We start from the raw sequence: 71,900 nt of genomic DNA on the forward strand, positions 1-71,900 counted from the left end.
TTTTTCAATTTCCTGTTTCAAATAAGCGGATCATCATATTTCACAAGCTCCATTGATCGAAAAAAAATTAACAATTGAATATTCTCAATTTTTACACCTTTTGAAAGTGTGTTTGTAGGTTTTGAAAGATTTATTGAAGTTAATTTTTTTCCTACATTTTTCTTTCTCTTTTGCGGTAATCTTGAAACAAAGATTCTTCATTTTCATATCCTGGAAAAACGAGGTTGATCAAAAAAGAAATTTACGTGAAAAATTCCCTGCCATTTTTTGTCATTACTTGTAACAGATCTTAAACACGAACATTCTCCATTTGTACTTCGTTTAATAGTAATTAGAGGGCTGTATCTACTTCAAAAGAATTCCCTATCTTTCTATTCAGCTGTAACCGAAGATTCTTCATTTTTAGGTAGCTATGAAGGGATTCATCTTTTACAAGTTGTATTGTTCGAAAAATTAATTTTACTAAGAAATTCTTTACCATTTTTTTTTCTTAGTATTGCCGACAGATTAACTCAGATACAAACATTCTTCATTTTCAGATCGTTTAAAAATGTTTAGAAAGTTTTATTGAAAGCTGTTCACAAAGTATATTTTATCCTAAAAGGTTTCCCTACCTCTTTTTTTCTTACAAGCTCCATTGATCGAAAAAAGTGTAACTGAAGAAAAAGGCTCAATCTTTTGAAAGTGTGTTTGTAGTTTTTGAAAGATTTATTGAACAAAATGTATTTTTTCCACAAGAAATACTCTATATTTTTCTTTCTCTTTTGCGGTAGTTAATAATTTGAAAAACAAAGATCCCTCATTTCTATATCCTAGATAAACGATTCCTCATTTTATGAGAGTAGTGTTGATCAAAAAAGTAATTCTGAAAAATTCCATGATATTTTTTGTCATTACTTGTAAAAGATCTTAAAAACGAATATTCTCCATTTGTACATTGTTTAATAGTGTTTAGAAGGATGTATTGAAATCTATTTAGAAAGTATATTTTATCCCTATAAAATTCTTTACCTATTTTTCTCTCTTTAGTAGTTATAGATAATCTTAAAAACGAGATTTCTTCATTTTATGAGAGTAGTGTTGATCAAAAAAGTAATTCTGAAAAATTCCATGATATTTTTTGTCATTACTTGTAAAAGATCTTAAAAACGAATATTCTCCATTTGTACATTGTTTAATAGTGTTTAGAAGGATGTATTGAAATCTATTTAGAAAGTATATTTTATCCCTATAAAATTCTTTACCTATTTTTCTCTCTTTAGTAGTTATAGATAATCTTAAAAACGAGATTTCTTCATTTTTGTGTCTCAAAAAAGCGCTTCATCATATTTTACAAGCTCCATTGATCGTAAAAAGAATATGAAAATTGTCAATTTTTAATCTTTGAAAGTGTGTTTTTAGGGTTGGAAGATTTATTGAAAAAAGTATATTTTTTCCCTAAAAAATTCCCATTATCTCTTTAGTGGTAATAGATAATCTTAAAAACAAAGATTCTTCACTTTCGTATCCTAGAAAAACAATTCCTGATGTTTTAAGAGCTATATTGATCGAATATATAATTTTCCTGAAAAGTTCCCCGCCATTTCTTGTTTTTACTCGTAACAGATCTTAAAAACGAACATTCGTTTAATAGTGTTTAGAAAGCTGTATTGAAATCTATCTATGAAGTATATTTTACCTCTAAGGAATTCCCTACCCATTTTCTTTCTCTTTAGCTGTAATATATAATCTTATAACTGAAGATTCTTCATTTCATTTAACTATTGAGCGATTCATCTCTTACAAGTTGTTTTGTTCGAAAAAAAATTTCACTAAAAAATTCTCTACCATTTTTTTTCTTTAAAAGTGTTTATAAAGTAATATTGAAAGCTGTTTTCAAAGATTAATTGAATAAAGCGTTCCCTACCTTTCTTTCTTTCTCTTTAGTGTAATAGATCATCTTAAAAACAAAAATTGTTCATTTTCATGTCTCAAATAAGCGATTCATCATATTTTACAAGCTCCATTGATCGAAAAAAGAATAACAACCAAACAGTCTCAATTTTTACATCCTTTGAAAGTGTGCCTGTAGGTTTTGAAAGATTTATTGAACAAAGTATATTTTATCCCAAAAGAGTTCCTACCTTTTTTTCTCTTAGTGGTAATAGATAATTTGAAATACAAAAATTCTTCATTTTCATTGACCGAAATCACTGAAGAAAAGGCTCTTTTGAAAGTGTGTTTGTAGGTTTTGAGATTTATTGAACAAAATGTATTTTTTCCATAAGAAATTCTTTATATTTTTCTTTCTCTTTTGTTGTTGTAGATAATCTGACAAACAAAGATTCTTCATTTCCATGTCCTAGATAAACGATTCCTAATTTTATGAGAGCAGTGTTGATCAAAAAAGAAATTTTCCTGAAAAATTCACTGCCATTCTCCATTTGTACATCGTTTAGTAGTCTTTAGAAGGATGTATTGAAATCTATTTAGAAAGTACATTTTATCCCTAAAGAATTCCTTACCTATTTTTCTCTTTTTAGTAGCAATAGATGATCTTAAAAACGAAATTTCTTCATTTTTGTGTCTCAAAAAATTGATTCATCATATTTTACAAGCTCCATTGATCGAAAAAAGAATATGAACATTCTCGATTTTTAATCCTTTGAGTGTTTTTAGGGTTGAAAAATTTATTGAACAAAGTATATTTTTTCCCTAAAAAATTCCCTTTATCTCTTAGAGGTAATAGATAATCTTAAAAACAAAGATTCATCATTTTCGTATCCTAGAAAAACGATTCCTGATGTTTTAAGAGCTATATTGATCAAATATGTAATTTTCCTGAAAAGTTCCCCACCATTTCTTGTTTTTACTTGTAACAGATCTTAAAAACGAAGATTCTCCATTTCTACGTCGTTTAATAGTGTATTGAAATCTATTTATAAAGTATATTTTCCCCCTAAGGAATTATATATTACAACTAAAGAGAAAGAAAAGGGTATTTTCTTTCTCTTTAGCTGCAATATATAATCTTTATAACTATTGAGCGATTCATCTCTTACAAGTTTTGTTCGAAAAAAAATTTCACTTAGTAGATACAGACATTCTCCATTTCCACATCCTTTAAAAGTGTTTATAAAGTTCTATTAAAAGCTGTTTTCAAAGATTTATTGAACAAAGTATATTTTATTTCTTTCTCGTTAGTGGTAAGAGATAATCTTAAAAACAAAAATTCTTCATTTTCATGTCAAAAATAAGCGATTCATCATATTTTACAAGCTGCATTGATCGAAAAAAGAATAACAAAACCTGTCTGAATTTCTACATCCTTTGAAAGTGTGCCTATAGGTTTTGAAAGATTTATTAAAGTAAATTTTTTCCCTAAGATACTTTCTACATTTTTCTTTCTCTTTAGTGGTGATAGATAATCTTCAAAACAAAGATTCTTCATTTTCATATCCTAAAAAAACGATTCCTCATGTTTTACGAGCATTATTGATCGAAAAAGAAATTTCCCTGAAAAACCCCGTGCCATTTTTTGTTATTACTCGTAACAGTTCTTAAAAACGAACATTCTTCATTTCTACATCATTAAATAGTGTTTAGAAAGCTCTATTGAAACCTATTTAGATTCCTGGAAAAACGATTCATTTGTTTCAAGAGCTGTATTGATCGAAAAAGAAATTTCCGTGAAAAATTTCCTGCCATTTTTTGTTATTACTTGTAACAGATCCTAAAAACGAACATTCTCCATTTTCACATCATTAAATAGTTTTTAGAAAGCTGTATTAAAATCTATTTAGAAAGTATATTTTATCCCTACAAATTTTTCTTTCTCTTTAGCTGTAATAGATAATCTTATAACCAAAGATTCTTCATTTTTAGGTTACTATTAAGCAATTTATCATCTCTTACATTGTTCGAAAAAAATTTCCCTGAAAAATTATTTACCATTTTTTTTTTTTTGTCTTAGTAGTGCTGTCAATTTAGATACAAACATTCTCCATTTTTGGAAACGAAAAGTGTTAAGAAAGTTCTATTGAAAGATGTTTTCAAAGATTTATTAAACAAAGTTTCCCACCTATTTTTCTTTCTCTTTAGTGGTAATAGATAATCTTAAGAACGAAAATTTTTCAATTTCTTGTCTCAAATAAGCGATTCATCATATTTCATAAGCTCCATTGATCGAAAAAAGATTGACAATTGAACATTCTGTTTTTACATCCTTTGAAAGTGTGTTTGTAGGATTTGAAAGATATTTTTGAAAGTATATTTTTTCCCTAAAAAATTACTAGTGGTAATAGATAATGTTAAAAATAAAGATTACTTTTATATCCTAGAAAAATGATTTCTGTATTGATCGAAAAAGAAATTTCCCTGAAAAATTCACTGCCATTTTTTGTCATTACTTGTAACAGATCTTAAAAACGAATATTCTCCATTTGTACATCGTTTAGTAGTCTTTAGAAGGATGTATTGAAATCTATTTAGAAAGTATATTTTATCCCTAAAGAATTCCTTACCTATTTTTCTCTTTTTAGTAGCAATAGATGATCTTAAAAACGAAATTTCTTCATTTTTGTGTCTCAAAAAATTGATTCATCATATTTTACAAGCTCCATTGATCGAAAAAAGAATATGAACATTCTCGATTTTTAATCCTTTGAGTGTTTTTAGGGTTGAAAAATTTATTGAACAAAGTACATTTTTCCCTAAAAAAATTCCCTTTATCTCTTAGAGGTAATAGATAATCTTAAAAACAAAGATTCATATTTTCGTATCCTAGAAAAACGATTCCTGATGTTTTAAGAGCTATATTGATTAAATATGTAATTTTCCTGAAAAGTTCCCCTCCATTTCTTGTTTTTACTCGTAACAGATCTTAAAAACGAAGATTCTCCATTTCTACGTCGTTTAATAGTGTTTAGAAAGCTGTATTGAAATCTATTTATAAAGTATATTTTCCCCCTAAAGAGAAAGGAAAGGGTATTTTCTTTCTCTTTAGCTGCAATATATAATCTTTATAACTATTGAGCGATTCATCTCTTACAAGTTTTGTTCGAAAAAAAATTTCACTTAAAAATTCTCTACCATTTTTTTTTCTTAGTAGATACAAACATTCTCCATTTCCACATCCTTTAAAAGTGTTTATAAAGTTCTATTGAAAGCTGTTTTCAAAGATTTATTTAACAAAGTATATTTTATCCCTAAAGCGTTCCCTACTTTTATTTCTTTCTCGTTAGTGGTAAGAGATAATCTTAAAAACAAAAATTCTTCATTTTCATGTCTCAAATAAGCGATTCATCATATTTTACAAGCTGCATTGATCGAAAAAAGAATAACAAAACATAACAGTCTCAATTTCTACATCCTTTGAAAGTGAGCCTGTAGGTTTTGAAAGATTTATTAAAGTAAATTTTTTCCCTAAGATACTTTCTACATTTTTCTTTCTCTTTAGTAGTAATAGATAATCTTCAAAACAAAGATTCTTCATTTTCATATCCTAGAAAAACGATTCCTCATGTTTTACGAGCATTATTGATCGAAAAAGAAATTTCCCCGAAAAACATCGTGCCATTTTTTGTTATTACTCGTAACAGTTCTTAAAAACGAACATTCTTCATTTCTACATCATTAAAATTCCCTAGCAATATTTTTTCTTAGTAGTGTTGACAGATTGACAGATATAAATAATCTACATTTCCACTTCCTTTAAGTGTTTAGAGAGCTGTTTTCAAAGATTTATTGAACAGTATATTTTATCCCTAAAGGGTTCCTTAATTTTTTCTCTTTCTCTTTAGTGGTGATAGATAATCTTAAAAGCAAAAACTGTTTCATGTTTCAAATAAACGATTCATCGTATTTCACAAACTCCATTGATCGAAAAAAGAATAACAGTAAGGAGCATTCTCAATATTTCAAAATTTCAAAACACATTTTCAAAGGATGTAAAAATTGAATGTTCGTTTCTGTTATTCTTTTTTTTGATCAATAGAGCTTGTAAAATATGAGGAATTTGAGACAAAAATGAATAATTCTCTAAAAAGAAAAAAAAGTATGGAACCCTATACTTTGTTCAAAAAATGTTTGAAAACAGCTTTCGATACAACATTCTAAACACTTTTAAAGGATATGAAAATGAAAAATGTTTGCATCTAAGTTCGTCTTCTACGAAGACAAAAAAATTGTAGGGAATTTTTTACGGAATTTTTTTTTCAATCATTACAACTTGTAAAATTGATGAATCGATCAATAGTTACCTTAAAATGAAGAATCTTCGGTTATAAGATTTCTAATACCACGAAAGAGAAAGAAAAGAAGATAGGGAATTCTTTAGGGATAAAATATACTTTGTTCAATAAATCTATTTGATTTCAGTATAGCTTTCTAAAACGATGTTAAGATAGAGAATGTTCACTTTCAAGATCTTTTGTCACTAGTACTCAGACAAAAAAATCATAGGGAAGTTTTTAGGGAGATACTTATTTCTATAAATTGATATTGTAAAATATGATGAATCGCTTATCTAAGATATGAAAAGAAGGATTTTCGTTTATCAGATTACATATTACCGTAAAGAGAGAAAAAAAAGGGAGAAAACCTTTAAAGGGTAGAATATACTTTGTTCAATAAATCTTTGAAAACAGCGTTCAATACAACTTTCTAAACATTTGTAAACGATGTGAAAACGGAGAAGGTTTGTATCTAAGTTTATTTGTAAACACTATTAAGACAAAAAATAATGGTAGGGAATTTTGTAGTGAAATTTTTTTTTCGAACAATGCATTTTGTAAAAGACATTTTGTAAAAGACAAAAAATAATGGCAGGGAATTTTGTAGTGAAATTTTTTTTCGAACAATGCATTTTGTAAAAGATTATCTATTACAGCTAAAGAGAAAGAGTAGTGTAATCTATTACACTACAGCTTTCTAAACACTATTAAACGATGTAAAAATGGAAAATGTTTGTTTTTAAAATATGTTACGAGTAATAACAAAAAAATGGCAGGGAATTTTTCAGGATAATTTCTTTTTCGATCAATACAGCTCTTAAAACATGAGGAATCGTTTTTCTAGGATATAGAAATAGTCTTTATTTTTAAGATTTTCAATTACCACTAATAGAGAAAGGAAAAGGGAATTTTTTTAGGGAAAAAATATACTTTCAAAAATATCTTTCAAATCCTACAAACACACTTTCAAAGGATGTAAAAACTGAGAAAGTTCATTTGTCAATCTTTTTTCGATCAATGGAGCTTGTGAAATATGATGAATCGCTTATTTGAGACGACAAATTGAAAAATTTTCGTTTTTAAGATTATCTACTACCACTATAAATAGGTAGGAAAATAAATCTTTGAAAACAGCTTTCAATAGGACTTTCTTAACACTTTTCAAGTTTCCAAAATGGAGAATGTTTGTAGCTAAATTAACAGCGCTACTAAGACAAAAAAAATGGTAAAGAACTTTTCAGGGAAATTTTTTCGAACAGTATAACTTATGAATTCCTTAATAGTAACCTAAAAATGAAGAATCTTTGGTTATAAGATTATCTATTATAGCTAAAAAGAAAGAAAAATATGTAGGGATAAAATATACTTTCTGAATAAATTTCAATACAGCTTTCTAAAAACTATTTAATGAAGTGAAAATGGAGAATGTTCGTTTTTAGGATCTGTTACAAGTAATAACAAAAAATGGCAGGGGATTTTTCAGGAAATTTCTTTTTCGATCAATAAAGCTCGTAAAACATGAGGAATCGTTTCTCTAGGATATGAAAATGAAGAATCTTTGTTTTGAAGATTATTTATTACCAGTAAAGAGAAAGAAAAATGTAGAAAGTATCTTAGGGAAAAAATATACTTTGTTCAATAAATCTTTCAAAACCTACAGGCACACTTTCAAAGGATGTAAAAATTGAGACTGTTAGGTTTTATTCTTTTTTCGATGAATGGAGCTTGTAAAATATGATGAATCGCTTATTTGAGACATGAAAATGAAGAATTTTTGTTTTTAAGATTATCTATTACCACTAAAGATAAAGAAATAAAAGTAGGGAACGCTTTAGGGATAAAATACACTTTGTTCAATAAATCTTTGAAAACAGCTTTCAATAGAACTTTATAAACACTTTTAAAGGATGTGAAAATGGAGAATGTTTGTATCTGAACAAGAAATGGCGGGGAACTTTTCAGGAAAATTACATATTCAATCAAACATCAGGAATCGTTTTTCTAGGATACAAAAATGATGAATCTTTGTTTTTAAGATTATCTATTACCTCTAAAGAGATAAAGGGAATTCTTAGGGAAAAAATATACTTTGTTCAATAAATCTTTCAACCCTAAAAACACTTTCAAAGGATTAAAAATTGAGAATGTTCATATTCTTTTTTTGATCAATGGAACTTGTAAAATATGATGAATCGCTTTTTTGAGACACAAAAATGAAGAAATTTCGTTTTTAAGATCATCTATTACTACTAAAGAGAGAAAAATAGGTAAGGAATTCTTTAGGGATAAAATATACTTTCTAAATAGATTTCAATACATCCTTCTAAAGACTACTAAATGATATACAAATGGAGAATATTCGTTTTTAAGATATGTTACAAGTAATGACAAAAAATGCCAGTAAATTTTTCAGGAAAATTTCTTTTTTGATCAACACTGCTCTCATAAAATGAGGAATCGTTTATCTAGGATATGGAAATGAAGATTATCTACAACCGCAAAAATGAAAGAAAAATAGAGAATTTCTTATGGAAAAAATACATTTTGTTCTTTCAAAACCAACAAACACACTTTCAAAAGATGTAAAAATAGGTAATTTTTTAAGGAAATTTTTTTTTTGATCAATACAGAGAAGAATCGCTTGATGGTTACCTGAAAATGAAGAATCTTTGGTTATAAGATTATGTATTACAGCTAAAGAGAAAGAAAATGGGCATGTGCTTTCTAAATAGATTTCTAAACATTACTAAGAATGGCTCTTAAAACATCAGGAATCGTTTTCCTAGGTTGTTTTCAAGATTATCTATTACCGTTAAAGAGAAAGGAAATGTAGGGATTTTTTTTAAGGAAAAAATATACTTTGTTCAATAAATCTTTCAAACTTTCAAGGGATTAAAAATTAAGAATGTTCATTTGTCATTCTTTTTTCGATCAATGGAGCTCGTAAACTATGATGGTTCGCTTTTTTGAGACATAAAAATGAAAAATTCTTTAACATTAACTATTACCACTAAAGAGAAAGAAAAATAAAATAGGGATAAAATATTATTTGTTCAATAATATTCAAATAATGTTCAAAAATATTATTTGTTCTACTGAAGTAGAACTTTCTAAACACTTTTAAAGGATACAAAAATGGAGAACGTTTCTATCAGCGAATTTTTCAGGGAAATTTCTTTTTCGAATAATACGACTTGTAAAAAATGATGAATCGCTTAATAGTTACCTGAAAATTAAGAATCTATTACAGCTAATGAGAAAGAAAATGGGCATGTGCTTTCTAAATAGATTTCTAAACATTTCTAAACAGGGATAGAATATACTGTTAAACGATATGAAAATGGAGAATGTTCGTTTTTAAGATCTACTACAAAAAATGGCAGTTAATTTTTCAGGGAAATTTTGTTTTCGATCAATACAGCTCTTAAAAGATGAGGAATCATTTTTCTAGGATATAAAAATATTCTTTATTTTTAAGATTATCTATTACCGCTAAAGAGAAAGAAAAGTTTACTTAGAAAAGTTTACTTAGAAAAGTTTCAATACAACTTTCTAAATATTTTAAACGATGTGAAAAATGAAAATGATTTTATCTAAGTTCGTCTGTAAGACAAAAATAATGGTAGGAAATTTGTAGGGAATTTACTTTTTGTAAAAGATGATGAATCGCTTAATAGTTACATTAAAATGAAGAATCCTGTTATGAGGGATAAAATATACTTTCTAAATAGATTTCAATACAGATTTCTAAACACTATTAAAACATATAAAGATGGAAAATGGCAGGGAATTTTTCAGGGAAATTTCTTTTTCGATCAATAGGAGGAATTGGTTTTCCAGGATATAAAAATGAAGACTTTGTTTTTCAGATCACCACTAAAGAGAAACATAAATGGAAATTTCTGGGAAAAAATCTACTTTTTTCAATAAATCTTTTAAAACCTACAAACACACTTTCAAAGGATGTAAAAATTGAGAATGTTCGTTTCTATTATTCTTTTTTTGATCAATGGAGCTTGTAAAATATGATGAATCTCTTATTTGAGACATGAAAATGAAGAATTTATGTTTTTGCGATTACCAGTAAAGACAAAGAAAAAAAAGGGAGAAAACCCATTATGGATAAAATATACTTTGTTCAATAAATCTTTGAAACAACTTTCAATACAACTTTCAAAACAACTTTCAATACAACTTTTAAAAATTTTTATACGGTTTTTTTTTCGAACAATATAACTTGTAAAAGATGATGAAAAGCTTAATAGTTACCTGAAAATGAAGAATCTTCAGTTATGAGATTATCTATTACAGCTAAAGAGAAAAATAGGTAGGAAAGTCTTTAAGGATGAAATATAGTTTTTGAATAGATTTCAATACAGCAATCTAAACGGTGTAAAGATGGAGAATGTTTGTTTTTGAAATCTGTTACGAGTAATGACAAAAAAATGGCAGGGAATTTTTTGGGAAATTTCTTTTTTCCTGAAAGATGAGAATTCGTTTTTCTAAATTATGAAAATGATTTTTTGTTTTTAAGATTATCTATTACCATTAAAGAGAAAGAGAAATGTAAGGAATTTCTTTGAGAAAAAAATATGAAAATGAAGAATTTTTGTTTTTACGATTATTCATTACTACTAAAAAGAAAGAAAAAAGTAGGGAACTTTGTTCAATTAATCTTTGAAAGTAGCTTTCAATAGAACTTTTTAAACACTTGTAAAGGATGTGAAAATGGAGAATGTTTGTATCTAAGTTAAATCTGTCAGCACTACTAAGACAAAAAAAAAAAAAAGAATTGGTAGGGAATTTCTTAGAGAATTTTTTTTTTCTATCAATACAGAGAAGAATCGCTTGATGGTTACCTGAAAATGAAGAATCTTCGGTTATAAGATTATATATTACAGCTAAAGAGAAAGAAAATGGGCATGGAATTCTATAGAGGTAAAATGTGCTTTCTAAATAGATTTCAATACATCTCTCTAAACATTACTAAACAACGTAAGAATGACGGGAAATTTTTCAGGAAAATTACATATTCGTTTTCCAAGGTTACGAGAATGAAGAATCTTTGTTTTCAAGATTATCTATTACTGGTAAAGAGAAAGGAAATGTAGGGATTTTTTTAAGGAAAAAATAAACTTTCAAAGGATTAAAAACAAAGAATGTTCATTTGACATTCTTTTTTCGATCAATGGAGCTTGTAAACTATGATGGTTCGCTTTTTTGACATAAAAATGAAGAATTTTTGGTTTTAAGATTATCTATTACCACTAAAGGGAAAGAAAATAGGTAGGGAACCATTTAGGGATAAAATATGATTTGTTCAATAAATCTTTGAAAACAGCGAATTTTTCAGGGAAATTTCTTTTTCGAACAATACGACTTGTAAAGGATGATGAATCGCTTAATAGTTACCTGTAAATTAAGAATCTATTACAGCTGAGAAAAATAGGGATAGAATATACTGTTAAACGATATGAAAATGTTCGTTTTTAAGATCTACTACAAAAACTGGCAGGGAATTTTTCAGGGAAATTTTTTTTCGTCAATACAGCTCTTAAAAGATGATGAATCATTTTTCTAGGATATAAAAATGATCTTTATTTTTAAAATTATCTATTACCGCTAAAGAGAAAGAAAAGTGTAAGAAATTTTTTAGGGTAAAACAACTTTCAATACATTTTTAAACGATGTGAAAAAGAAAAATGATTTTACCTCAGTTCGTCTGTAAACACTACTAAGACAAAAATAATGGTAGGAAATTACTTTTTGTAAAAGATGATGAATCGCTTAATAGTTAATTAAAATGAAGAATCCTGTTATAAGGGGGAAAAAATATACATTCTAAATAGATTTCAATACAGCTTTCTAAACACTATTAAACCATTTTTAAAACCGTTTTTAAAATCTGTTACGAATAATGACAAAAAATGGCAGGGAATTTATCAGGGAAATTTCTTTTTCGATCAATATAGCTCTTAAAATAGGAGGAATCGGTTTTCTAGGATATAAAAATGAACTATTTTTCAGATCACCACTAAAGAGAAACATAAATGTAGGAAATTTCTGGGAAAAAAATCTACTTTCTTCAATAAATCTTTTAAAATCTACAAACACACTTTCAAAGGATGTAAAAATTGAGAATGATCGTTTCTATTATTGTTTTCTTGATCAATAGAGCTTGTAAGATATGATGAATCGCTTATTTGAGACATAAAAATGAAGAATTTTTGTTTTTGCAATTATCTATTACCACTAAAGACAAAGAAATAAAAGGGAGAAAACCCTTTGTTCAATAAATCCGATAACAGCTTTCAATACAACTTTTAAAAGACAAAAATAATGGGTGGGAATTATTTTAGAAAAATTTTTTTTTTCGAACAATACAGCTAAAGAGAAAGAAAAATAGGTAGGGAAATCTAAACACTATTAAAGAATGGAGAACGTTTGTTTTTGAAATCTGTTACGAATAATGACAAATAATGGCAGGGAATTTTTTGGAAAATTTCTTTTTCTAGAATATGAAAATGATTTTTTGCTTTTAAAGAGAAAGAGAAATGTAAGGAATTTCTTTGGGAAAAAAAATATATTTTCAAAAAATCTTTCAAAACCTACAAACACACATTCAAAGGATATAAAAATTGAGAATGTTCGTTTCTGTTATTGTTTTCTCGATCAATGGAACTAATAAAATATGATGAATCGCTTATTTGAGACATGAAAATGAAGAATTTTTATTTTTAAGATTATTCATTACTACTAAAAAGAAAGAAAAAAGTAGGGAGCTTTGTTCAATTAATCTTTAAAAACAGCTTTCAATAGAACCTTTTAAACACTTGTAAAGGATGTGAAAAGGATGTCAGCACTACTACGACAAAGAAAAAAAATAATGGTAGGGAATTTTGTAGTGAAATTTTTTTTTCGAACAATGCATTTTGTAAAAGACATTTTGTAAAAGTCAAAAAGTAATGGCAGGGAATTTTGTAGTGAAATTTTTTTTCGAACAATGCATTTTGTAAAAGATTATCTATTACAGCTAAAGAGAAAGAGTAGTGTAATCTATTACACTACAGCTTTCTAAACACTATTAAACGATGTAAAAATGGAAAATGTTTGTTTTTAAAATATGTTACGAGTAATAACAAAAAATGGCAGGGAATTTTTCAGGGAAATTTCTTTTTCGATCAATACAGCTCTTAAAACATGAGGAATCGTTTTTCTAGGATATAGAAATAGTCTTTATTTTTAAGATTTTCAATTACCACTAATAGAGAAAGGAAAATGGGAATTTTTTTAGGGAAAAAATATACTTTCAAAAATATCTTTCAAATCCTACAAACACACTTTCAAAGGATGTAAAAACTGAGAAAGTTCATTTGTCAATCTTTTTTCGATCAATGGAGCTTGTGAAATATGATGAATCGCTTATTTCAGACGACAAATTGAAAAATTTTCGTTTTTAAGATTATCTACTACCACTAAAAATAGGTAGGAAAATAAATCTTTGAAAACAGCTTTCAATGGGACTTTCTTAACACTTTTCAAGTTTCCAAAAATGAAGAATGTTTGTATCTAAATTAACAGCGCTACTAAGACAAAAAAAATGGTAAAGAATTTTTCAGGGAAATTTTTTCGAACAGTATAACTTATGAATTCCTTAATAGTAACCTAAAAATGAAGAATCTTTGGTTATAAGATTATCTATTATACCTAAAGAGAAAGAAAAATATGTAGGGATAAAATATACTTTCTGAATAAATTTCAATACAGCTTTCTAAAAACTATTTAATGATGTGAAAATGGAGAATGTTCGTTTTTAGGATCTGTTACAAGTAATAACAAAAAATGGCAGGGGATTTTTCAGGAAATTTCTTTTTCGATCAATAAAGCTCGTAAAACATGAGGAATCGTTTCTCTAGGATATGAAAATGAAGAATCTTTGTTTTGAAGACTATTTATTACCACTAAAGAGAAAGAAAAATGTAGAAAGTATCTTAGGGAAAAAATATACTTTGTTCAATAAATCTTTCAAAACCTACAGGCACACTTTCAAAGGATGTAAAAATTGAGACTGTTAGGTTTTGTTATTCTTTTCTCGATGAATGGAGCTTGTAAAATATGATGAATCGCTTATTTGAGACATGAAAATGAAGAATTTTTGTTTTTAAGATTATCTATTACCACTAAAGATAAAGAAATAAAAGTAGGGAACGCTTTAGGGATAAAATACACTTTGTTCAATAAATCTTTGAAAACAGCTTTCAATAGAACTTTATAAACACTTTTAAAGGATGTGAAGATGGAGAATGTTTGTATCTGAACAAGAAATGGCGGGGAACTTTTCAGGAAAATTACATATTCAATCAAACATCAGGAATCGTTTTTCTAGGATACAAAAATGATGAATCTTTGTTTTTAAGATTATCTATTACCTCTAAAGAGATAAAGGGAATTCTTAGGGAAAAAATATACTTTGTTCAATAAATCTTTCAACCCTAAAAACACTTTCAAAGGATTAAAAAATTGAGAATGTTCATATTCTTTTTTTGATCAATGGAGCTTGTAAAATATGATGAATCTCTTTTTTGAGACACAAAAATGAAGAAATTTCGTTTTTAAGATCATCTATTACAACTAAAGAGAGAAAAATAGGTAAGGAATTCTTTAGGGATAAAATATACTTTCTAAATAGATTTCAATACATCCTTCTAAAGATTACTAAACGATGTACAAATGGAGAATATTCGTTTTTAAGATATGTTACAAGTAATGACAAAAAATGCCAGTAAATTTTTCAGGAAAATTTCTTTTTTGATTAACACTGCTCTCATAAAATGAGGAATCGTTTATCTAGGATATGGAAATGAAGATTATCTACAACCGCAAAAGAGAAAGAAAAATATAGAGAATTTCTTATGGAAAAAATACATTTTGTTCTTTCAAAACCAACAAACACACTTTCAAAAGATGTAAAAATAGGTAATTTTTTAGGGAAATTTTTTTTTTGATCAATACAGAGAAGAATCGCTTGATGGTTACCTGAAAATGAAGAATCTTTGGTTATAAGATTATGTATTACAGCTAAAGACAAAGAAAATGGGCATGTGCTTTCTAAATAGATTTCTAAACATTACTAAGAATGGCTCTTAAAACATCAGGAATCGTTTTCCTAGGTTGCGGGAATGAAGAATCTTTGTTTTCAAGATTATCTATTACCGCTAAAGAGAAAGGAAATGTGGGGATTTTTTAGGGAAAAAATATACTTTGTTCAGTAAATCTTTCAAACTTTCAAAGGATTAAAAGTCAAGAATGTTCATTTGTCATTCTTTTTTCGATCAATGGAGCTTTTTTTCAGACATGAAAATGAAGAATTTTTGGTTTTAAAGATTATCTATTACCACTAAAGAGAAAGAAAAATAGGTAGGGAACCATTTAGGGATAAGATATACTTTTGTTCAATAAATCTTCGAAAACAGCTTTCAATAAAACTTTCTAAACACTTTTAAAGGATGCAAAATTGGAGAACATTTCTATCAGCATTACGAAGACAAAAAAAAAAAAAGGTAGGTAATTTTTCAGGGAAATTTCTTTTTCGAACAATACGACTTTTAAAAAGATGATGAATCGCTTAATAGTTAACTAGAAATTAAGTAAGAAAAGAAAAATAGAGATAAAATATACTTTGTAGTCACTATTGAACGATGTAAAATGGAGAATGTTCGTTTTTAAGATCTGTTACAAAAATGGCAAGGAATTTTTCAGGGAAATTTTTTTCGATCAATACATCTCTTAAAAGATGAGGAATCATTTTTCTAGGATATCAAGATAATCTTTATTTTTAAGATTACTATTTAGTGGTAATAAATAATCTTCAAAAAGATTTTTCATTTTCATATCCTAGAAAAACGATTCTCATGTTTTAAGAGCTGGATTGATCGAAAAAGCAATTTCTCTGAAAATTTCCTGCCATTTTTTGTTAATTACTCGTAACAGTTCTTAAAAATCTATTTAAAAAGTATATTTTAATCCCTAAGAATTTCCCTACCTATTTTTCTTTCCTCTTTTAGCTGTATAAATAATCTTATAACATTTTCAGTTATTATTGTTCGAAAAAAATTTCCCTAAAAAATTCCTACCATTTTTTTTTTGTCTTTCTTGTGCTCACAATTTAGATACAAACATTTTCCATTTTTGCAACCTCAAAAAGTGTTTAGAAGCTTCAATTGAAAGCTGTTTTCAAAGATTTATTATACAAGGTATATTGTGTCCCTAAGGGGTTCCCTTACATATTTGGTAATAGATAACCTTAAAAACGAAAATTTTTCAATTTCCTGTTCAAATAAGCGGATCATCATATTTCACCCAAGCCTCCATTGATCGAAAAAAAATTAACAATTGAATATTCTCAATTTTTTACACCTTTGAAAGTGTGTTTGTAGGTTTTGAAAGATTTATTGAAGTTAATTTTTTTCCTACATTTTTCTTTCTCTTTTGCGGTAATCTTGAAACAAAGATTCTTCATTTTCATATCCTGGAAAAACGAGGTTGATCAAAAAAGAAATTTACGTGAAAAATTCCCTGCCATTTTTTGTCATTACTTGTAACAGATCTTAACACGAACATTCTCCATTTGTAATTCGTTTATAGTAATAGAGGCTTGTATCTACTTCAAAAGAATTCCCTATCTTTCTATTCAGCTGTAACCGAAGATTCTTCATATTTTAGGTAGCTATGAAGGGATTCATCTTTTACAAGTTGTATTGTTCGAAAAATTAATTTTACTAAGAAATTCTTTACCATTTTTTTTTCTTAGTATTGCCGACAGATTAACTCAGATACAAACATTCTTCATTTTCAGATCGTTTAAAAATGTTTAGAAAGTTTTATTGAAAGCTGTTCACAAAGTATATTTTATCCTAAAAGGTTTCCCTACCTCTTTTTTTCTTACAAGCTCCATTGATCGAAAAAAGTGTAACTGAAGAAAAAGGGTCAATCTTTTGAAAGGGGTTTTGTAGTTTTTGAAAGATTTATTGAACAAAATGTATTTTTTCCACAAGAAATACTCTATATTTTTCTTTCTCTTTTGCGGTAGTTAATAATTTGAAAAACAAAGATCCCTCATTTCTATATCCTAGATAAACGATTCCTCCATTTTATGAGAGTAGTGTTGATCAAAAAAGTAATTCTGAAAAATTCCATGATATTTTTTGTCATTACTTGTAAAAGATCTTAAAAACGAATATTCTCCATTTGTACATTGTTTAATAGTGTTTAGAAGGATGTATTGAAATCTATTTAGAAAGTATATTTTATCCCTATAAAATTCTTTACCTATTTTTCTCTCTTTAGTAGTTATAGATAATCTTAAAAACGAGATTTCTTCATTTTATGAGAGTAGTGTTGATCAAAAAAGTAATTCTGAAAAATTCCATGATATTTTTTGTCATTACTTGTAAAAGATCTTAAAAAACGAATATTCTCCATTTGTACATTGTTTAATAGTGTTTATAGAAGGATGTATTGAAATCTATTTAGAAAGTAAATATTTAATCCCTATAAAATTCTTTACCTATTTTTCTCTCTTTAGTAGTTATAGATAATCTTAAAAACGAGATTTCTTCATTTTTGTGTCTCAAAAAAGCGCTTCATCATATTTTACAAGCTCCATTGATCGTAAAAAGAATATGAAAATTGTCAATTTTTAATCTTTGAAAGTGTGTTTTTAGGGTTGGAAGATTTATTGAAAAAAGTATATTTTTTCCCTAAAAAATTCCCATTATCTCTTTAGTGGTAATAGATAATCTTAAAACAAAGATTCTTCACTTTCGTATCCTAGAAAAACAATTCCTGATGTTTTAAGAGCTATATTGATCGAATATATAATTTTCCTGAAAGTTCCCCGCCATTTCTTGTTTTTACTCGTAACAGATCTTAAAAACGAACATTCGTTTAATAGTGTTTAGAAAGCTGTATTGAAATCTATCTATGAAGTATATTTTACCTCTAAGGAATTCCTACCCATTTTCTTTCTCTTTAGCTGTAATATATAATCTTATAACTGAAGATTCTTCATTTCATTTAACTATTGAGCGATTCATCTCTTACAAGTTTTTTGTTCGAAAAAAAATTTCCACTAAAAAATTCTCTACCATTTTTTTCTTTAAAAGTGTTTTTTAAAGTAATATTGAAAGCTGTTTTCAAAGATTAAATTGAATAAAGCGTTCCCTACCTTTCTTTCTTTCTCTTTAGTGTAATAGATCATCTTAAAAACAAAAATTGTTCATTTCATGTCTCAAATAAGCGATTCATCATATTTTAACAAGCTCCATTGATCGAAAAAAGAATAACAACCAAACAGTCTCAATTTTTACATCCTTTGAAAGTGTGCCTGTAGTTTTGAAAGATTTATTGAACAAAGTATATTTTATCCCAAAAGAGTTCCTACCTTTTTTTCTCTTAGTGGTATAGATAATTTGAAATACAAAAATTCTTCATTTTTCATTGACCGAAATCACTGAAGAAAAGGCTCTTTTGAAAGTGTGTTTGTAGGTTTTGAGATTTTTGAACAAAATGTATTTTTTCCATAAGAAATTCTTTATATTTTTCTTTCTCTTTGTTGTTGTAGATAATCTGACAAACAAAGATTCTCATTTCCATGTCCTAGATAAACGATTCCTAATTTTATGAGAGCAGTGTTGATCAAAAAGAAATTTTCCTGAAAAATTCACCGCCATTTTTTGTCATTACTTGTAACAGATCTTAAAAACGAATATTCTCCATTTGTACATCGTTTTGTAGTCTTTAGAAGGATGTATTGAAATCTATTTAGAAAGTACATTTTATCCCTAAAGAATTCCTTACCTATTTTTCTCTTTTTAGTAGCAATAGATGATCTTAAAAACGAAATTTCTTCATTTTTGTGTCTCAAAAAATTGATTCATCATATTTTACAAGCTCCATTGATCGAAAAAAGAATAAGAACCCAAATCTCGAATTTTTACATCCTTTTAAAATGTGCTTTTAGGTTTGAAAAGATTTATTGAACAAAGTATATTTTTATCCCAAAAGAGTTCCCTTTATCTCTTAAATGGTAATAGATAATTTGAAATACAAAAATTCTCATTTTCCGAATCCTAAAAAAAAGTCGATTTTAAAGTGTTTGTAATGAGATTTATTGAACAAATATGTATTTTCCTAAAAGTTCTACCATTTTCTTTCTTTTTATTGTAACAGATCTTAAAAACAAAGATTCTCCATTTCTAGTCGTTAATACGTAAATTAACTATTTATAGAAGTAGTGTTGATCCCAAAAGAAATATTTACCTGAAAAATTCACGGCATTTTTTCTCATTAGCTGCAAACAGATCTTTAAACATGAGCGATTCTCCATTTACATCGTTTAGTATCTTTAGAAGAAATTGAATCTATTGTAGAAAGTACATTTTATCCCTAAAGAATTTTATAAAGTTCTATTAAAGCTTTCTTTACGATATTTATATTGTAGTGGCAAAGATGATCTTAAAACAGAAATTCTTCATTTTTGTGTCTCAAAAAAATGATTCATCATATTTTACAAGCTCGCATTGATCGAAAAAAGAATATGAACAGTCTCGATTTTTAATCCTTTGAGTGTTTTAGGGTTGAAAAATTTATTGAACAAAGTATATTTTTTCCCTAAAAAATTCCCTTTATCTCTCTTAGAGGTAATAGATAATCTTAAAAACAAAGATTCATTCATTTTCGATATCCTAGAAAAACGATTCTGATGTTTTAAGAGCTATATTGATCAAATATGTAATTTTCCCTGAAAAGTTCCCCACCATTTCTTTTTTTTACTTGTAACAGTCTTAAAAAGAAGATTCTCCCCTTTCTACGTCGTTTAAAAAAGTGTATTGAAATCTATTTATAAAGTATATTTTCCCCCTAAGGAATTATAAAAATTTTACAACAAAAAAAAAAGAAAAGGGTATTTTCTTTCTCTTTAGCTGCAAAATATAATCTTTATAACTATTGAGCGATTCATCTCTTACAAGTTTTGTTCGAAAAAAAATTTCACTTAGTAGATACAGACATTCTCCATTTCCACATCCTTTAAAAAGTGTTTATAAAGTTCTATTAAAAGCTGTTTTCAAAGATTTATTGAACAAAGTATATTTATTTCTTTCTCGTTAGTGTGTAAGAGATAATCTTAAAAACAAAAATTCTTCATTTTCATGTCAAAAATAAGCGATTCATCATATTTTACAAGCTGCATTGATCGAAAAAAGAATAACAAAACCTGTCTGAATTTCTACATCCTTTGAAAGTGTGCCTATAGTTTGAAAGATTTATTAAAGTAAATTTTTTCCCTAAGATACTTTCTACATTTTTTTTCTCTTTAGTGGTGGATAGATAATCTTCAAAACAAAGATTCTTCATTTTCATATCCTAAAAAAAACGATTCCTCATGTTTTTACGAGCATTATTGATCGAAAAAGAAATTTCCCTGAAAAACCCCGTGCATTTTTTGTTATTACTCGTAACAGTTCTTAAAAACGAACATTCTTCATTTCTACATCATTAAATAGTGTTTAGAAAGCTCTATTGAAAACCTATTTAAGATTCCTGGAAAAACGATTCATTTGTTTCAAGAGCTGTATTGATCGAAAAAGAAATTTCCGTGAAAAATTTCCTGCCATTTTTTGTTATTACTTGTAACAGATCCTAAAAACGAACATTCTCCATTTTCACATCATTAAATAGTTTTTAGAAAGCTGTATTAAAATCTATTTAGAAAGTATATTTTATCCCTACAAATTTTTCTTTCTCTTTAGCTGTAATAGATAATCTTATAACCAAAGATTCTTCATTTTAGGTTTACTATTAAGCAATTTATCATCTCTTACATTGTTCGAAAAAAATTTCCCTGAAAAATTATTTACCATTTTTTTTTTTTTTGTCTTAGTAGTGCTGTCAATTTAGATACAAATCATTCTCCATTTTTGGAAACGAAAAGTGTTAAGAAAGTTCTATTGAAAGATGTTTTCAAAGATTTATTAAACAAAGTTTCCCACCTATTTTTCTTTCTCTTTAGTGGTAATAGATAATCTTAAGAACGAAAATTTTTCAATTTCTTGTCTCAAATAAGCGATTCATCATATTTCATAAGCTCCATTGATCGAAAAAAGATTGACAATTGAACATTCTGTTTTTACATCCTTTGAAAGTGTGTTTGTAGGATTTGAAAGATATTTTTGAAAGTATAATTTTTTCCCTAAAAAATTACTAGTGGTAATAGTATAATGTTAAAAATAAAGATTACTTTTATATCCTAGAAAAATGATTTCTAGTATTGATCGAAAAAGAATTTCCCTGAAAAATTCACTGCATTTTTTGTCATTACTTGTAACAGATCTTAAAAACGATATTCTCCATTTGTACATCGTTTAGTAGTCCTTTAGAAGGATGTATTGAAATCTATTTAGAAAGTATATTTTATCCCTAAAGAATTCCTTACCTATTTTTCTCTTTTAGTAGCAATAGATGATCTTAAAAACGAAATTTCTTCATTTTTGTGTCTCAAAAAATTGATTCATCATATTTTACAAGCTCCATTGATCGAAAAAAGAATATGAACATTCTCGATTTTTAATCCTTTGAGTGTTTTTAGGGTTGAAAAATTTATTGAACAAAGTACATTTTTTCCCTAAAAAAAATTCCCTTTATCTCTTAGAGGTAATAGATAATCTTAAAAACAAAGATTCATATTTTCGTATCCTAGAAAAACGATTCCTGATGTTTTAAGAGCTATATTGATAAATATGTAATTTTCCTGAAAAGTTCCCCTCCATTTCTTGTTTTTACTCGTAACAGATCTTAAAAACGAAGATTCTCCATTTCTACGTCGTTTAATATGTTTAGAAAGCTGTATTGAAATCTATTTATAAAGTATATTTTCCCCCTAAGGAATTATAAGATTATATATTACAGCTAAAGAGAAAGAAAAGGGTATTTTCTTTCTCTTTAGCTGCAATATATAATCTTTATAACTATTGAGCGATTCATCTCTTACAAGTTTTGTTCGAAAAAAATTTCACTTAAAATTCTCTACCATTTTTTTCTTAGTAGATACAAACATTCTCCATTTCCACATCCTTTAAAAGTGTTTATAAAGTTCTATTGAAAAGCTGTTTTCAAAGATTTATTTAACAAAGTATATTTATCCTAAAGCGTTCCTACTTTTATTTCTTTCTCGTTTAGTGGTAAGAGATAATCTTAAAAACAAAAATTCTTCATTTTTTATGTCTCAAATAAGCGATTCATCATATTTTACAAGCTGCATTGATCGAAAAAAGAATAACAAAACATAACAGTCTCAATTTCTACATCCTTTGAAAGTGAGCCTGTAGGTTTTGAAAGATTTATAAAGTAAATTTTTTCCCTAAGATACTTTCTACATTTTTCTTTCTCTTTAGTAGTAATAGATAATCTTCAAAACAAAGATTCTTCATTTTCATATCCTAGAAAAACGATTCCTCATGTTTTACGAGCATTATTGATCGAAAAAGAAAATTTCCCGAAAAACATCGTGCCATTTTTTGTTATTACTCGTAACAGTTCTTAAAAACGAACATTCTTCATTTCTACATCATTAAAATTCCCTAGCAATATTTTTTCTTAGTAGTGTTGACAGATTGACAGATATAAAAATCTACATTTCCACTTCCTTTAGTGTTTAGAGAGCTGTTTTCAAAGATTATTGAACAGTATATTTATCCCTAAAGGGTTCCTTAAATTTTTCTCTTTCTCTTTAGTGGTGATTTGATAATCTAAAAGCAAAAACTGTTTCATGTTTCAAATAAACGATTCATCGTATTTCACAAACTCCATTGATCGAAAAAAGAATAACAGTAAGGAGCATTCTCAATATTTCAAATTTCAAAACACATTTTCAAAGGATGTAAAAATTGAATGTTCGTTTCTGTATTCTTTTTTTGATCAATAGAGCTTGTAAAATATAGGAATTTGGACAAAAAATGAATAATCTCTAAAAAGAAAAAAAAGTATGGAACCCTATACTTTGTTTCAAAAAATGTTGAAAACAGCTTTCGATACAACATTCTAAACACTTTTAAAGGATATGAAAATGATGTCAGCACTACTACGACAAAGAAAAAAAAATAATGGTAGGGAATTTTGTAGTGAAATTTTTTTTTCGAACAATGCATTTTGTAAAAGACATTTTGTAAAAGACAAAAAATAATGGCAGGGAATTTTGTAGTGAATTTTTTTTTCGAACAATGCATTTTGTAAAAGATTATCTATTACAGCTAAAGAGAAAGAGTAGTGTAATCTATTACACTACAGCTTTCTAAACACTATTAAACGATGTAAAAATGGAAAATGTTTGTTTTTAAAATAAGTTACGAGTAATAACAAAAAATGGCAGGGAATTTTTCAGGGAAATTTCTTTTTCGATCAGTACAGCTCTTAAAACATGAGGAATCGTTTTTCTAGGATATAGAAATAGTCTTTATTTTTAAGATTTTCAATTACCACTAATAGAGAAAGGAAAATGGGAATTTTTTTAGGGAAAAAATATACTTTCAAAAATATCTTTCAAATCCTACAAACACACTTTCAAAGGATGTAAAAACTGAGAAAGTTCATTTGTCAATCTTTTTTCGATCAATGGAGCTTGTGAAATATGATGAATCGCTTATTTCAGACGACAAATTGAAAAATTTTCGTTTTTAAGATTATCTACTACCACTAAAAATAGGTAGGAAAATAAATCTTTGAAAACAGCTTTCAATAGGACTTTCTTAACACTTTTCAAGTTTCCAAAAATGGAGAATGTTTGTATCTAAATTAACAGCGCTACTAAGACAAAAAAAATGGTAAAGAATTTTTCAGGGAAATTTTTTCGAACAGTATAACTTATGAATTCCTTAATAGTAACCTAAAAATGAAGAATCTTTGGTTATAAGATTATCTATTATAGCTAAAGAGAAAGAAAAATATGTAGGGATAAAATATACTTTCTGAATAAATTTCAATACAGTTTTCTAAAAACTATTTAATGATGTGAAAATGGAGAATGTTCGTTTTTAGGATCTGTTACAAGTAATAACAAAAAATGGCAGGGGATTTTTCAGGAAATTTCTTTTTCGATCAATAAAGCTCGTAAAACATGAGGAATCGTTTCTCTAGGATATGAAAATGAAGAATCTTTGTTTTGAAGATTATTTATTACCAGTAAAGAGAAAGAAAAATGTAGAAAGTATCTTAGGGAAAAAATATACTTTGTTCAATAAATCTTTCAAAACCTACAGGCACACTTTCAAAGGATGTAAAAATTGAGACTGTTAGGTTTTGTTATTCTTTTTTCGATGAATGGAGCTTGTAAAATATGATGAATCGCTTATTTGAGAAATGAAAATGAAGAATTTTTGTTTTTAAGATTATCTATTACCACTAAAGATAAAGAAATAAAAGTAGGGAACGCTTTAGGGATAAAATACACTTTGTTCAATAAATCTTTGAAAACAGCTTTCAATAGAACTTTATAAACACTTTTAAAGGATGTGAAAATGGAGAATGTTTGTATCTGAACAAGAAATGGCGGGGAACTTTTCAGGAAAATTACATATTCAATCAAACATCAGGAATCGTTTTTCTAGGATACAAAAATGATGAATCTTTGTTGTTAAGATTATCTATTACCTCTAAAGAGATAAAGGGAATTCTTAGGGAAAAAATATACTTTGTTCAATAAATCTTTCAACCCTAAAAACACTTTCAAAGGATTAAAAAATTGAGAATGTTCATATTCTTTTTTTGATCAATGGAGCTTGTAAAATATGATGAATCGCTTTTTTGAGACACAAAAATGAAGAAATTTCGTTTTTAAGATCATCTATTACTACTAAAGAGAGAAAAATAGGTAAGGAATTCTTTAGGGATAAAATATACTTTCTAAATAGATTTCAATACATCCTTCTAAAGACTACTAAACGATGTACAAATGGAGAATATTCGTTTTTAAGATATGTTACAAGTAATGACAAAAAATGCCAGTAAATTTTTCAGGAAAATTTCTTTTTTGATTAACACTGCTCTCATAAAATGAGGAATCGTTTATCTAGGATATGGAAATGAAGATTATCTACAACCGCAAAAGAGAAAGAAAAATATAGAGAATTTCTTATGGAAAAAATACATTTTGTTCTTTCAAAACCAACAAACACACTTTCAAAAGATGTAAAAACTGGTAATTTTTTAGGGAAATTTTTTTTTTGATCAATACAGAGAAGAATCGCTTGATGGTTACCTGAAAATGAAGAATCTTTGGTTATAAGATTATGTATTACAGCTAAAGAGAAAGAAAATGGGCATGTGCTTTCTAAATAGATTTCTAAACATTACTAAGAATGGCTCTTAAAACATCAGGAATCGTTTTCCTAGGTTGCGGGAATGAAGAATCTTTGTTTTCAAGATTATCTATTACCGCTAAAGAGAAAGGAAATGTAGGGATTTTTTTTAAGGAAAAAATATACTTTGTTCAATAAATCTTTCAAACTTTCAAGGGATTAAAAATTAAGAATGTTCATTTGTCATTCTTTTTTCGATCAATGGAGCTCGTAAACTATGATGGTTCGCTTTTTTGAGACAAAAATGAAAAATTCTTTAACATTATCTATTACCACTAAAGAGAAAGAAAAATAAAATAGGGATAAAATATTATTTGTTCAATAATATTCAAATAATGTTCAAAAATATTATTTGTTCTACTGAAGTAGAACTTTCTAAACACTTTTAAAGGATACAAAAATGGAGAACGTTTCTATCAGCGAATTTTTCAGGGAAATTTCTTTTTCGAATAATACGACTTGTAAAAAATGATGAAACGCTTAATAGTTACCTGAAAATTAAGAATCTATTACAGCTAATGAGAAAGAAAATGGGCATGTGCTTTCTAAATAGATTTCTAAACATTTCTAAACAGGGATAGAATATACTGTTAAACGATATGAAAATGGAGAATGTTCGTTTTTAAGATCTACTACAAAAAATGGCAGGGAATTTTTCAGGGAAATTTAGTTTTCGATCAATACAGCTCTTAAAAGATGAGGAATCATTTTTCTAGGATATAAAAATATTCTTTATTTTTAAGATTATCTATTACCGCTAAAGAGAAAGAAAAACTTACTTAGAAAAGTTTACTTAGAAAAGTTTCAATACAACTTTCTAAATATTTTGAAACGATGTGAAAAAGGAAAATGATTTTATCTAAGTTCGTCTGTAAGACAAAAATAATGGTAGGAAATTTGTAGGGAATTTACTTTTTGTAAAAGATGATGAATCGCTTAATAGTTACATTAAAATAAAGAATCCTGTTATGAGGGATAAAATATACTTTCTAAATAGATTTCAATACAGACTTCTAAACACTATTAAAACATATAAAGATGGAAAATGGCAGGGAATTTTTCAGGGAAATTTCTTTTTCGATCAATAGGAGGAATCGGTTTTCCAGGATATAAAAATGAAGACTTTGTTTTTCAGATCACCACTAAAGAGAAACATAAATGGAAATTTCTGGGAAAAAATCTACTTTTTTCAATAAATCTTTTAAAACCTACAAACACACTTTAAAAGGATGTAAAAATTGAGAATGTTCGTTTCTATTATTCTTTTTTTGATCAATGGAGCTTGTAAAATATGATGAATCTCTTATTTGAGACATGAAAATGAAGAAAACCCATTATGGATAAAATATACTTTGTTCAATAAATCTTTGAAAACAACTTTCAATACAACTTTCAAAACAACTTTCAATACAACTTTTAAGAATTTTTAAACGGTTTTTTTTTCGAACAATATAACTTGTAAAAGATGATGAAAAGCTTAATAGTTACCTGAAAATGAAGAATCTTCAGTAATGAGATTATCTATTACAGCTAAAGAGAAATTAAAATAGGTAGGGAAGTCTTTAAGGATGAAATATAGTTTTTGAATAGATTTCAATACAGCAATCGAAACACTATTAAACGGTGTAAAGATGGAGAATGTTTGTTTTTGAAATCTGTTACGAGTAATGACAAAAAAATGGCAGGGAATTTTTTGGGAAATTTCTTTTTTCCTGAAAGATGAGAAATCGTTTTTCTAAATTATGAAAATGATTTTTTGTTTTTAAGATTATCTATTACCATTAAAGAGAAAGAGAAATGTAAGGAATTTCTTTGGGTAAAAATATGAAAATGAAGAATTTTTGTTTTTACGATTACTAAAAAGAAAGAAAAACGTAGGGAACTTTGTTCAATTAATCTTTGAAAGTAGCTTTCAATAGAACTTTTTAAACACTTGTAAAGGATGTGAAAATTGAGAATGTTTGTATCTAAGTTAAATCTGTCAGCACTACTAAGACAAAAAAAAAAAAAAATTGGTAGGGAATTTCTAAGGGAAATTTTTTTTTCTATCAATACAGAGAAGAATCGCTTGATGGTTACCTGAAAATGAAGAATCTTCGGTTATAAGATTATATATTACAGCTAAAGAGAAAGAAAATGGGCATGGAATTCTATAGAGGTAAAATGTGCTTTATAAATAGATTTCAATACATCTCTCTAAACATTACTAAACAACGTAAGAATGGCGGGAAATTTTTCAGGAAAATTACATATTCGATCAATACAGCTCTCAAAACATCAGGAATCGTTTTCCAAGGTTACGAGAATGAAGAATCTTTGTTTTCAAGATTATCTATTACCGGTAAAGAGAAAGGAAATGTAGGGATTTTTTTAAGGAAAAAATAAACTTTCAAAGGATTAAAAACAAAGAATGTTCATTTGACATTCTTTTTTCGATCAATGGAGCTTGTAAACTATGATGGTTCGCTTTTTTGACATAAAAATGAAGAATTTTTGGTTTTAAGATTATCTATTACCACTAAAGGGCTAAAGGGAAAGAAAATAGGTAGGGAACCATTTAGGGATAAAATATGATTTGTTCAATAAATCTTTGAAAACAGCGAATTTTTCAGGGAAATTTCTTTTTCGAACAATACGACTTGTAAAGGATGATGAATCGCTTAATAGTTACCTGTAAATTAAGAATCTATTACAGCTGAGAAAAATAGGGATAGAATATACTGTTAAACGATATGAAAATGTTCGTTTTTAAGATCTACTACAAAAAAATGGCAGGGAATTTTTCAGGGAAATTTTTTTTCGTCAATACAGCTCTTAAAAGATGAGGAATCATTTTTCTAGGATATAAAAATAATCTTTATTTTTAAAATTATCTATTACCGCTAAAGAGAAAGAGAAGTGTAAGAAATTTTTTAGGGTAAAACAACTTTCAATACATTTTTAAACGATGTGAAAAAGAAAAATGATTTTATCTAAGTTCGTCTGTAAACACTACTAGACAAAAATAATGGTAGGAAATTACTTTTTGTAAAAGATGATGAATCGCTTAATAGTTAATTAAAATGAAGAATCCTGTTATAAGGGGGAAAAAATATACATTCTAAATAGATTTCAATACAGCTTTCTAAACACTATTAAACCATTTTTAAAACCGTTTTTAAAATCTGTTACGAATAATGACAAAAAATGGCAGGGAATTTTTCAGGGAAATTTCTTTTTCGATCAATATAGCTCTTAAAATAGGAGGAATCGGTTTTCTAGGATATAAAAAGGAACTGTTTTTCAGATCACCACTAAAGAGAAACATAAATGTAGGAAATTTCTGGGAAAAAAATCTATTTTTTTCAATAAATCTTTTAAAAACTACAAACACACTTTCCAAGGATGTAAAAATTGAGAATGATCGTTTCTATTATTGTTTTCTTGATCAATAGAGCTTGTAAGATATGATGAATCGCTTATTTGAGACATGAAAATGAAGAATTTTTGTTTTTGCAATTATCTATTACCACTAAAGACAAAGAAAAAAAAGGGAGAAAACCCTTTGTTCAATAAATCCGATAACAGCTTTCAATACAACTTTTAAAAGACAAAAATAATGGGTGGGAATTATTTTAGAAAATTTTTTTTTTTCGAACAATACAGCTAAAGAGAAAGAAAAATAGGTAGGGAAATCTTTAAGGATAAAATATAGTTTTTTAATAGATTTCAATACAGCAATCTAAACACTATTAAAGAATGGAGAACGTTTGTTTTTGAAATCTGTTACGAATAATGACAAATAATGGCAGGGAATTTTTTGGAAAATTTCTTTTTCTAGAATATGAAAATGATTTTTTGCTTTTAAAGAGAAAGAGAAATGTAAGGAATTTCTTTGGGAAAAAAAATATATATTTTCAAAAAATCTTTCAAAACCTACAAACACACATTCAAAGGATATAAAAATTGAGAATGTTCGTTTCTGTTATTGTTTTCTCGATCAGTGGAACTAATAAAATATGATGAATCGCTTATTTGAGACATGAAATTGAAGAATTTTTGTTTTTAAGATTATTCATTACTACTAAAAAGAAAAAGTAGGGAGCTTTGTTCAATTAATCTTTAAAAACAGCTTTCAATAGAACTTTTTAAACACTTGTAAAGGATGTGAAAAGGATATCAGCACTACTACGACAAAGAAAAAAAATGGTAGGGAATTTTTTAGGGAAATTTTTTTTCGATCAATACAACTTATAAGATGAATCGCTTGATAGTTACCTAAAAATGAAGAATCTTTGGTTATAAGATTATATATTACAGCTAAAGAGAAACAAAGTGGGCATGGAATTCTATAGGGGTAAAATGTACTTTCTAAATAGATTTCATTACACATCTGTAAACGACGTAAAAATGGCGGGGAATTTTTCAGGAAAATGACATTCGATCAATACAATCAGGAATCGTTTTCCTAGGATACGATAATGAAGAATCTTTGTTTTCAAGATTATCTATTACGGCTAAAGAGAAAGGAAATGTAGGGATTTTTTAGGGAAAAAATATACTTTGTTCAGTAAATCTTTCAAACTTTCAAAGGATTAAAAGTCGAGAATGTTCATTTGTCATTCTTTTTTCGATCAATGGAGCTTTTTTCAGACATGAAAATGAAGAATTTTTGGTTTTAAGATTATCTATTACCACTAAAGAGAAAGAAAAATAGGTAGGGAACCATTTAGGATAAAATATACTTTGTTCAATAAATCTTCGAAAAAGCTTTCAATAAAACTTTCTAAACACTTTTAAAGGATGCAAAAATGAAGAACATCTCTATCAGCATTACGAAGACAAAAAAAAAAAAAAAGGTAGGTAATTTTTCAGGGAAATTTCTTTTTCGAACAATACGACTTGTAAATGATGAATCGCTTAATAGTTACCTAAAAATTAAGTAAGAGAAAGAAAAATAGAGATAAAATATACTTTGTAGTCACTATTGAACGATGTAAAAATGGAGAATGTTCGTTTTTAAGATCTATTACAAAAATGGCAAGGAATTTTTCAGGAAAATTTTTTTTCGATCAATACATCTCTTGAGAGATGAGGAATCATTTTTCTAGGATATAAAGATAATCTTTATTTTTAAGATTATCTATTTAGTGGTAATAAATAATATTGAAAAGATTTTTCATTTTCATATCCTAGAAAAACGATTCCTCATGTTTTAAGAGCTGGATTGATCGAAAAAGCAATTTCTCTGAAAAATTTCCTGTCATTTTTTGTTATTACTCGTAATAGTTCTTAAAAATCTATTTAAAAAGAATATTTAACCCTAAGAATTTCCCTACCTATTTTTCTTTCTCTTTTAGCTGTAATAAATAATCTTATAACATTTTCAGGTTATATTTTTCGAAAAAAATTTCCCTAAAAAATTCCCTACCATTTTTTTTTTGTCTTAGTTGTGCTCACAATTTAGATACAAGCATTTTCCATTTTTGCAACCTCAAAAAGTGTTTAGAAGCTTCAATTGAAAGCTGTTTTCAAAGATTTATTAAACAAGCTATATTGTGTCCCTAAGGGGTTCCCTTACATATTTGGTAATAGATAATCTTAAAAACGAAAATTTTTCAATTTCCTGTTTCAAATAAGCGGATCATCATATTTCACAAGCTCCATTGATCGAAAAAAGATTAACAATTGAATATTCTCAATTTTTACACCTTTTGAAAGTGTGTTTGTAGGTTTTGAAAGATTTATTGAAGTTAATTTTTTCCCTACATTTTTCTTTCTCTTTTGCGGTAATCTTGAAACAAAGATTCTTCATTTTCATATCCTGGAAAAACGATGTTGATCAAAAAAGAAATTTCCGTGAAAAATTCCCTGCCATTTTTTGTCATTACTTGTAACAGATCTTAATTAGAGGGCTGTATCTACTTCAAAAGAATTCCCTATCTTTCTATTCAGCTGTAACCGAAGATTCTTCATTTTTAGGTAGCTATTAAGGGATTCATCTTTTACAAGTTGTATTGTTCGAAAAATTAATTTTACTAAGAAATTCTTTACCATTTTTTTTCTTAGTATTGCCGACAGATTAACTCAGATACAAACATTCTTCATTTTCAGATCGTTTAAAAATGTTTAGAAAGTTTTATTGAAAGCTGTTCACAAAGTATATTTTATCCTAAAAGGTTTCCCTACCTCTTTTTTTCTTACAAACTCCATTGATCGAAAAAAGTGTAACTGAAGAAAAAGGCTCAATCTTTTGAAAGTGTGTTTGTAGTTTTTGAAAGATTTATTGAACAAAATGTATTTTTTCCACAAGAAATACTCTATATTTTTCTTTCTCTTTTGCGGTAGTTAATAATTTGAAAAACAAAGATCCTTCATTTCTATATCCTAGATAAACGATTCCTCATTTTATGAGAGTAGTGTTGATCAAAAAAGTAATTCTGAAAAATTCCATGATATTTTTTGTCATTACTTGTAAAAGATCTTAAAAACGAATATTCTCCATTTGTACATTGTTTAATAGTGTTTAGAAGGATGTATTGAAATCTATTTAGAAAGTATATTTTATCCCTAAAAAATTCTTTACCTATTTTTCTCATTTTAGTAGTTATAGATAATCTTAAAAACGAGATTTCTTCATTTTTGTGTCTCAAAAAAGCGCTCATCATATTTTACAAGCTCCATTGATCGTAAAAAGAATATGAAAATTGTCAATTTTTAATCTTTGAAAGTGTGTTTTTAGGGTTGGAAGATTTATTGAAAAAAGTATATTTTTTCCCTAAAAAATTCCCATTATCTCTTTAGTGGTAATAGATAATCTTAAAAACAAAGATTCTTTACTTTCGTATCCTAGAAAAACGATTCCTGATGTTTTAAGAGCTATATTGATCGAATATGTAATTTTCCTGAAAAGTTCCCCGCCATTTCTTGTTTTTACTCGTAACAGATCTTAAAAACGAACATTCGTTTAATAGTGTTTAGAAAGCTGTATTGAAATCTATCTATAAAGTATATTTTACCCCTAAGGAATTCCCTATCCATTTTCTTTCTCTTTAGCTGTAATATATAATCTTATAACTGAAGATTCTTCATTTCATTTAACTATTGAGCGATTCATCTCTTACAAGTTGTTTTGTTCGAAAAAAAATTTCACTAAAAAATTCTTTACCATTTTTTTTCTTTAAAAGTGTTTATAAAGTTCTATTGAAAGCTGTTTTCAAAGATTAATTGAATAAAGCGTTCCACACCTTTCTTTCTTTCTCTTTAGTGGTAATAGATCATCTTAAAAACAAAAATTGTTCATTTTCATGTCTCAAATAAGCGATTCATGATATTTTACAAGCTCCATTGATCGAAAAAAGAATAACAACCAAACAGTCTCAATTTTTATATCCTTTGAAAGTGTGCCTGTAGGTTTTGAAAGATTTATTGAACAAAGTATATTTTATCCCAAAAGAGTTCCCTACCTTTTTTTCTCTTAGTGGTAATAGATAATTTGAAATATAAAAATTCTTCATTTTCATTGACCGAAATCACTGAAGAAAAGGCTCTTTTGAAAGTGTGTTTGTAGGTTTTGAGATTTATTGAACAAAATGTATTTTTTCCATAAGAAATTCTTTATATTTTTCTTTCTCTTTTGTTGTTGTAGATAATCTGACAAACAAAGATTCTTCATTTCCATGTCCTAGATAAACGATTCCTAATTTTATGAGAGCAGTATTGATCAAAAAAAAAACTTTCCTGAAAAATTCACTGCCATTTTTTGTCATTACTTGTAACAGATCTTAAAAACGAATATTCTCCATTTGTACATCGTTTAGTAGTCTTTAGAAGGATGTATTGAAATCTATTTAGAAAGTACATTTTATGCCTAAAGAATTCCTTACCTATTTTTCTCTTTTTAGTAGCAATAGATGATCTTAAAAACGAAATTTCTTCATTTTTGTGTCTCAAAAAATTGATTCATCATATTTTACAAGCTCCATTGATCGAAAAAAGAATATGAACATTCTCGAATTTTAATCCTTTGAGTGTTTTTAGGGTTGAAAAATTTATTGAACAAAGTATATTTTTTCCCTAAAAAATTACCTTTATCTCTTAGAGGTAATAGATAATCTTAAAAACAAAGATTCATCATTTTCGTATCCTAGAAAAACGATTCCTGATGTTTTAAGAGCTATATTGATCAAATATGTAATTTCCCTGAAAAGTTCCCCGCCATTTCTTGTTTTTACTTGTAACAGATCTTAAAAACGAAGATTCTCCGTTTCTACGTCGTTTAATAGTGTTTAGAAAGCTGTATTGAAATCTATTTATAAAGTATATTTTCCCCCTAAGGAATTATATATTACAACTAAAGAGAAAGAAAAGGGTATTTTCTTTCTCTTTAGCTGCAATATATAATCTTTATAACTATTGAGCGATTCATCTCTTACAAGTTTTGTTCGAAAAAAAATTTCACTTAGTAGATACAGACATTCTCCATTTCCACATCCTTTAAAAGTGTTTATAAAGTTCTATTAAAAGCTGTTTTCAAAGATTTATTGAACAAAGTATATTTTATTTCTTTCTCGTTAGTGGTAAGAGATAATCTTAAAAACAAAAATTCTTCATTTTCATGTCTCAAATAAGCGATTGATCATATTTTACAAGCTGCATTGATCGAAAAAAGAATAACAAAACCTGTCTCAATTTCTACATCCTTTGAAAGTGTGCCTATAGGTTTTGAAAGATTTATTAAAGTAAATTTTTTCCCTAAGATACTTTCTACATTTTTCTTTCTCTTTAGTGGTAATAGATAATCTTCAAAACAAAGATTCTTCATTTTCATATCCTAAAAAAACGATTCCTCATGTTTTACGAGCATTATTGATCGAAAAAGAAATTTCCCTGAAAAACCCCGTGCCATTTTTTGTTATTACTCGTAACAGTTCTTAAAAACGAACATTCTTCATTTCTACATCATTAAATAGTGTTTAGAAAGCTCTATTGAAACCTATTTAGATTCCTGGAAAAACGATTCATTTGTTTCAAGAGCTGTATTGATCGAAAAAGAAATTTCCGTGAAAAATTTCCTGCCATTTTTTGTTATTACTTGTAACAGATCCTAAAAACGAACATTCTCCATTTTCACATCATTAAATAGTTTTTAGAAAGCTGTATTAAAATCTATTTAGAAAGTATATTTTATCCCTACAAATTTTTCTTTCTCGTTAGCTGTAATAGATAAGCTTATAACCAAAGATTCTTCATTTTTAGGTTACTATTAAGCAATTTATCATCTCTTACATTGTTCGAAAAAAATTTCCCTGAAAAATTATTTACCATTTTTTTTTTTTATCAGTCTTGATGAGAATCAGGCAGGACAGAAGACAAAGGCTTGGGACGCAAGTCTGGTAGGGCAGAAGCGAGTGGCTTGGGAAGAGATTCAAACAGGACAATAGAGAGAGGCTTGGGAAAAGAGTCAAACATTAGAGGAGAGAGAGAGGCTTGGGACGAGAGTTGGGCGGGGAAGGAGATAGAGGCTTGGGAAGAGAGATTGGCAGGACAGGAGAGAGAGGCTTATGAAGACAATCAGGCAGGATGGCAGAGAGAGGATTGGAAAAAAAAGTCAGGCAGGACAGGAGAGAGAGGCTTGGGACGAGAGTCAAGCAGGTCGGGAGAGAGGGGCTTGGGACGAGAGTCAGACAGGAGAGAGAGGCTTGGGACGAGAGTCGGGTAGGACAGAAGAGAGAGGCTTGGGACTAGAGTCAGGCATGAGAGGAGAGAAAGCCTTGAGGAGAAAGTCAGGCAGGACAGGAGAGAGAGGCTTGGGACGAGAGTCAGGTAGGACAGGAGAGAGGGGCTCGGGACGAGAGTCAGGCAGGACAGTTGGGAGAGGTTGGGACTAGAGTCAGGCAGGACAGGAGAGAGAGGCTTGTGATGAGATTCAGGCATGAGAGGAGAGAGAGCCTTGGGAATAGAGTCATACAGGACAGGAGAGAGAGGCTTCGGACGAGAGTCGCGCAGGACAGGAGAGAAGGTCTTGGGATGAGATTCAGGCAGGGCAGGAGAGAGGAATCTGGGACGAGAGTCAGGCAGGAGAGTAGAGTGAGGCATGGGACGAGAGTTAGGCCGGAGAAGAGAGAGATGCTTGGGACGAGAAACAGGCAAGACAGGAGAGGGACGCTTGGGATGAGACTCAGGCAGGAGAGGAGAGAGAGGTTTGGGACGAGAGTCAAGCAGGTCGGGAGAGAGGAGCTTGGGACGAAAGTCAGACAGGAAGGGAGAGAGAGGCTAAGGACGAGAGTCGGGCAGGACAGGAGAGAGATGTTTTGGACGAAAGACAGGCATGAGAGGAGAGAGAGGCTTTGTAGAGAGTCAGGTAGGACAGGAGAGAGAGGCTTGGGACGATAGTCAGGTAGGAGTGGAGAGAGAGCGACTTAGTACGAAAGTCAGGCAGGACAGGAGAGAAAGGCTTGGAATGAAACTCCTACAGGATAGGTGAAAAAGGCTTGGTACTAGAGTCAGGCAAGACAGGAGAGAGAGGCTTGGGACGAGAGTGAGGCTGGAGAGGAGAGAGAGGCTTGGGACGAGAGTCGGGCAGGGAAGGAGAGAGAGGCTTGGGAAGAGAGATTGGCAGGACAGGAGAGAGAGGCTAATGAAGACAATCAGGCAGGATGGGAGAGAGAGAATTGGAAAAAAATGTCAGGCAGGACAGGAGAGAGAGGCTTGGGACGAGAGTCGGGCAGGATAGGAGAGAGAGGCTTTGGACGAGAGTCAGGCATGAGAGGAGAGAGAGGCTTTGTAGAGAGTCAGGCAGGACAGAAGAGAGAGGCGTGGGACGAGAATCAGGAAGGAGTGGAGAGAGAGCGGCTTGGTGCGAAAGTCAGGCAGGACAGGAGAGAGATGTTTGGGACGATAGTTAGGAAGGACAGGCGAGAAAGGCTTGGGACGAGACTCCTACAGGATAGGAGAAACAGGATTGGTAATAGAGTCAGGCAAGACAGGAGAGAGAGGCTTGCGACGAGAGTCAGGCTGGACTGGAGAGAGAGGCTTGGGTCGAGAGTCACGCGGGAGAGGAAAGAGAGGCTTAGAAGGACCGTCAGGCAGGACAGGAGAGAGAGGCTTGGGACGAGAGTCGGGCAGGACAGGAGCAAGAGGCTTGGGGCGAGAGTCAGGCATGATAGGAGATAAAGGCTTGAGGAGAAGGTCAGGCAGGACAGGAGAGAGGGGCTTGGGACGAGAATCGGGCAGGTCAGGATAGAAGGGCTTGGGACGATGGTCAGGCAGGACAGAAGAGGGGCTTGGGACGAGAGTGAGGCAAGACAGGAGAGAGGGGCTTGGAACGGATTCAGGCATGACAGTTTGGAGACGTTTGGGACTAAAGTCAGGCAGGACAGGAGAGAGAGGCTTGGGATGAGATACAGGCAGGAGAGGAGAGAGAGTCTTTGGACGAGAGTCAAGCAGGATAGGAGAGAGAGGGTAAGGACGAGAGTCAGGCAGGACAAGAGAGAGAGGCTTGGGACGAGAGTCAGGCAGGACAGGAGAGAGAGGCTTTGGACGAGAGTCAGGCATGAGAAGAGAGAGAGGCTTTGTAGAGAGTCAGGTAGGACAGGAGAGAGAGGCTTGGGACGGAAATCAGGCAGGAGTGGAGAGAGAGCGGCTTGGTACGAAAGTCAGGCAGGACAGGAGAGAGAGGCTTGGGACGAGAGTCAGGCAGGACAGGAGAGAAAGGCTTGGGACGAGACTCTAACAGGATAGGAAAAGGAGGCTTCGTACTAGAGTCAGGCAAGAAGGAGAGAGAGGCTTCCGACGAGAGTCAGGCTGGAGACGAGAGAGAGGGTTGTGTCGAGAGTCACGCGGGAGGGGAGAGAGAGGCTTGGAACGACTGTCAGGCAGGACATGAGAGAGAGGCTTGGGATGAGAGACAGGTAAGACAGGAGAGAGAGTGTTGAGAAGAGAATCAGGCAGGACAGAAGAGAAAGGTTTGGGATGAGATTCAGGCAGGACAGGAGAGAAAGGCTTGGGACAAGAGTCAAACAGGAGAGGAGAGAGAGAGGCCTGGGACGAGAGTCGGGCAGGGAAGGAGAGAGAGGCTTGGGAAGAGAGATTGGCAGGACAGGAGAGAGAGGCTTATGAACACAATCAGGCAGGATGGCAGAGAGAGGATTGGAAAAAAAAGGTCAGGCAGGACAGGAGAGGCTTGGGACGAGAGTCAAGCAGGTCGGGAGAGAGTGGCTTGTGACGAGATTCAGGCAGGACAGGAGAGAGAGGCTTGGAACGAGCTTCAGTAGGACAGGAGACAGAGGCTTGGGATGAGATTCAGGCAGGACAGGAGAGAGAGGCTTGGGACGAGAGTCGGACCGGACAGGAGCAAGAGGCTTGGGACGAGAGTCAGGCATGAGAGGAGAGAAAGGCTTGAGGAGAAAGTCAGGCAGGACAGGAGAGAGAGACTTTTGACGAGAATCAGGCAGGACAGGAGAGAGGGGCTTCGGACGATGATCAGGCAGGACAGAAGAGAGGGGCTTGGGACGAGAGTCAGGCAAGACAGGAGAGAGCGGCGTCGGACGAAAGTCAGGCAGGACATTTGGGAGAGGTTTGGGACGAGAGTCAGGCAGGACAGGAGAGAGAGGCTTGGGATGATATTCAGGCAGGACAGGAGAGAGAGTCTTTGGACGAGAGTCAAGCATGACAGGAGAGAGAGGCATGGGACGAGAGTCAGGCATGATAGGAGAGAGAGCCTTGGCAATAGAGTCATACTGGTCAGGAGAGAGAGGCTTCGGACGAGAGTCGCGCAGGAGAGGAGAGAGAGTCTTGGGATGAGATTCAGGCAGTCCAGGAGAGAGGGATTTGGGACGAGAGTCAGGCAGGAGAGTAGAGTGAGGCATGGGACGAGAGTTAGGCCGCAGAGGAGAGAGAGGATTGGGACGAGAATCGGGCAAGACAGGAGAGGGAGGATTGGGATGAGACTCAGGCAGGAGAGGAGAAAGAGGCTTGGCACTAGAGTAAAGCAGGACAGGAGAGAGAGGGATTGGACGAGAGTCAGGCTGGAGAGGAGAGAGAGGCTTGGGACGAGAGTCAAGCAAGTCGCGAGAGAGGATCTTGCGAGGAGAGTCAGAAAGGACAGGAGAGAGAGGCTTGGGACGAGAGTCGGGCAGGACAGGAGAGAGAGGCTTTGGACGAGAGTCAGGCATGAGAGGAGAGAGAGGCTTTGTAGAGAGTCAGGTACGACAGGAGAGAGAGGCTTGGGACGAGAGTCAGGCAGGAGTAGAGAGAGAGAGAGGCTTGGTACGAAAGTCAGGCAGGGCAGGAGAGGGAGGCTTGGGACGAGAGTCAGGCAGGACAGGAGAGAAAGGCCTGGGATGAGACTCCTACAGGATAGGAGAAAGAGGCTTGGTACTAGAGTCATGCAAGACAGGAGAGAGATGCTTGGGACGAGAGTGAGGCTGGAGAGGAGAGAGAGGCTTGGGTCGAGAGTCACGCGGGAGAGGAGAGAGAGCCTTGGGACGATTGTCAGGTAGAACAGGAGAGAGAGGCTTGGGATGAGAGACAGGTAGGACATGAGAGAGCGTCTTGGGATGAGAATCAGGCAGGACAGAATAGAAAGGCTTGGGACGCAAGTTTGGCAGGACAGAAACGAGTGGCTTGGGAAGAGAGTCAGACAGGACAGTAGAGAGAGGCTTGGGACAAGAGTCAAACAGGAGAGGAGAGAGAGAGGCTTGGGACGAGAATCGGGCAAGACAGGAGAGGGACGCTTGGCATGAGACTCAGGCATGAGAGGAGAAAGAGGCTTGGCACTAGAGTAAAGCAGGACAGGAGAGAGAGAGATGGGACGAGAGTCAGGCAGGAGAGGAGAGAGAGGCTTGGGACGAGAGTCAGGCAAGTCGGGAGAGAGGGGCTTAGGACGATGGTCAGGCAGGACAGAAGAGAGGGGTTTGGGACGAGAGTCAGGCAAGACAGGAGAGAGGGGCTCGGGACGAGAGTCAGGCAGGAGAGTTGGGAGAGGTTTGGGACGAGAGTCAGGCAGGAGAGGAGAGAGAGGCTTGGGATGAGATTCAGGCAGGAGAGGAGAGAGAGTCTTTGGACGAGAGTCAAGCAGGACAGGAGAGAGAGGCTTGGGACGAGAGTCAGGCATGAGAGGAGAGAGAGCCTTGGGAATAGAGTCATACAGGACAGGAGAGAGAGGCTTCGGACGAGAGTCGCTCAGGACAGGAGAGAGGGTCTTGGGATGAGATTCAGGCAGGGCAGGAGAGAGATGAATTTGGGACGAGAGTCAGGCAGGAGAGTAGAGTGAGGCATGGGACGAGAGTTAGGCCGGAGAGGAGAGAGAGGCTTGGGACGAGAATCGGGCAAGACAGGAGAGGGACGCTTGGCATGAGACTCAGGCATGAGAGGAGAAAGAGGCTTGGCACTAAAGTAAAGCAGGACAGGAGAGAGAGGGATTGGACGAGAGTCAGGCAGGAGAGGAGAGACAGGCTTCGGACGAGAGTCAAGCAGGTCGGGAGAGAGGAGCTTGGGACGAAAGTCAGACAGGACAGGAGAGAGAGGCTAGGGACGAGAGTCGGGCAGGACAGGAGAGAGAGGCTTTGGACGAGAGACAGGCATGAGAGGAGAGAGAGGCTTTGAAGAGAGTCTTGTAGGACAGAAGAGAGAGGCTTGAGACGAAAACCAGGCAGGAGTGGAGAGAGAGAGGCTTGGTACGAAAGTCAGGCAGGACAGGAGAGAGAGCCTTGGCACGAGAGTCAGGCAGGACAGGAGGGAAATGTTTGGGATGACACTCCTACAGGATAGGACAAAGAGGCTTGGTACTAGAGTCAGGCAAGACAATAGAGAGAGGCTTGGGACGAGAGTCAGGAAGGACAGGAGAGAGAGGCTTGGGTCGAGAGACATGCGGGAGAGGAGAGAGAGGCTTGGAAGGACCATCAAGCAGGACAGGAGAGAGAGGCTTGGGACGAGATTCAGGCAGGACAGGAGAGAGAGGCTTAGGACGAGAGTCGGGTAGAATAGGAGAGAGAGGCTCTGGACGAGAGTCAGGCATGAGAGGAGAGAGAGGCTTTGTAGAGAGTCAGGCAGGACAGAAGAGAGAGGCTTGGGACGAGAATCAGGAAGGAGTGGAGAGAGAGTGGATTGGTGCGAAAGTCAGGCAGGACAGGAGAGAGAGGTTTGGACGAGAGTCAGGAAGGACAGGAGAGAAAGGCTTGGGACGAGATTCCTACAGGATAGGAGAAACAGGCTTGGTACTAGAGTCAGGCAAGACAGGAGAGAGAGGCTTGGGACGAGAGTGAGGAAGGACAGGAGAGAGAGGTTTGGGTCGAGAGACAAGCGAGAGAGGAGAGAGAGGCTTGGAAGGACCATCAGGCAGGACAGGAGAGAGAGGCTTGGGACGAGATTCAGGCAGGACAGGAGAGAGGGGCTTGGGACGATGTTCAGGCAGGACAGAAGAGAGGGGCTTGGGACGAGAGTCAATTAAGACAGGAGAGAGGGGCTTGGGACGAGAGTCAGGCATGACAGGAGAGAGAGGCTTTGGACGAGTCGGGCATGAGAGGAGAGAGAGGCTTTGTAGAGAGTCAGGTAGGACAGGAGAGAAAGGCTTGGGATGACACTCCTACAGGATAGGACAAAGAGGCTTGGTACTAGAGTCAGGCAAGACAGGAGAGAGAGGCTTGGGACGAAAGCCAGGCTGGAGAAGAGAGAGAGGCTTGGGTCGAGAGTCACGCGGGGGAGGAGAGAGAGCCTTGGGACGACCGTCAGGCAGAACAGGAGAGATAGGCTTGGGATGAGAGACAGGAGGACAGGAGAGAGAGTGTTGGTATGAGAATGAGGCAGGACAAAAGAGAAAGGCTTGGGACTCAAGTCCGGCAGGACAGGAGCGAGTAGCTTGGGAAGAGAGTCAGACAGGACAGGAGAGAGAGGCTTGGGACAAGAGTCAAACAGGAGAGGGGAGAGGGAGAGAGAGAGAGAGAGAGAGAGAGAGAGAGAGAGAGAGAGAGAGAGAGAGAGAGAGAGAGAGAGAGAGAGAGAGAGAGAGAGAGAGAGAGAGGCTTGGGACGAGAATCGGGCAGGGAAGGAGAGAGATGCTTGGGAAGAGAGATTGGCAGGAGAGGAGAGAGAGGCTTATGAAGACAATCAGGCAGGATGGCAGAGAGAGGATTGGAGAAAAATGTCAGGCAGGACAGGAGAGAGAGGCTTGGGACGAGAGTCAAGCAGGTCGGGAGAGAGGGGCTTGGGACGAGAGTCAGGCAGGACAGGAGAGAGAGGCTTGGGACGAGAGTCAGGCAGGAGAGCAGAGAGAGGCTTGGGATGAGAATCAGGTAAAACAGGCGAGAGAGTCATGGGACGAGAATCATTAAGAACAGAAGAGAGAGGCTTGGGACGAGAGTCAGGCATGAGAGGAGAGAAAGGCTTGAGGAGAAAGTTAGGTAGGAGAGGAGAGAGAGGCTTGGGACAAGAATCAGGCAGGACAGGAGAGAGGGGCTCGGGACGATGGTCAGGCAGGACAGAAGAGAGTGGCTTGGGACGAGAGTCTGGCAAGACAAGAGAGAGGGGCTTGGGACGATAGTCAGGCAAGAGAGTTGGGAGAGGTTTCGGACTAGAGTCAGGTAGGACAGGAGAGAGAGGCTTGGGATGAGATTCAGGCATGAGAGGAAAGAGAGCTTTGGCAATAGAGTCATACAGGACTGGAGAGAGAGGCTTCGGACGAGAGTCACGCAGTATAGGAGACAGGGTCTTGGGATGAGATTCAGGCAGGGCAGGAGAGAGGGATTTGGGACGAGAGTAAGGCAGGAGAGTAGAGTAAGGCATGGGACAAGAGTTAGGCCGCAGAGGAGAGAGAGGATTGGGACGAGAATCGGGCAAGACAGGAGAGGGAGGATTGGGATGAGACTCAGGCAGGAGAGGAGAAAGAGGCTTGGCACTAGAGTAAAGCAGGACAGGAGAGAGAGGGATTGGACGAGAGTCAGGCAGGAGAGGAGAGAGAGGCTTGGGACGAGAGTCAGGCTGGAGAGGAGAGAGAGGCTTGGGACGAGAGTCGGGCAGACAGGAGTGAGAGGCTTGGGACGAGAGTCAGGCATGAGAGGAGAAAGAGGCTTGGCACTCGAGTAAAGCAGGACAGGAGAGAGAGAGGGATGGGACGAGAGTCAGGCAGGAGAGGAGAGAGAGGCTTGGGACGAGAGTCAGGCAGGACAGGAGTGAAAGGCTTGAGGAGCGAGTCATGCCGGACAGGAGAGAGAGGCTTGGGACGAGAGTCAGGCAGGACAGGAGAGAGGGGCTTGGGACGAGAGTCAGGCAAGACAGGAGAGAAGGGCTTGGGGCGAGAGTCAGGCAGGACAGTTGGGAGAGGTTTGGGGGGACTAGAGTCAGGCAGAAAAGGAGAGAGAGGCCTGGGATGAGATTCAGGCAGGAGAGGAGAGAGAGGCTTTGGATGAGAGTCAAGTAGGACAGGAGAGAAAGGCTTTGGACGAGATTCAGGCTTGAGAGGAGAGAGAGCCTTGGGAATAGTCATACAGGACAGGAGAGAGAGGCTTCGGACGAGAGTCGCGCAGTACAGGAGAGTGTCTTGGGATGAGATTCAGGAAGGGCAGGAGAGAGGGATTTGGGACGAGAGTCAGGCAGGAGAGTAGAGTGAGGCATGGGAGGACAGTTAGGCCGGAAGGAGAGAGAGGCTTGGGAGGAGAATCGGGCAAGACAGGAGAGGGAGGCTTGGGATGAGACTCTGGAAAGAGAGGAGAAAGAGGCTCGGCACGAATTAAGCTAGGAGAGGATAGAGGGGCTTGGGCCAAGAGTCAGGCAGGATAGGAGGGAGTGGCTTGGGACGAGAGTCGGGCAGGACAAGAGATAGAAGCTTGGGATGAGAGTCAGGTAGGAGAGGAGAGAGAGGCTTGGGATGAGAGTCAGGTAAAACAGGAAGAGAGTCTTGGACGAGAATCAGGCAGGGCAGAAAAGATAGAGGGTAGGAGATAGAAGGTAGGAGAGGATAGAGGGCTTGGGCCGAGAGTCAGGCAGGACAGGAGAGAGAGGCTCGGGACGAGGGTTAGACAGGACAAGAGAGAGAGGCTTGGGACGAGATCGGGCTGGAATGGAGAGAGAGGCTTGGGACGAGAGTCCGGTAGGACAGGAGAGAGAGGCTTGGTATGAGATTCACACAGGTTGGGAGAGGGAGACTTGAGACGAGAGTCAGGCAGGAGAGCAGAGATGCTTGGGATGAGAGTCAGGTAAGACAGGCGAGAGAGTCTTAGGACGAGAATAGGCGAAAGAAGCTTGGGACGAGGGTCAGGCAGGAAAAGAGAGAGAGGCTTTGTTCAAGAGTCAGGCCGGACAGGAGAGAGAGGCATGGGACGAGAGTCAGGCAGGACAGGAGAGAGAGGCTTGGGACAAGAGTCAGGTTGGAGAGGAGGGAGGGGCTTGGGTTGAGAGTCACGCGGGAGAGGAGAGAGAGGCTTGGGACGACTGTCAGGCAGGACAGAAGGGAAAGGCTTGGGACGCAAGTCTTGCAGGACAGGAGCGATTGGCTTGGGAAGAGAGTCAGACAGGAAAGGAGAGAGAGCCTTGGGACGAGAGTTAGGCAGGAGTGGAGAGAGAGCGGCTTGGTAGGAAAATCAGGTAGGACAGGAGAGAAAGGCTTGGGACCTAGATTCAGGCAGGACAGGAGAGAGATGCTTGGGACGAGAGTCAGGCAGGACAGGTGAGAGATGCTTTGGACGAGTGTCAGGCAGGACAGTAGAGAGAGGCTTTGGACGAGAGTCAGGCAGGACAGGAGAGCGGGGTTTGGGACATGAGTCAGTTAGGACAGGAGAGAGAGGGTTGGGACGACAGTCAGACAGGACAGGAAAGAGAGGCTTGGGACTAGAGTCAGGGATGAGAAGATAGAGAGGCTTGACGAGAGAGTCAGGCAGGTAAGAAGAAAGAGGTTTTCCACGAAATTAAGCTAGGAGAGGATAGAGGGGCTTGGGCCAAGAGTCAGGCAGGATAGGAGGGAGTGGCTTGGGACGAGAGTCGGGCAGGACAAGAGATAGAAGCTTGGGATGAGAGTCAGGTAGGAGAGGAGAGAGAGGCTTGGGATGAGAGTCAGGTAAAACAGGAGAGAGAGTCTTGGGACGAGAATCAGGCAGGACAGAAAAGATAGAGGGTAGGAGATAGAAGGTAGGAGAGGATAGAGGGGCTTGGGCCGAGAGTCAGGCAGGACAGGAGAGAGAGGCTCGGGACGAGGGTTAGACAGGACAAGAGAGAGAGGCTTGGGACGAGAGTCGGGCTGGAATGGAGAGAGAGGCTTGGGACGAGAGTCCGGTAGGACAGGAGAGAGAGGCTTGGTATGAGATTCACACAGGTTGGGAGAGGGAGACTTGAGACGAGAGTCAGGCAGGAGAGCAGAGATGCTTGGGATGAGAGTCAGGTAAGACAGGCGAGAGAGTCTTAGGACGAGAATCAGGGAGAACAGAAGAGAGAGGCTTGTGACGATAGTCAGGCAGGACAGGAGAGAGAGGCTTGGGACGAGAGTCGGTCAGGACAGGAGAGAGAGGCTTGGGACGAGAGTCAGGCAAGAGAGGAGAGAAAGGCTTGAGGAGAGAGTCATGCCGGACAGGAGAGAGAGGCTTGGGACGAGAGTCAGGCAAGACAGGAGAGAGGGGCTTAGGGACGAGAGTCAGGCAGGAGAGGAGAGAGAGGTTTGGGACTAGAGTCAGGCAGAACAGGATAGAGAGGCTTGGGATGAGATTCAGGCAGGAGAGGAGAGAGAGGCTTTGGACGAGAGTTAAGCAGGACAAGAGAGAGAGGCTTGGGACGAGAGTCAGGAATGAGAGGAGAGAGAGCCTTGGGAATAGTCATACAGGACAGGAGAAAGAGGCCTCGGACGATAGTCGCGCAGGACAGGAGAGAGAGTCTTGGGATGAGATTTAGGCAGGGCAGGAGAGAGGGATTTGGGACGAGAGTCAGGCAGGAGAGTAGAGTGAGGCATGGGACGAGAGTCAGGCCGGAGATGAGAGAGAGGCTTGAGACGAGAATCGAGCAAGACAGGACAGTGAGGCTTGGGATGAGACTCAGGCAGGAGAGGAGAAAGAGGCTTGGCACTAGAGTAAAGCAGGACAGGAGAGAGAGGGATGGGACGAGAGTCAGGCAGGAGAGGAGAGAGAGGCTTGGGACGAGAGTCAGGTTGGAGAGGAGAAAGAAGTTTGAGGAGAGAGTCAGGCAGGACAAGAGAGAGAGGTTTGGGACGAGAGGCAGGTAGAACAGGAGAGGGGTTTGGCACGAGATTCATTCTAGATAGGAGAGAAGGATTTGGGACTAAAGTCAAGCAGGAGAGTAGAGTGAGGCATGGGACGAGAGTCAGGCAGGAGAGGAGAGAAAGGCTTGGGACGAGAATCGGGCAAGACAGGAGAGGTAGGCGTGGGATGAGACCCAGGCAGGAGAGGAGAAAGAGGCTTGGTACAAGATTAAGCAGGACAGGAGAGAGAGGGATGGGACGAGAATCAGGCAGGAGAGGAGAGAGAGGCTTGGGACGAGAGTCAGGCTTGAAAGGAGAGAGAGGTTTGGGACGAGAGTCGGGCAGACAGGAGTGAGAGGCTTGAGACGAGAGTCGGGCATGAGAGGAGAAAGAGGTTTGAGGAGAGAGTCAGGCAGGATAGGAGAGAGAGGTTTGGGACGAGAGGCAGGCAGGACAGGAGAGAGGGGCTTGGCACGAGATTCAGGCTTGACAGGAGAGAGAGATTTGGGACGAGATTCAGGCAGGACAGAAGAGAGAGAGGCTTAGGACGAAAGTCAGGCCGGAGAGGAGAGAGAGGTTTGGCACTAGAGTAAAGTAGGACAGGAGAGAGAGGGATGGGTCGAGAGTCAGACAGGAGAGGAGAGAGAGGCTTGGCACTAGAGTAAATTAGGACAGGAGAGAGAGGGATGGGACGAGAGTCAGGCAGGAGAGGAGAGAGAGGCTTGGGACGAGAGTCAGGCTGGAGAGGAGAGAGAGGCTTGGGACTACAGTGAGGCAGGACAGGAGAGAGAGGCTTGAGATGAGAGTCAGGTAAGACAGGAGAGAGAGTCTTGGGATGAGAATGTGGCAGGACAGATGAGAGAGAGGCTTAGGACGAGAGTCAGGCAGGACGGGAGAGAGATGCTTGGGAATACAATCAGACAGGACAGGAGAGAGAGGCTTAGGACGAGATTTAGACAGGACAGGAGAGAGAGGCTTGGAATGAGAGTCAAGCAGGACAGGAAAGTGAGGCTTGGGACGAGAGTCAGGAATGAGAGGAGAAAGAGGTTTAGGACGAGATTCGGGTAGGACAGGAGAGAGAGGCTTAGGACGAAAATCGGGAAGGACAGGAGAGAGAGTCTTGGGATGAGATTCAGGCAGGAGAGGAGAGAGAGGCTTGGGATGAGAGTCAGGCACGAGAGGAGAAAAAGCTTGAGGAGAGAATCAGGCAGGACAGAAGAGAGAGGCTTGGGACGAGAGTCAGGCAGGACAGGAGAGAAGGGATTGGGACGAGAGTCAGGCAGGACAGAAGCGAGGGCCTTGGGACGAGAGTCAGGCAGGACAGGAGAGAGGAGCTTGGGATGAGAGTCAAGCAGGACAGGAGAGAGAAGCTTGGGATGAGAGTCAGGCAGGACAAGAGAGAGGGGCTTGGAATGAAATTTACGCAGGAGAGGAGGGAGAGGTTTGGGACGAGAGTCAGGCAAGACAGGAGAGAGCGGCTTGAGACGAGTCAGACAGGGCAGGAGAGGGGCTTGGGACGAGAGTAATGGAGGACAGGAGAAAGAGGCTTTGGACGAGAGTCAGGCAGGACTGGAGAGAGAGGCTTGGGACGAGAGTTAGGCTGGACAGGAGAGGCTTGGGACGAGAGTAGGGCAGGACAGGAGAGAGAGGTTTGGGACGAAAGTCAGGAATGAGAGGAGAGAGAGGCTTGAGAAGAGAGTCAGGCAGTGCATGAGAGAGAGGCTTGTGACGAGAGTCAGGCAGTACATGAGAGAGGGGCTTGGGACGGGAGTCAGACAAGAGAGAAGAAAGGGCCTTGGGACGAGAGTCAGGCAATACAGTAGAGAGGGGCTTAGGACGAGAGTCAAGCAGGACAGTTGAGAGAGGATTGGGACGAGAGTCGGGCAGGACAGGAGAGAGGGGCTTGGGACGAGAGTCAGGCCGGACTGGAGAGAGAGGCTTGTGACGAGAGTCAGGCAGGACAGGAGAGAAAGGCTTGGGGTGAGACCCCTACAGGATAGGAGAAAGAGTCTTGGTTCTAGAGTCAGGCAAGACAGGAGAGAGAGGCTTGGGACGATAGTCAGGCTGGAGAGGAGAGAGAGGCTTGGGTCAAGAGTCACGCGGGAGAGGAGAGAGGCTTGGGACGACTGTCAGGCAGGACAGGAGAGAGAGGTTTGGGACGAGAGGCAGGTAGCACAGGAGGGAGAGTCTTGGGATGAGAATCAGGCACTACAGAAGAGAAAGGCTAGGGACGCAAGTCTGGTAGGACAGGAGCGAGTGGCTTGGGAAGAGACTCAGACAGGACAGGAGAGAGCGGCTTGGGACAAGAGTCAAACAGGAGAGGAGAGAGAGGCTTGGAACGAGAGTCGGGCAGGGAAGGAGAGAGAGGCTTGGGAAGAGAGATTGGCACAACAGAAGAGAGAGGCTTATGAAAACAATCAGGCAGGCTGGCAGAGAGAAGATTGGAAAAAAAATGTCAGGCAGGACAGGAGAGAGAGGCTTAGGACGAGAGTCAAGCAGGTCGGGAGAGAGGGGCTTGGGACGAGAGTCAGGCAGGACAGGAGAGAGAGGTTTGGGAAGAGAGTCGGGCAGGACAGGAGAGATAGGCTTTGGACGAGAGTCAGGCATGAGAGGAGAGAGAGGCTTTGTAGAGAGTTAAGTAGGAAAGTAGAGAGATGCTTGGGACAAGAGTCAGGCAGGACAGGAGAGAAGGGCTTCGGACATGAATCAGGTAGGACAGGAGAGAGAGGGGTGGGACGACAGTCAAACAGGACAGGAGACAGAGGCTTGGGATGAGATTCAGGCCGGACAGGAGAGAGAGGCTTGGGACGAGAGTCAGGCAGTACAGGAGAAAGATGCTTCGGAAGAGATTCTAGCAGAACAGGAGAGAGAGGCTTGGGACTAGAGTCAGGGATGAGAGGAGAGAGAGGCTTGAGGAGAGAGGTAGGCAGGAAAGGAAAAAGAGGCTTTCGACGAGAGTCAGGTTGGAGAGGAGAGAGGGGCCTGGGACGAGAGTCAGGCAGGATAGGAAGGAGGGGCTTGTGACGAGAGTCGGGCAGGACAGGAGAGAAAGGCTTGGGATGAGAGTCTGGTAGGACAGGAGAGAGAGTCTTGGGACGAGAATCAGGCAGGACAGAAGAGAGAGGCTTGGGAATAGAGTGAGACAGCACAGGAGAGAGGATTGGGACGAGAGTCAGACAGGACAGGAGAGAGAGGCTTGGGACGAGAGTCGGGCAGGAATGGAGAGAGAGGCTTGGGACGAGGGTCTGGTAGGACAGGAGAGAGAGGTTTTGTGTGAGATTCACACAGGTGGGTAGAGGGAGGCTTGGGACGAGAGTCAGGCAGGAGAGGAGAGAGAGGCTTGGGACGAGAGTCAGGCAGGAGAGGAGAGAGAGGCTTGAAATGAGGGTCAGGTAAGACAGGCGAGAGAGTCTTGGGACGAGAATCAGGCAGAACAGAAGAGAGAGGCTTGGGACGAGAGTCAGGCATGAGAGGAGAAAGAAGTTTGAGGAGAGAGTCAGGCAGGACAGGAGAGAGAGGTTTGGGACGAGAGGCAGGCAGGACAGGAGAGAGGGGCTTGGCACGAGATTCAGGCTGGAGAGGAGAGAGGGATTTGGGACGAGAGTTAGGCAGGAGAGTAGAGTGAGGCATGTGAGGACAGTCAGGCCGGAGAGGAGAGAGAGGTTTGGCACTAGAGTAAAGTAGGACAGGAGAGAGAGGGATGGGTTGAGATTCAGGCACGAGAGGAGAGAGAGGCTTGCCACTAGAGTAAATTAGCACAGGAGAGAGAGGGATGTGACAAGAGTCAGGCAGGAGAGGAGAGAGAGGCTTGGGACGAGAGTCAGGCTGGAGAGGAGAGAGAGGCTTGGGACTACAGTGAGGCAGGACAGGAGAGAGAGGCTTGGGACGAGAGTCAGGCACGAGAGGAGAAAAAGCTTGAGGAGAGAATCAGGGAGGACAGTAGAGAGAGGCTTGGGACGAGAGTCAGGCAGGACAGGAGAGAGAAGCTTGGGACGAGAGTCAGGCATGAGGGGAGAGACAGACCTGAGGAGAGAGTCAGGCAGGACTAGAGAGAGAGGCTTGGGATGAGAGTCAGGCAGGACAGGAGAGAGAGGCTTGGGATGAGAGTCAGGCAGGACAGGAGAGAGAGGCTTGGGATGAGAGTCAGGCAGGACAAGAGAGAGGGGCTTGGAATGAAATTCAGGCAGGAGAGGAGAGAGAGGTTTGGGACGAGAGTCAGGCAAGACAGGAGAGAGAGGCTTGAGACGAGTCAGACAGGGCAGGAGAGAGGGGCTTGTGACGAGAGTCAGGCAGGACAGGAGAAAGAGGCTTTGGACGAGATTCAGGAAGGACTGGAGAGAGAGGCTTGGGACGAGAGTCAGGCTGGACAGGAAGAGAGGGCTTGGAGAGAGTCAGGAAGACAGAGAGAGGGTCTTGGGACGGGAATCGGCAGGACAGAAGAGAGGTTTGGGACTAGAGTCAGGCAGGACAGGAGAGAGAGGCTTGGGAGAGAGTCAGGCAGGAGAGAGAAGAGGCTTGGACGAGAGTCAGGCAGGACAGGAGAGAGAGGCTTGGGACGAGAGTCAGGCATGAGAGGAGAGAGAAGCTTGGGAAGAGTCACAGGACAGGAGAGAGAGCTTGGGCGAGAGTCGGCAGGACAGGAGAGAGAGTCTTGGATGAGATTCAGGCAGGAGAGGAGAGGAGAGTTTGGTACGAGAGTCAGGCTAGAGGAAGAATAGAGTAGAGGCATGGACGAGAGTCGGTCGGGAAGGAGGAGGGTTGGGACGAGAGTCAGGCAGGACAGGAGAGAGAGGCTTGGGATGAGCGTCAGGTAGGAGAGGAGAGAGGATTGGGGTGAGAGTCAGGTAAAACAGGAGAGAGAGTCTTGGGACGGGAATCAGGCAGGACAGAAGAGAGAGGCTTGGGACGAGAGTCAGGCAGGACAGGAGAGGGGGGGCTTGGGAATAGAGTGAGACAGGACAGTAGAGAGGATTGGGACGAGAGTCTGGTAGGACAGGAGAGAGAGGTTTTGTGTGAGTCTTGAGATGAGATTCAGGCAGGGCAGGAGAGAGAGATTTGGTACGGGAGTCAGGTAGGAGAGTAGAGTGAGGCATAGGACGAGAGTCAGGCAGGATAGGAGGGAGGGGCTTGGGACGAGTCAGGTAGGACAGGAGAGAGAGGCTTGGGGTGAGAGTCAGGTAAAACAGGAGTCTTGGGACGAGAATCAGGCAGGACAGAAGAGAGAGGCTTGGGACGAGAGTCAGGCAGGACAGGAGAGGGGGGGCTTGGGAATAGAGTGAGACAGGACAGGAGAGAGGATTGGGACGAGAGTCAGACAGGACAGGAGAGAGAGGCTTTGGACGAGAGTCGGGCAGGAATGGAGAGAGAGGCTTGGGACGAGAGTCTGGTAAGACAGGAGAGAGAGGTTTTGTGTGAGATTCACACAGGTGGGGAGAGGGAAGCTTGGGACGAGAGTCAGGCAGGAGAGGAGAGAGAGGCTTGGAACGAGAGTCAGGCAGGAGAGGAGAGAGAGGCTTGGGATGAGAGTCAGGTAAGACAGACGAGAGAGTCTTGGGACGAGAATCAGGCAGAACAGAGGAGAAAGGCATGGGACGAGAGTGAGGCTGGACAGGAGAGAGAGGCTTGGATTGAGAGTCAGGTAAGACAGGAGAGAGTGTCTTGGGACGGGAATCAGGCAGAACAGAAGAGAGAGGCTTGGGACGAGAGTCAGGCAGGACAGGAGATAGAGGCTTGGGACGAGAGTCGGGCAGGACGGGAGATAGAGGCTTGGGACGAGAGTCGGGCAGGACAGGAACAAGAGGCTTGGGACTAGAGTCAGGCATGAGAGGAGAGAAAGGCTTGAGGAGAGAGTCACCAGGACAGGAGAGAGAGGCTTGGGACGAGAGTCGTGAAGGACAGGAGAGAGAGTTTGGGATGAGATTCAGGCAGGAGAGGAGAGAGAGGTTTGGGACGAGAGTCAGGCTCTAGAGGAAAAAAAGCTAGAGGAGAGAATCAGGCAGGACAGAAGATAGAGGCTTGGGACGAGAGTCAGGCACTAGTGGAAAAAAAAGCTTGAGGAGAGAATCAGGCGGGACAGAAGAGAGAGGCTTAGGACGAGAGTCAGGCAGTAGAGGAACAAAAGCTTGAGGAGAGAGTCAGGCAGGACAGGAGAGAGAGTTTTGGGACGAGAGGCAGGCAGGATAGGAGAGAGGGGCTTGGCACGAGATTCAGGCTGGACAAGAGAGAGGGATTTAGGACGAGAGTCAGGCAGGAGAGTAGAGTGAGGCATGGGACGAGAGTCAGGCCCGAGAGGAGAGAGAGGCTTGGGACGATAATCGGACAAGACAGGAGAGCGAGGCTTGGGATGAGACTCAGGCAGGATAGGACAAAAAGTCTTGGCATTAGAGTAAAGCAGGACTGGAGAGAGAGGGATGGGACGAGAGTCAGGCAGGAAAAGAGAGAGAGGCTTTGGACGAGATCAGGCTGGAGAGGAGAGAGAGGCTTGGGACTACAGTCAGGCAGGACAGGAGAGAGAGGCTTGGGATGAGAGTCAGGTAAGACAGGAGAGAGTGTCTTGGGACGAGAATCAGACAGGACAGACGAGAGAGGCTTAGGACGAGAGTCAGGCAGGACGGGAGAGAGATGCTTGGGAATAAAATCAGACAGGACAGGAGAGAGAGGCTTAGGACGAGAGATAGACAGGACAGGATAGAGAGGCTTCGAACGAGAGTCAAGCAGGGCAAGAGAGTGAGGCTTTGGACGAGTCAGGCATGAGAGGAGAAAGAGGTTTAGGATGCGAGTTGAGCAGGACACGAGAGAGAGGCTTAGGACGAGAGTCGTGAAGGACAGGAGAGAGAGTTTTGGGACGAGATTCAGGCAGGAGAGGAGAGAGAGGTTTGGGACGAGAGTCAGGCTCTAGAGGAAAAAAAGCTTGAGGAGAGAATCAGGCAGGACAGAAGAGAGAGGCTTGGGACGAGAGTCAGGCACTAGAGGAAAAAAAGCTTGAGGAGAGAATCAGGCGGGACAGAAAAGAGAGGCTTAGGACGAGAGTCAGGCACTAGAGGAAAAAAAGCTTGAGGAGAGAATCAGGCAGGTCAGAAGAGAGAGGCTTGGGACGGGAGTCAGGCACTACAGGAGAAAAAGCTTGAGGAGAGTGTCAGGCAGGACAGGAGAGAGAGGCTTGGGATGAGGGTCAGTTAAGACAGGCGAGAGAGTCTTGGGACGAGAATCAGGCAGAACAGAAGAGAGAGGCTTGGGACGAGAGTCAGGCAGGACAGGTGAGAGAGGCTTGGGACGAGAGTCGGGCAGGACAGGAGCAAGAGGCTTGGGACGAGAGTCAGGCATGAGAGGAGATAAAGGCTTGAGGAGAGAGTGACCAGGACAGGAGAGAGAGGCTTGGGACGAGAATGAGGCAGGACAGGAGAGAGAGGCATCGGACGATAGTCAGGCAGGACAGGAGATAGGGGATTGGGACGAGAGTCGGGCAGGACAAGAGCAAGAGGCTTGGGACGAGAGTCAGGCATGAGAGGAGAGAAAGGCTTGAGGAGAGAGTCAGGCGGGACAGAAGAGAGAAATTCTTGGGACGAGAATCAGGCAGGACAGGAGAGAGAGGCTTGGGACGAGAGTCCGGCAGGATAGAAGAGAGGGTCTTGGGACGTGAGTCCGGTAGGATAGTAGGGAGAGGTTTGGGACTAGAGTCAGGCAGGACAGGAGAGAGAGGCTTGGGATGAGATTCAGGCAGGAGACGAGAGAGAGGCTTTGGACGAGAATCAAGCAGGACAGGAGAGAGAGGCTTGCGAGGAGAGTCAGGCATGAGAGGAGAGAGAGCCTTAGGATGAGAGTCAAGTAATACAGGCGAGAGAGTCTTGGGACGAGAGTCAGGTGATACAGGCGAGAGAGTCTTGGGACGAGAGACCGGCAGGACAGAAGACAGAGGCTTGCGATGACACTCAGGCAGAATAGGAGAAAGAGTCTCGGGACGAGGGTCAGGCAGGACTGGAGAGAAAGGCTTGGGATGAGACTCCTATAGGATAATAGAAAGAGGCTTGGTACTAGAGTCAGGCAAGACAGGAGAGAGAGGCTTGGGACGAGAGTCAGGTTGGAGAGGAGAGAGAGGCTTGGGTCGAGAGTCATGCCGGACATGAGAGAGCTTGGGAGGAGAGTCATCCAGTACAGGAGAGAAAGGCTTGGGATGAGACTCCTACAGGATAATAGAAAGAGTCTTTTTACTAGAGTCAGGCAAGACAGGAGAGAGAGGCTTGGGACGAGAGTCAGGCTGATAAGGAGAGAGAAGCTTGGGACGAGAGTCGGGTAGGACAGTAGAGAGAGGCTTTGGACGACAGTCAGGCATGAGAGGAGAGAGAGGCTTTTGGAGAATCAGGCAGGACCTAGAGAGAGGCTTGGGACCAGAGTCAGGCAGGACAGGAGAGAGGAGCTTAGACATGAGTCAGGTAGGACAGGAGAGAGGGGGTTGGGACGACAGTTAAACAGGATAGGAGAGAGCGGCTTGGGATGAGATTCAAGTAGGACAGGAGAGAGAGGCTTTGGACGAGAGTCAGGCAGGAGGGGAGAGAGGGGCTTGGGACGAGAGTCAGGCAGTACCGGATAGAGATGCCTCGGACGAGATTGTAGCAGAACAGGAGAGAGAGGCTTGGGACTAGAGTCAGAGATGAGAAGAGAGAGAGGTTTGAGGAGAAAGTCAAGCAGGAAAGGAGAAAGAGGCTTTCGACGAGAGTCAGGTAGGAGAGCAGAGAGGGGCTTGGGACGAGAGTCAGGCAGGATAGGAGGGAGGGCCTTGGGACGAGAGTCGGGCAGGACAGGAGGGAGAGGCTTAGGATGAGAGTCAGGTAGGAGAGGAGAGAGAGGCTTGGGACGAGAGTCTGGTAGGACAGGAGAGAGAGGCCTGGTATGAGATTCACACAGGAGGGGAGAGGGAGGCTCGGGACGAGAGTCAGGCAGGAAAGGATAGAGTGTCTTGGGACGAGAATCAGGCAAGACAGAAAAGATAGGCTTGGTTCGATAGACAGGCAGGACAAGAGAGAGAGGCTTGGGAATAGAGTCAGACAGGACAGGAGAGAGGATTGGGACGAGAGTCAGACAGGAGAGGAGAGAGAGGGTTGGGACAAGAGTCGGGCAAGAATGGAGAGAGAGGCTTGGGACGAGAGTCTGGTAGGACAGGAGAGAGAGGCTTGGTATGAGATTCACACAGGTGGGGAGAGGGAGGCTTGGGACGAGAGTCAGGCAGGAAAGGAGAGAGAGGCTTGGGACGAGAAACAGGCAGGAGAGGAGAGAAATGCTTCGTATGAGAGTCAGGTAATACAGGCGAGAGAGTCTTGGGACGAGAGTCAGGTAATACAGGCGAGAGAGTCTTGGGACGAGAATCAGGCAGAACAGAAGAGAGGGGCTTGGGACGAGTCAGGCAAGACAGGAGGGAGGGGCTTGGGACGAGAGTTAGGCAGGATAGTTAAGAGAGGATTGGGACGATAGTCGGGCAGTACAGGAGAGAGAGTCTTGGGACGAGAGACCGGCAGGACAGAAGACAGAGGCTTGCGATGACACTCAGGCAGAATAGGAGAAAGAGTCTCGGGACGAGGGTCAGGCAGGACAGGAGAGAAAGGCTTGGGATGAGACTCCTATAGGATAATAGAAAGAGGCTTGGTACTAGAGTCAGGCAAGCAGGAGAGAGAGGCTTGGGACGAGAGTCAGGTTGGAGAGCAGAGAGAGGCTTGGGTCGAGAGTCATGCCGGACATGAGAGAGAAGCTTGGGAGGAGAGTCATCCTGGACAGGAGAGAAAAGCTTGGGATGAGACTCCTACAGGATAATAGAAAGAGGCTTTTTACTTGAGTCAGGCAAGACAGGAGAGAGAGGCTTGGGACGAGAGTCAGGCTGGAAAGGAGAGAGTAGCTTGGGACGAGAGTCGGGTAGGACAGTAGAGAGAGGCTTTGGACGACAGTCAGGCATGAGAGGAGAGAGAGGCTTTTGGAGAATCAGGCAGGACCTAAAGAAAGGCTTTTGACCAGAGTCAGGCAGGACAAGAGAGAGGAGATTAGACATGAGTCAGGTAGGACAGGAGAGAGAGGGTTGGGACGACAGTTAAACAGGACAGGAGAGAGCGGCTTGGGATGAGATTCAAGTAGGACAGGAGAGAGAGGCCTTGGACGAGAGTCAGGCAGGAGGGGAGAGAGGGGCTTGGGACGAGAGTCAGGCAGTACCGGATAGAGATGCCTCGGACGAGATTGTAGCAGAACAGGAGAGAGAGGCTTGGGACTAGAGTCAGAGATGAGAAGAGAGAGAGGTTTGAGGAGAGAGTCAAGCAGGAAAGGAGAAAGAGGCTTTCGACGAGAGTCAGGTAGGAGAGCAGAGAGGGGCTTGGGACGAGAGTCAGGCAGGATAGGAGGGAGGGCCTTGGGACGAGAGTCGGGCAGGACAGGAGGGAGAGGCTTATGATGAGAGTCAGGTAGGAGAGGAGAGAGAGGCTTGGGACGAGAGTCTGGTAGGACAGGAGAGAGAGGCCTGGTATGAGATTCACACAGGAGGGGAGAGGGAGGCTCGGGACGAGAGTCAGGCAGGAAAGGATAGAGTGTCTTGGGACGAGAATCAGGCAAGACAGAAAAGATAGGCTTGGTTCGATAGACAGGCAGGACAAGAGAGAGAGGCTTGGGAATAGAGTCAGACAGGACAGGAGAGAGGATTGGGACGAGAGTCAGACAGGAGAGGAGAGAGAGGGTTGGGACAAGAGTCGGGCAAGAATGGAGAGAGAGGCTTGGGACGAGAGTCTGGTAGGACAGGAGAGAGAGGCTTGGTATGAGATTCACACAGGTGGGGAGAGGGAGGCTTGGGACGAGAGTCAGGCAGGAAAGGAGAGAGAGGCTTGGGACGAGAAACAGGCAGGAGAGGAGAGAAATGCTTCGTATGAGAGTCAGGTAATACAGGCGAGAGAGTCTTGGGACGAGAGTCAGGTAATACAGGCGAGAGAGTCTTGGGACGAGAATCAGGCAGAACAGAAGAGAGGGGCTTGGAACGAGTCAGGCAAGACAGGAGGGAGGGGCTTGGGACGAGAGTTAGGCAGGATAGTTAAGAGAGGATTGGGACGATAGTCGGGCAGTACAGGAGAGAGAGTCTTGGGACGAGAGACCGGCAGGACAGAAGACAGAGGCTTGCGATGACACTCAGGCAGAATAGGAGAAAGAGTCTCGGGACGAGGGTCAGGCAGGACAGGAGAGAAAGGCTTGGGATGAGACTCCTATAGGATAATAGAAAGAGGCTTGGTACTAGAGTCAGGCAAGACAGGAGAGAGAGGCTTGGGACGAGAGTCAGGTTGGAGAGCAGAGAGAGGCTTGGGTCGAGAGTCATGCCGGACATGAGAGAGAAGCTTGGGAGGAGAGTCATCCTGGACAGGAGAGAAAAGCTTGGGATGAGACTCCTACAGGATAATAGAAAGAGGCTTTTTACTTGAGTCAGGCAAGACAGGAGAGAGAGGCTTGGGACGAGAGTCAGGCTGGAAAGGAGAGAGAAGCTTGGGACGAGAGTCGGGTAGGACAGTAGAGAGAGGCTTTGGACGACAGTCAGGCATGAGAGGAGAGAGAGGCTTTTGGAGAATCAGGCAGGACCTAAAGAGAGGCTTTTGACCAGAGTCAGGCAGGACAAGAGAGAGGAGATTAGACATGAGTCAGGTAGGACAGGAGAGAGAGGGTTGGGACGACAGTTAAACAGGACAGGAGAGAGCGGCTTGGGATGAGATTCAAGTAGGACAGGAGAGAGAGAGGCTTTGGACGAGAGTCAGGCAGGAGGGGAGGGAGGGGCTTGGGACGAGAGTCAGGCAGTACCGGAGAGAGATGCCTCGGACGAGATTCTAGCAGAACAGGAGAGAGAGGCTTGGGACGAGAGTCTGGTAGGACAGGAGAGAGAGGCCTGGTATGAGATTCACACAGGAGGGGAGAGGGAGGCTCGGGACTAGAATCAGCCAGGACAGAAAAGATAGGCTTGGGACGATGGTCAAGCAGGACAGGAGAGAGAGGTTTGGGAATAGTCAGACAGGACAGGAGAGACGATTGGGAATAGAGTCAGACAGGAGAGGAGAGAGAGGCTTGGGACGAGAGTCGGGCAAGAATGGAGAGTGAGGCTTGGGACGAGAGTCTGGTAGGACAGGAGAGAGAGGCTTGGGATGAGATTCACACAGGTGGGGAGAGGGAGGCCTGGGACGAGAGTCAGGCAGGAAAGGAGAGAGGGGCTTGGGACGAGAGACAGGCAGGAGAGGAGAGAGAGGCTTGGGATGAGAGTCAGGTAAGACAGGCGAGAGAGTCTTGTGACGAGAATCAGGCAAAACAGAAGAGAGGTGCTTGGAACGAGTCAGGCAAGACAGGAGAGAGGGGCTTGGGACGAGAGTCAGGCAGGATACTTAAGAGAGGATTGGGACGAGAGTCGGGCAGTACAGGAGAGAGAGTCTTGGGACGAGAGACAGGCAGAACAGAAGACAGAGGCTTGCGATGACACTCAGGCAGAATAGGAGAGAGTCTCGGGACGAGGGTCAGGCAGGACAGTAGAGAAAGGCTTGAGATGAAACTCCTACAGGATAATAGAAAGAGATTTGGAACTAGAGTCAGGCAAGACAGGAGAGAGAGGCTTGGGACGAGAGTCAGGCTGGAGAGGAGAGAGAGGCTAGGTTCGAGAGTCAGGCAAGACATGAGAGAGAAGCTTGGGACGAGAGTTATCCAGGACAGGAGAGAAAGGCTTGGGATGAGACTCCTACAGGATAATAGAAAGAGGCTTGGTACTAGAGTCAGGCAAGACAGGAGAGAGAGGCTTGGGACGAGAGTCAGGCAGGAAAAGAGAGAGAGGCTTGGGTCGAGAGTCACGCGTGAGAGGAGAGAGAGGCTTGGGACGACTGTCGGGTATGACAGGAGATAGAGGCTTGGGGTATGAGGCAGGTAGGACAGGAGAGAGAGGCTCGGGATGACTGTTAGGCAGGACAGAAGAGAAAGGCTTAGGACGCAAGTCTGGCAGGACAGGAGCAAGTGGCTCGGGAAGAGAGTCAGACAGGACAGGAGAGAGAGGCTTGGGACAAGAGTCAAACAGGAGAGGGGAGAGAGACTTGGGAAGAGAGATTGGCAGGACAGGAGAGAGGGGCTTATGAAGACAATCAGGCAGGATGGCAGAGAGAGGATTGGAAAAAAAGTGAGGCAGGACAGGAGAGAGAGGCTTGGGACAAGAGTGAAGCAAGTCGGGAGAAAGGGGCTTGGAACGAGAGTCAGGCAGGACAGGAGAGAGAGGCTTGGGACGAGAGTCGGACAGGACAGGAGAGAGCGGCTTTGGACGAGAGTCAGGCATGAGAGGAGAGAGAGTCTTTGTAGAGAGTAGAGGCTTGGTACGAAAGTTAAGTAGGTTTGGAGAGAGAGCGGCTTGGTACGAAAGTCGGGCAGGACAGGAGAAAGAGGCTTGGGACGAGAATCAGGCAGGACAGGAGAGAGAGGCTTGGGACGAGAGTCGTGTAGGACAGGAGAGAGAGGCTTTTGACGAGAGTCAGGCATGAGAGGAGAGAGAGGCTTTTCGAGAGAGTCAGGCAGGACCTAGAGAGAGGCTTGGGACGAGATTCAGGCAGGACAGGAGAGAGGGGCTTAGACATGAGCCAGGTAGGACAGGAGAGAGAGGGTTGGGACGACAGTCAAACAGGACAGGAGAGAGAGGCTTGGGATGAGATTCAGGCAAGAGAGGAGAGAGAGGCTTGGGACGAGAGTCAGACAGGAGGGGAGAGAGGGGCTTGGGACGAGAGTCAGGCAGTACCGGAGAGAGATGCCTCAGACGAGATTCTAGCAGAACAGGAGAGAGAGGCTTGGGACTAGAGTCAGAGATGAGAAGAGAGAGAGGCTTGAGGAGAGAGTCAGGCAGGAAAGGAGAAAGAGGCTTTCGACGAGAGTCAGGTAGGAGAGGAGAGAGGGGCTTGGGACGAGAGTCAGGCAGGATAGGAGGGAGGGGCTTGGGACGAGAGTCGGGCAGGACAGTAGAGAGAGGCTTGGGATGAGAGTCAGGTAGGAGAGGAGAGAGAGGCTTGGGATGAGAGTCAGGTAAAACAGGAGAGAGAGTCTTGGGATGAGAATCAGGCAGGACAGAAAAGATAGGCTTGGGACGAGAGTCAGGCAGGACAGGAGAGAGAGGCTTGGGAATAGAGTCAGGCAGGACAGGAGAGAGGATTGAGACGAGATTCAGACAGGACAAGAGAGAGAGGCTTGGGACGAGAGTCGGGCAAAAATGGAGAGAGAGGTTTGGGACGAGAGTCTGTTAGGACAGGAGAGAGAGGCTTGGTATGATATTCATACAGGTGGGGAGGGGGAGGCTTGGGACGAGAGTCAGGCAGGAGAGGAGAGAGAGGCTTGAGACGAGAGTCAGGCAGGAGAGGAGAGAGGGAAATGGGATGAGAGTCAGGTAAGACAGGAGAGAGAGTCTTGGGACGAGAATCAGGCAGAACAGAAGAGAGAGGCTTGGGACGAGAGTCAGGCAGGGCAGGAGAGAGAGGCTTGGGACCAGAGTCGGGTAGGACAGCAGCAAGAGTCTTGGGATGAGAGTGAGGTATAAGAGAAGAGAAAGGATTGAGAGTCATGCCGTACAGGAGAGAGGTGCTTGGGACGAGAGTCAGGCAGGACAGGAGAGAGGGGCTTGGGATGAGATTCAGGCAGGGCAGGAGAGAGGGATTTGGGACGAGAGTCAGGCAGGAGAGTAGAGTGAGGCATGGGACGAGAGTTAGGCCGGAGTGGAGAAGAGAGGCTTGGGAAGAGAATCGGGCAAGACATGAGAGGGAGGCTTGGGATGAGACTCAGGCAGGAGGGGAGAAAAAGGCTTGGCACTAGAGTAAAGCAGGACAGGAGAGAGAGGGATGGGACGAGAGTCAGGCAGGAGAGGAGAGAGAGGTTTGGGATGAGAGTCACGCTGGAGAGGAGAGAGAGGCTTGGTACGAGAGTCGGGCAGACAGGAGTGGGAGGCTAGGGACGAGAGTCAGGCATGAGAGGAGAAAGAGGTTTGAGGAGAGAGTCAAGCAGGACAGGAGAGAGAGGTTTGGGACGAAAGGCAGGCACTACAGGAGAGAGGGGCTTAGCATGAGACTCAGGCTGGACAGCAGAGAGGGATTTGGGACGAGAGTCAGGCAGGAGAATAGAGTGAGGCATGGGACTAGAGTCAGGCCGTAGAGGAGAGAGAGGCTTAGGACGAGAATCGGGTAAGACAGGAGAAGGAGGCTTGGGATGAGACTCAGGCAGGAGGAGAAAGAGGCTTGGCGCTAGAGTAAAGCAGGACAGGAGAGAGAAGGATGGGACTAGAGTCAGGCAGGAGAGGAGAGAGAGGCTTGGGACGAGAGTCTCACTGGAGAGGAGAGAGAGGCTTGGTACGAGAGTCGGGCAGACAGGAGTGAGAGGCTTGGGACGAGAGTCAGGCATCAGAGGAGAAAGAGGTTTGAGGAGACAGTCAGGCAGGACAGGAGAGAGATGTTTGGGACGAGAGGCAGGCACTACAGGAGAGAGGGGCTTGGCACGAGATTCAGGCTGGATAGGAGAGAGGGAGTTGGGACGAGAGTCAGGCAGGATAGTAGAGTGAGGCATGGGACGAGAGTCAGGCCGTAGAGGAGAGAGAGGCTTAGGACGAGAATCGGGCAAGACAGGAGAGGGAGTCTTGGGATGAGACTCATGCAGGAGAGGAGAAAGAGGCTTGGCACTAGAGTAAAGCAGGACAGGAGAGAGAGGGATTGGACGAGAGTCAGGCAGGAGAAGACAGAGAGGCTTGGGACGAGAGTCAGGCTGGACAGGAGAGAGAGGCTTGGGACGAGAGTAGGGCAGGACAGGAGCATGTGGCTTGGGACGAGAATCAGGCATGAGAGGAGAGAGAGGCTTGAGGAAAGAGTCAGGCAGGACAGGAGAGAGAGGCTTGGGACGAGAGTCAGGCAGGAAAGGAGAGAAAGGCTTGGGACGAGAGTCAGGCAGGACAGGAGAGAGAGGCTTGGGACGAGAGTCAGGCAGGAAAGGAGAGAAAGGCTTGGGACGAGAGTCAGGCAGGAAAGGAGAGAAAGGCTTGGGACGAGAGTCATGCAGGACAGGAGACAGAGGCTTGGGACGCGAGTCAGGCAGGACTGGAGAGAGGGGCTTGGGATGAGAGTCAGGCAGGACAGTTGAGAGAGGATTGGGATAAGAGTCGGGCAGTACAGGAGAGAGAGTCTTGGAACGAGAGACAGGCAGGATAGAAGACAGAGGCTTGCGATGACACTCAGGCAGAATAGGAGAAAGAGGCTTGGGACGATTGTCAGGCAGGACGAGAGAGAGAGGCTTTGGTCGAGAGTCAGGCCGGACAGGAGAGAGAGGCTTGGGACTAGAGTCAGCCAAGACAGGAGAGAAAGGCTTGGGATGAGACGCCTACAGGATAGGAGAAAGAGGCTTGGTACTAGAGTCGGGCAAGACAGGAGAGAGAGGCTTGGGACGAGAGTCAGGCTGGAGAGGAGAGTAAGACTTGGGTCGACAGTCACGCGGGAGAGGAGAGAGAGGCTTGGGACGACTGTCGGGCGGGACAGGAGATAGAGGTTTGGGATAAGAGGCATGTAGGACAGGAGAGAGAGGCTTGGGACGACTGTCAGCCAGGACAGAAGAGAAAGGCTTAGGACGCAAGTCTGGCAGGATAGGAGCGAGTGGTTTGGGAAGAGACTCAGACGGGACAGGAGAGAGAGGCTTGGGACAAGAGTCAAACAGGAGAGGGGAGAGAGGCTTGTGACGAGAGTCGAGCAGAGAAGGAGAGAGAGGCTTGGGAAGAGAGATTGGCAGGACAGGAGAGAGGGGCTTATGAAGACAATCAGGCAAGATGGCAGAAAGAGGATTGGAAAAAAAAAGTGAGGCAGGACAGGAGAGGGAGAGTCTTGGGACAAGAGTTAAGTAGGTCGGGAGAGAGGGGCTTGGAACGAGAGTCAGGCAGGACAGGAGAGAGAGGCTTGGGACGAAAGTCGGGCAGGACAGGAGAGAGAAGCTTTGGACGAGAGTCAGGCATGAGAGGAGAGAGAGGCTTTGTATAGAGTCAGGCAGGACAGGGGAGAGAGGCTTGGGACGAGAGTTAGGCAGGAGTGGAGAGAGAGCGGCTTGGTACGAAAGTCGGGCAGGACAGGAGAGAGAGGCTTGGGACGAGAGTGAGGTAGGGCAGGAGAGTGAGGCTAGTGACGACAGTCAGGCAGAATGGGAGAGAGAGGCTTTGGGCGAAAGTCAGGCAGGACAGGAGAGTGGGGCTTGGGACGAGAGTCAGGCATGAAAGGAGAGTACTTAGTACTAGAGTCAGGCAGGACAGGAGAGAGGTGCTTGGGACAAGAGTTAGGTAGGACTGGAGAGAGAGGCTTGGGACGAGAGTCAGGAAGGAGAGGAGAGAGAGGCTTGGGACGAGAGTCTTGTAGGACAGGAGAGAGAGTCTTAGGACGAGAGTCAGGCAGGGCAGGAGAGAACGGCTTGTTATGAGATTCAAGCAGCAGAGGAGAGAGAGGCTTGATACGAGAGTCAGGCAGGACAGGAGAGAGGTGCTTGGGACGAGAGTCAGGCAGGACTGGAGAGAGGGGCTTGGAATGAGAGTCGGGCAGGATATGAGAGAGAGGATTGGGACGAGTGTCAGGTAGGACAAGAGAACGAATCTTGGGATGAGATTCAGGTATGAAAGGAGAGAGATGCTTTAGGAGGTAGTCAAGCAGGAAAGGAGAGAGAGGCTTGGGACAAGATGAAGCAGGACAGGAGAGAGGTGCTTGGGACGAGAGTCAGGCAGGAGAGGAGAGAGACGCTTGGGATGAGAGTCAGGCTGGACAGGAGAGAGAGGCTTGGGACGAGAGTCAGGCAGGACAGGAGAGAGAGGCTTGGGACGAAAGTCAGGCAGGACAGAAGAGAGAGGCTTGGGACGAGAGTCAGACAGGACAGGAGAGAGTGGCTTGGGACGAGTGTCGGGTAAGACAGGAGAGAGAGTCTTAGGACGAGAGTCAGGCATAAGCGGAGAGAAAGCCTTGAGGAGAGAGTTAGGCAGGAAAGTAGAGAGAGGCTTGGGGCGAGACTCAGGCAGGACAGGAGAGAGGGGCTTGGAACGAGAGTAAGGCAGGACAGGAGAGAGGGGCTTGGGATGAGAGTCGGGTAGGACAGGAGAGAGAGGATTGGGACGAGCGTCAGTTAGGACAAGAGAGATAGTCTTTGGATAAGATTCAGGTATGAGAGGACAGAGATCCTTGAGGAGCGAGTCACGCAGGAAAGGAGAGAGAGAGAGGATTGGGACGAGAGTCAGGCAGGACAGGAGAGAGGTGCTTGGGACAAGAGTCAGGCAGGACTGGAGAGAGAGGCTTGGGACGAGAGTCAGGTATGACAGGAGAGAGAGGCTTGGGACGAGAGGCAGGCAGGACAGGAGAGAGGGGCTTGGGACGAGAGTCAGGCAGGACAGAAGAGAGTCGCTTGTGACGAGAGTCAGGCACGACAGGAGAGAGAGGCTTGGGACGAGAGTCAGGCAGGACAGGAGAGAGAGGCTTGGGACGAGATTCGTTCTGGACAGTAGAGTGACGCTTGGGACGAGAGTCAGGCATGAGAGGAGAGAGAGGCTTGAGGAGAGAGTCAGGCAGGAAAGGAGAGAGATGCTTGGGAAGAGAGTCAGGTAGGACAGGAAAGAGAGGCTTGGGACAAGAGTCAGGCAGGACAGGAGAGAGAGGCTTGGGACGAGAATCAGGCAAGACAGGAGAGAGGGGCTTGGGACGAAGGTCAGGCAGGACAGAAGAGAGAGGCTTGGGACGAGAATCAGGCAGGACAGGAGAGAGGGACTTGGGACGTGAGTCCGGCAGGACAGTTGGGAGACGTTGGGGACTAGAGTCAGGCAGGACAGTAGAGAGAGGCTTGGGATGAGAATCAGGCAGGAGAGGAGAGAGAGGCTTTGGACGATAGTCAAGCAGGACAGGAGATAGGCTTGGGACGAGAGTCAGGCATGAGAGGAGAGAGAGCCTTGGGAATAGAGTCATACAGGACAGGAGACAGAGACTTCGGGCGAGAGTCGCGCAGGACAGGAGAGAGTCTTGGGTAAGATTCAGGCAGGGCAGGAGAGAGGGATTTGGTATGAGAATCAGGCAGGAGAGTAGAGTGAGACATAGGACGAGAGTCAGGCCGGAGAGGAGAGAGAGGCTTGGTATGAGAATCGGGCAAGACAGGAGAGGGAGGCCTGGGATGAGACTCAGGCAGGAGAGGAGAAAGAGGCTTGGCACTAGAGTAAAGCAGGACAGGAGAGAGAGGGATGGGACGAGAGTCAGGCATGAGGGGAGGACAGACTAGGAGGTTAGGAGAAGAGTTTAGTCGCAAGGAAAGGAGAGACGAGGAGAAGAGGCTTGGGACGAGAGTCAGGCAGGACAGGAGAGGAGAGCTTGGATGAGATCAGGCAGGACAGGAGAAGAGGGCTTGGACGAGAGTCAGGCAGGACAGAGAGAGAGAGGCTTGGGAATGAGAATCAGGCAGGAGAGGAGAGAGAGGCTTTGGGACGAGAGTCAGGCAGGAGAGGAGAGAGAGGCTTGGAATGAGAGTCAGGCAGGAGAGGAGAGAGATGCCTCAGACGAGATTCTAGCAGAACAGGAGAGAGAGGCTTGGGACTAGAGTCAGAGATGAGAAGAGAGAGAGGTTTGAGGAGAGAGTCAGGCAGGAAAGGAGAAAGAGGCTTTCGACGAGAGTCAGGTAGGAGAGGAGAGAGGGGCTTGGGACGAGGGTCAGGCAGGATAGGAAGGAGAGGCTTGGGACGAGAGTCGGGCAGGACAGGAGAGAGAGGCTTTGGATGAGAGTCAGGTAGGAGAGGAGAGAGAGGTTTGGGACGAGAGTCTGGTAGGACAGGAAAGAGAGGCTTGGTATTAGATTCACACAGGTGGGGAGAGGGAGGCTTGGGACGAGAGTCAGGCATGAGAGGAGAGAGAGGTTTGAGGAGAGAGTTAGGCAGGATAGGAGAGAGAGGTTTGGGACGATAGGCAGGCAGGACAGGAGAGAGGGGCTTGGCACGAGATTCAGGCGGGAAAGGAGAGAGGGATTTGGGACCAGAGTCAGACAGGAGAGTAGACTGAGGCATGGGACGAGAGTTATGCCGGAGAGGAGAGAGAGGCTTGGGACGACAATCGGGCAAAACAGGAGAGGGAGGCTTGGGATGAGACTCAGGCATGAGAGGAGAAAGAGTCTTGGCACTAGAGTAAAGCAGGACAGGAGAGAGAGGGATGGGACGAGAGTCAGGCAGGAGAAGAGAGAGAGGCTTGGGACTAGAGTCAGGGATGAGAAGAGAGAGAGGCTTGAGGAGAGAGTCAGGCAGGAGAGGAGAAAGAGGCTTTCGACGAGAGTCAGGTAGGAGAGGAGAGAGGGGCTTAGGACGAGAGTCAGGCAGGATAGGAGGGAGGGGCTTGGGACAAGAGTCGGGTAGGACAGGAGAGAGAGGCTTGTGATGAGAGTCAGTTAGGAGAGGAGAGAGAGGCTTGGGATGAGAGTCAGGTAAAACAGGAGAGAAAGTCTTGGGACGAGAATCAGGCAGGACAGAAAAGATAGGCTTGGGACGAGAGTCAGGCAGGACAGGAGAGAGAGGCTTGGGAATAGAGTCAGACAAGACAGGAGAGAGGATTGGGACGAGAGTCAGACAGGAGAGGAGAGAGGGGCTTGGGACGAGAGTCGAGCAGTACAGGAGAGAGAGTCTTGGGACGAGAGACAGGCAGGACAGAAGACAGAGGCTTGCGATGACAATCAGGCAGAATAGGAGAATGAGGCTTGGGACGAGGGTCATGCAGGAGAGGTGAGAGAGACTTTGGTCGAGAGTCAGGCCGGACAGGAGAGAGAGGCTTGGGACGAGAGTCAGGCAGGACAGGAGAGAAAGGCTTGGGATGAGACTCCTACAGGATAGGAGAAAGAGGCTTGGTACTAGAGTCAGGCAAGACAGGAGAGAGAGGCTTGGGACGAGAGTCAGGCTGGAGAGGAGAGAGATTTGGGTCGAGAGTCACGCGGGAGAGGAGAGAGAGGCTTGGGACGACTGTCGGGCAGGACAGGAGATAGAGGTTTGGGATAAGAGGCAGGTAGGACAGGAGAGAGAGGCTTGAGACGACTGTCAGGCAGAACAGAAGAGAAAGGCTTAGGACGCAAGTCTGGCAGGACAGGAGCGTGTGGCTTTTGAAGAGAGTCAGACAGGACAGGAGAGAGAGGCTTGGGACAAGAGTCAAACAGTAGAGGGGAGAGAGGCTTGGGAAGAGAGATTGGCAGGACAGGAGAGAGAGGCTTATGAAGACAATCAGGCAGGATGGCAGAGAGAGGATAGGAAAAAAAAGTTAGGCAGGACAAGAAACAGGGGCTTCGTACGAGAGTCAAGCACGTCAAGAGAGAGGGGCTTGGGAGGAGAGTCAGGCAGGACAGGAGAGAGAGGCTTGGGACGAGAGTCAGGCAGGACAGGAGAGAAAGGCTTGGGATGAGACTCCTACAGGATAGGAGAAAGAGGCTTGGTACTAGAGTCAGGCAAGACAGGAGAGAGAGGCTTGGGACGAGAGTCAGGCTGGAGAGGAGAGAGATTTGGGTCGAGAGTCACGCGGGAGAGGAGAGAGAGGCTTGGGACGACTGTCGGGCAGGACAGGAGATAGAGGTTTGGGATAAGAGGCAGGTAGGACAGGAGAGAGAGGCTTGAGACGACTGTCAGGCAGAACAGAAGAGAAAGGCTTAGGACGCAAGTCTGGCAGGACAGGAGCGTGTGGCTTTTGAAGAGAGTCAGACAGGACAGGAGAGAGAGGCTTGGGACAAGAGTCAAACAGTAGAGGGGAGAGAGGCTTGGGAAGAGAGATTGGCAGGACAGGAGAGAGAGGCTTATGAAGACAATCAGGCAGGATGGCAGAGAGAGGATAGGAAAAAAAAGTTAGGCAGGACAAGAAACAGGGGCTTCGTACGAGAGTCAAGCACGTCAAGAGAGAGGGGCTTGGGAGGAGAGTCAGGCAGGACAGGAGAGAGAGGCTTGGGACGAGAGTCGGGCAGGACAGGAGAGAGAGGCTTTGGACGAGAGTCAGGCATGAGAGGAGAGAGAGGCTTTGTAGAGAGTCAGGCAGGACAGGAGAGAGAGGCTTGGGACGAGAGTTAGGCAGGAGTTGAGAGAGAGCGGCTTGGTACGAAAGTCGTGCAGGACAGGAGAGAGAGGCTTGGGACGAGAATCAGGCAGGATAGGAGAAAGATGCTTGGGACGAGAGTCATGCAGGACAGGAGAGAGAAGCTTGGGACGAGAGTCGGGTAGGATAGTAGAGAGAGGCTTTGGACTACAGTCAGGCATGAGAGGAGAGAGAGGCTTGGGACCAGAGTCAGGCAGGACAGGAGAGAGGAGCTTAGACATGAGTCAGGTAGGACAGGAGAGAGAGGGTTGGGACGACAGTCAAACAGGACAGGAGAGAGCGGCTTGGGATGAGATTCAGGTAGGACAGGAGAGAGAGGCTTTGGACGAGAGTCAGGTAGGAGGGGAGAGAGGGGCTTGGGACGAGAGTCAGGCAGTACCGGAGAGAGATGCCTCGGACGAGATTCTAGCAGAACAGGAGAGAGAGGCTTGGGACTAGAGTCAGAGATGAGAAGAGAGAGAGGTTTGAGGAGAGAGTCAGGCAGGAAAGGAGAAAGAGTCGACCAGAGTCAGGTAGGAGAGGAGAGAGGGGCTTGTGACGAGAGTCAGGCAGGATAGGAGGGAGGGGCTTGGGACGAGAGTCGGGCAGGACAGGAGAGAGAGGCTTTGGATGAGAGTCAGGTAGGAGAGGAGAGAGAGGTTTGGGACGAGAGTCTGGTAGGACAGGAGAGAGAGGCTTGGTATGAGATTCACACAGGTGGGGAGAGGGAGGCTTGGGACGAGAGTCAGGCAGAAAAGGAGAGAGTGTCTTGGGACGAGAATCAGGCAGGACAGAAAAGATAGTCTTGGGACGATAGTCAGGCAGGACAGGAGAGAGAGGCTTGGGAATAGAGTCAGACAGGACAGGAGAGAGGATTGGGACGAGAGTCAGACAGGAGAGTAGAGAGAGGCTTGGGACAAGAGTCGGGCAAGAATGGAGAGAGGGGTTTGGGACGAGAGTCTGGTAGGACAGGAGAGAGAGGCTTGGTATGAGATTCACACAGGTGGGGAGAGGGAGGCTTGGGACGAGAGTCAGGCAGGAAAGGAGAGAGAGGCTTGGGACGAGAGTCAGGCAGGAGAGGAGAGAGAGGCTTGGGATGAGACTCAGGTAAGACAGGCGAGAGAGTCTTGGGACGAGAATCAGGAAGAACAGAAGAGAGTGGCTTGGAACGAGTCAGGCAAGACAGGAGAGAGGGGCTTGGGACGAGAGTCAGGCAGGATAGTTGAGAGCGGATTGGGACGAGAGTCGGGCAGTAGAGGAGAGAGAGTCTTGGGACGAGAGACAGGCAGGACAGAAGACAGAGGCTTGCGATGACACTCAGGCAGAATAGGAGAAAGAGTCTCGGGACCAGGGTTAGGCAGGGCAAGAGAGAGAGGCTTTGGTCGAGAGTCAGGCCGGACAGGAGAGAGAAGCTTGGGACGAGAGTCAGCCAGGACAGGAGAGAAAGGCTTGGGATGAAACTCCTACAGGATAATAGAAAGAGGCTTGGTACTAGAGTCAGGCAAGACAGGAGAGAGAGGCTTGGGACGAGATTCAGGCTGGAGAGGAGAGAGAGTCTTGGGTCGAGAGTCACGCGGGAGAGGAGAGAGAGGCTTGGGACGAGATTCAGGCTGGAGAGGAGAGAGAGTCTTGGGTCGAGAGTCACGCGGGAGAGGAGAGAGAGGCTTGGGACGACTGTCGGGTAGGACAGGAGATAGAGGCTTGGGGTATGAGGCAGATAGGACAGGAGAGAGAGGCTCGGGACGACTTTTAGGCAGGACAGAAGAGAAAGGCTTAGGAAGCAAGTCTGGCAGGACAGGAGCGAGTGGCTTGGGAAGAGAGTCAGACAGGACAGGAGAGAGAGGCTTGGGACAAGAGTCAACAGGAGAGGGGAGAAAGGCTTGGGAAGAGAGATTGGCAGGACTGGAGAGAGAGGCTTATGAAGACAATCAGGCAGGATGGCAGAGAGAGGATTGGAAAAAAAAGCGAGGCAGGACAGGAGAGAGAGGCTTGGGACAAGAGTGAAGCAAGTCGGGAGAGAGGGGCTTGGGACGAGAGTCAGGCAGGACAGGAGAGAGAGGCTTGGGACGAGAGTCGGACATAACAGGAGAGAGCGGCTTTGGACGAGAGTCAGGCCTGAGAGGAGAGAGAGTCTTTGTAGTGAGTCATGCAGGACAGGAGAGAGACGCTTGGGACGAAAGTTAGGCAGGAATGGAGAGAGAGCGGCTTGGCACGAAAGTCGGGCAGGACAGGAGAGAGAGGCTTGGGACGAGAGTCAGGCAGGACAGGAGAGAGAGGCTTGGGACGAGAGTCATGCAGGACAGGAGAGAGGGGCTTTTGGAGAGAGTCAGGCAGGACCTAGAGAGAGGCTTGGGACGAGATTCAGGCAGGCCAGGAGAGAGGGGCTTAGACATGAGTCAGGTAGGACAGGAGAGAGAGGGTTGGGACTACAGTCAAAGAGGACAGGATATAGAGGCTTGGAATGAGATTCAGGCAGGAGAGGAGAGAGAGGCTTGGGACGAGAGTCAGACAGGAGGGGAGAGAGGGGCTTGGGACGAGAGTCCGGCAGGACAGGAGAGAGAGGCTTGAGATGAGAGTCAGGTAGGAGAGGAGAGAGAGGCTTGGGATGAGAGTCAGGTAAAACAGGAGAGAGAGTCTTGGGATGAGAATCAGGCAGAACAGAAAAGATAGGCTTGGGACAAGAGTCAGGCAGGACAGGAGAGAGAGGCTTGAAGAGAGAGTCAGGCAGGAAAGGAGAAAGAGGCTTTCGACGAGAGTCAGGTAGGAGAGGAGAGAAGGACTTGGGACGAGAGTCAGGCAGGATAGGAGGGAGGGGCTTGGGACGAAAGTCGGGCAGGACTGGAGAGAGAGGCTTGAGATGAGAGTCAGGTAGGAGAGGAGAGAGAGGCTTGGGATGAGAGTTAGGTAAAACAGGAGAGAGAGTCTTGGGATGAGAATCAGGCAGGACAGAAAAGATAGGCTTGGGACGAGAGTCAGGCAGGACAGGAGAGAGAGGCTTGGGAATAGAGTCAGACAGAACAGGAGAGAGGATTGAGACGAGATTCAGACAGGGCAGGAGAGAGGGGCTTGGGACGAGAGTCGGGCAAGAATGGAGAGAGAGGCTTGGGACGAGAGTCTGGTAGGACAGGAGAGAGAGGCTTGGTATGAGATTCACACAGGTGGGGAGAGGGAGGCTTGGGACGAGAGTCAGGAAGGAGAGGAGAGAGAGGCTTAAGACGAGAGTCAGGCAGGAGAGGAGAGAGGGAACTGGGATGAGAGTCAGGTAAGACAGGAGGGAGAGTCTTGGGACGAGAATCAGGCAGAACAGAAGAGAGAGTCTTGGGACGAGAGTCAGGCAGGGCAGAAGAGAGGGGCTTGGGACGAGGGTCAGGCTGGACAGAAGAGAGGGATTTGGGACGAGAGTCAGGCAGGACAGGAGAGAGTGGCTTGGGATGAGATTCAGGCAGGAGAGGAGAGAAAGGCTTGGGAATAGTCATACAGGACAGGAGAGAGAGGCTTCTGACGAGAGTCGCGCAGGACGGGAGAGAGAGTCTTGGGATGAGATTCAGGCAGGGCAGGAGAGAGGGATTTGGGACGAGAGTCAGGCAGGAGAGTAGACTGAGGCATGGGACGAGAGTTAGGCCGGAGAGGAGAGAGAGGCTTTTGACGAGAATCGGGCAAGACAGGAGAGGGAGGCTTGGTATGAGACTGAGGCAGGAGAGGAGAAAGAGGCTTGGCACTAGAGTAAAACAGGACAGGAGAGAGAGGGATGGGATGATAGTCAGGCAGAAGAGGAGAGAGAGGCTTGGGAAGAGAGTCACGCTGGAGAGGAGAGAGAGGCTTGGTACGAGAGTCGGGCAGACAGGAGTGAGAGGCTGGGGACGAGAGTCAGGCATGAGAGGAGAAAGAGGTTTGAGGAGAGAGTCAAGCAGGACAGGAGAGAGAGGTTTGGGACGAGAGGCAGGCACTACAGGAGAGAGGGGCTTGGCATGAGACTCAAGTTGGACAGCAGAGAGGGATTTGGGACGAGAGTCAGGCAGGAGAATAGAGTGAGGCATGGGACGAGAGT

The sequence above is a fragment of the Panulirus ornatus genome, chromosome 16 (genome assembly GCF_036320965.1).
Source record: "Panulirus ornatus isolate Po-2019 chromosome 16, ASM3632096v1, whole genome shotgun sequence".
In the NCBI taxonomy this organism is placed as follows: domain Eukaryota; kingdom Metazoa; phylum Arthropoda; class Malacostraca; order Decapoda; family Palinuridae; genus Panulirus; species Panulirus ornatus.